The sequence below is a fragment of the Sceloporus occidentalis genome, unplaced genomic scaffold (assembly GCF_023333645.1).
Source record: "Sceloporus occidentalis isolate IW3139 unplaced genomic scaffold, rSceOcc1.0.p SCAF_11, whole genome shotgun sequence".
In the NCBI taxonomy this organism is placed as follows: Eukaryota; Metazoa; Chordata; class Lepidosauria; order Squamata; family Phrynosomatidae; genus Sceloporus; species Sceloporus occidentalis.
Window position 1 is genome coordinate 23,696,403 of NW_028316991.1, and position 59,254 is coordinate 23,755,656.

At 45.9% G+C, this 59,254-nt stretch overlaps 1 protein-coding gene across 1 annotated transcript; it reads left to right on the top strand.

Annotated features, from left to right (window-relative positions):
* Nucleotides 1-5,871: 5,871 nt before the first annotated feature.
* LOC149305711 (DENN domain-containing protein 3-like) lies at nt 5,872-31,055 on the top strand. Its single transcript, XM_089477302.1, has 23 exons — nt 5,872-5,958; nt 11,834-12,113; nt 12,474-12,589; nt 12,972-13,117; nt 13,212-13,323; nt 13,918-14,037; nt 15,491-15,709; nt 16,702-16,820; nt 18,043-18,198; nt 20,604-20,700; nt 20,858-20,961; nt 21,386-21,579; nt 23,676-24,197; nt 24,855-25,114; nt 25,606-25,776; nt 26,173-26,302; nt 27,255-27,362; nt 28,733-28,866; nt 29,189-29,349; nt 29,894-30,027; nt 30,254-30,372; nt 30,455-30,592; nt 30,855-31,055. Exons 1-23 carry the CDS (start codon nt 5,872-5,874, stop codon nt 31,053-31,055), a joined length of 3,828 nt encoding a protein of 1,275 aa, XP_089333428.1.
* The last annotated feature ends 28,199 nt before the right edge of the window (nt 31,056-59,254 follow it).

The window sequence follows — 59,254 nt, forward strand, 5'->3', positions numbered from 1 at the left end:
GTAAAGGCGCTGGTCTTAAAAACTGTGGTTAGACAATGCTGCAAATAATCCAGGATCAGCGGCTAATGAGACACAGGTTATGGCGTGTCCCCTTTCACATGGTCCGACATCCCCCCGGGCCGCTGCTGACCTTCCTCTAAACCTTTTAATAATAAATGACTTAAGCGTATAATATAACGATCTCATTACCTGCCAGAAAACCGCAGAAACACAAAAAGACAACTTGTTCTGAGATGAAAAGCTTTTCTTAACAACAACAGATACTTTAAAAGAATTCTCATCCACATATAACTGGTTTATTGCTGCTGCTGCCTCTCTTCCTTGAGACTGGGTGATGTCATCTCTTTGTCGTGACATCAGAGCAGCTGCTCTTTCATTGGTGTGTTAACCTATGATTACTGGGGTGGAAAAAACAAATGTAGATGTTTATATGTCTCTGAATTGGGTGATTACTTTGTTTAATGTGGGTTTTTGGTGATGATTGAGTGATGATGAGTGAGCTAGAAACCTTTTATTGTGAAGCTGGAGTATTATTTTTGGTGGAGCGGAATCTGCTGTCCATATACTATGGCAACCGAGTCATGGTGAAGAATCATATTGCTGATATATACATTGTCAGCCATTCCTCTTACACTTGGTAGGGATAAAGGGAGCTCCTGTCTATGGCTGAAAATAATATTGGTGAATAAACAAGGTGAACTTGCGCCATCTACTGGACAATCGACAGAATGCACTCAAACATTTTTAATTAATCTGGACTTGTTCCAAAGAGCTTTTAGCATATTTTAATTCATTTATTAACACTTCCTATACCTTGTGTCTTTTTATTTGGAATACCCAGGAACTCTCAGGGTTTTCGCTTTTGTGAAGGGACAAAATCTTAGGCTCACACAATCTAGAGCTGAACGCAGCAAACTCAGGTTTCCCCTGAGAGAAATTTGGGTAAAACAATTGATTTGTTTGTACATGGATTCTGCACTATGGGCTATTTAAAGGGTTAATATTCCAAGCATCTCGGAGCCATCTAAAAGTTTCCCAGGTAAGGCTATCAGTGTAGTTCAAACTTTCATCTCATGGGAGCTGTAATTGGAGGCAGCTTGTGGCAGAGCCTGTATCTAATTAATTCCTTGCCGTGAAGTTCTCCCCCTCTCCTTATATATTAGTATACATAAACCTGCTGTAGGCACCCGTCAAGTTGTGTCACCTTCATATTTTATCCTAGTTTGTTACATTAAACTTAAATATTGAGAACGACCATAGAATAACACCGTGTCTCTAATCTATCCATCAAACTTCTGTTGCATTAAACAATAAGTTCAGTTGTGGTTGCCCCATAACCCTATGGCTTCCAAGTGTGCGCTGCCTTTTAAAAACTCAGGTATTATAGGCATAACTGGAATGTAGGAAAGTATTTATTTACTGTGAGGGTGGTAGATAAGTGGAAGAGCCTCCCAGCAGAAGTGGCAGAGGCTCAATATGGTGAGGGAATTTAAACATGCATGGGATAGGCGTATGGCTCAATGCTCAATACGCTGCTCTTCTTTAAACATTTTGGACTTGTGCTTTTTTTTGTGTTTTACTTGCAATTCCACATGTATTCACCATACATACGGGCCATCCCAGGGAGCTTCTGCTGAATTATGTATTATACAGGGCACGCTCGGCCCTTCGCTCTGGAGGAGCTTGCTGGCGCTGGCCCTTCATAATGAGTTAAAAACTCAATTCTGACAACTTGTGCTCTTCATGGGCCAAGCTACGCCTTACACAATAAACGTTAGACAGGGCTGAGCCTCGGGATACACGGTGAACACGACGACGATTAAAGTACGAGGGAAGTCAACATCTCACCCCTAGAGGGAGCCAAACGGCAATCAATAGCAGTAACGGTGTAATGCAGAGGAATCATACATATTCATTCCGCCGCACAGTCCCAGTATTTGCAGCACAGTCCCTCTCTCCATTTATTGCAAGCAGTGGGGATCATGGGCCCCTCATGCTGTCACTAAGGTATAACGGAGGTCATGTAACGTGCATTATGTGACCCTGGTGTAAAGGAGGACCCCAAGACCTGCTCCGCCATGTTGCAACTCCATGGCACAGAAGTCACGATAATGGAATCTCCACCATTTAATTCTCAGACATTGGACGTGAATCACGGAACCAACACTTAGACTCTCCGGCAGACGGTCTTCATCAGGGCAAAGCTAAGAGGAAGCACTGGGTGAGCCGCCGCGTTATACAATCGAAGGGTATATTTCTATTTCTATTTCACAATAAGCTCGTTACGGAATCACCGCTGGAATGGAAGTCAATCATTTAATATGAACAGTTATTCTTTATTACAGCTAATTAAGGACATGGACTTTCGGCTTCGTGCTTTCAGTTTCAGGAATAATTGAGGACATCTGCACCGGGACAAGAAGAAAACAAACAGAAAATCCCCATTATTCCCCCTTATACCCCAAACCGAAAAGTAACAAAAACCAAATCATTTTCTTATTTTTCTGATCCCCCGGTGTCACCAGGGATGGGTCGTTTTTTCGTACCTGCTGGCAAGCCGGTGTCACAATAATACATATATCAGTATATATGCACCGATCCCTGCCTAAAAAGACCCTTTCACTTATATCTTGGTGGAACTGCCACCTTAATAACTCTTCTCTTAAGAATGGCTTTTGAATACAGACAGGACATATGAATCGTAAAGAACAGTCAGGGCAGGCGGGGCAGATAATTATTGCCCCTGCTCCTCTGGCACGCGGTTTTTCAAACATATGTTTCCCTGGTGAAGGTGTAAACTGTGTATGGGATTGTCACTTGGCGCTCAAAGGGTTAAAAAGAAATCCAGTAAAAGGTGACGCGGATTGCCATCTGTGTGTCCGGCGGGTCGTAAATGACTCATTTTCAACAATTATCACGATATAAAGAGCTTTAAATACCCAAAGCGACTAAGCGGACGGACGACTTGTAATCTCTTTCTGGTTTATTTATTCCAGTAACGTTCACTATCTGGTTCTTTTTTGGTCATTTTACCTGTAAATTAAAGGGACGTCCCAGGACCCCCTGCAGCCTCAGTAATGAAGACTGGGAATTCTTCAACCTGTTACAAAAATTTTAGTAACAAAATTGACAAATTAAAAAAAAAAAACCCTCCCCTCCTTAAGGAGAAGCTGCAGCGCAATGTCCCATCCAGGCTCCAGTTTTCTGCCACCGATTGGCATCATAGAAAGAGAGAAAGTCAATCGTTTATCGGCTGACGTATAATGGATTGCAAGCTTTTGAGAGCAACTGGGTCTCCCCTTTATTATACGTAAAGCAGCCAACTCCCTGGAGCTGGTTGGCGGTGAGTCACATGAGCGGGGGCAAATGGAGAGAGGGGCAGAGGCAAGTGCATGGGGGGGGGGGGTGTTTCTGCAGCCCCCCCCCATGCATTTGCAGGGGGGACCAAAAAAAAGGGGGCTGTTCACCTATCATATGCATTACTGTTCGTACGGGGGCCGGAACGTCCCTTTAATTGCCTGACACGTCCTTACTGGAAACAAACGTCTCGTGACCTCATCTGGTTCGGTTTCACACACATGATTGGAACCTGAAAGACCGGTTCCCAGGGTATGTGTCACGCCGACATGCTCTCCTCTGCCGGTTCCCGGGTTATGTGTCACGCCGACATGCTCTCCCCCGCCGGTTCCCGGGTTATGTGTCACGCCGACATGCTCTCCCCCGCCGGTTCCCGGGTTATGTGTCACGCCGACACGCTCTCCTCTGCCGGTTCCCGGGGTATGTGTCACGCCGACACGCTCTCCTCTGCCGGTTCCCGGGGTATGTGTCACGCCGACATGCTCTCCCCCGCCGGTTCCCGGGTTATGTGTCACGCCGACACGCTCTCCTCTGCCGGTTCCCGGGGTATGTGTCACGCCGACATGCTCTCCTCTGCCGGTTCCCGGGGTATGTGTCACGCCGACATGCTCTCCTCTGCCGGTTCCCGGGGTATGTGTCACGCCGACACGCTCTCCTCTGCCGGTTCCCGGGGGAGTGTATTTGCTCCCAGTATGTTATGGTTGAAATCCCTGCTTGAATGCAGGTGACTCAATTAAGTGTACCTTTAGATAATGACAAGCCAAGGTTTCCATGGAGACCCATATTAAAGCCATTTGTTGAGTTTCTACGTAGAATCTTTACGGGCTATTAAGGGGTTTATATTTCAAGAGTCGCCAGATCAGCCAATTAAGAAAGCTCCCAGGCTGGGTCCTCAACTCGTTGTTATTATTTTATTATTGTTTTACATAGCGCCATCGTATTCCGCTGCGGAATGGCGCCTAATTAATATTAGCAATAAACACATAACAATTTGTGCTCACAGAAACATAAGGCGAGACAGGCTCTGCTCCAAGGAGGATTTTTTGAGCAGGGTTCTAAAAGATGAGCAATTACCATAGCAACTGGGTGCTTTAACACACAGTGGTTGTGCACCTGAGTTGCACTTTATAATTATGGTCCATTTCTTGGGACTGCCTGCACCAGCCATAGCCAATAGGCCCATCTCTGTTATCACCAGGACTCCGCCTCCCAACCAATCACCATAAATGGCCCGCAGGGGAGGTGGCCACGCCCCTTGTAAAATCGCAGAGATAAAAACACTTGAGATGCGAACAACAAATGTCAGCTTGAGAAAATAGACTGAGGGAAGCGCATTGGCGGCCATGTTGGTGGAGACCAAACTACACTGGTGATAAAGTGTAGTTTTAGCGATAATGGTACAGGAGAGGGTTCCCTATATGATGTTGTCGTACAGTGTGAACATATTTTTTCCTCCTTGTTTTACGTCCAAATCATAATCTTCAAACGTGCAGTTGGGCAATTTACTCCCAGCCTCTGACATACAAAGGGTTAAATTGGCGGTTTACGCTAGGTCTCCAGCAAAATGGCCGCCAATCCGCTTCCCTCAGTCTATTTTCTTAGTAGGAGTGGTTACTATTCGCTGATCTGTCATTTGGTTGGCCTGCTGGGGGCGTGGTACCCTCTGCTGTCCTCGCCCCCTGGCAGCGGAGTCTGGTTGCCACGGGTGGATCGGACTCTCCTCTCTCTGGCGAGATATTACGCGTGGATTATCGGAGGGGAGATTCCGGCTTCTGTTTCGGGTACGTGATTTCCTTCTCAGCTTAGAGACCACCCCCCGGATCTCCCTCTGTCTGTGGATATCCGTGCGGACCATCTCCGCCTACCTGTGTGTTACCTTTTGCCCCTGGATATCTACCTGCCCGCCAACTACCTGCCCCCCAACTACCCACCTCTGTGCCTCCTGCCTGTGCTGCACCTGGTCCCATAGCCACCTACCCCCCCCCCCAGCCTATGTACTTACCTGACAATGAAGTGGCAGAGCTGATCCCGACCAAATGCCCCCCGAGGGTAGAATCTCCCCTAGATTTTGTGCCATTTTAGAAATATGCTTTCGTACAATTATTGTGCATTTACCGCAATCAGATTTATACCCCCCGCTTCCTGACGCTTCAATACACATTATCGGGGCTTTTAGGGCAGTAGAACCCTGCGATCCCCTCATACCCAGCAAACATTCCGAGCTCCTAGAAAAGAGGGGCATCAGGGGCATCGGATGAACACGCCTCTCCCGATTCCCCTGATTGAGTCCCTTCACCACCCTCCACGTCTTCTCTCCTCTAACAGGTTCATTTTTTGCCCCCTCTCTATTTTATATACCCTCTCGACTGGCTGTACTGCCCCGACCAACCCTCTTTGCCCACCCTAGTTGCCGCCCGTTTATTTCATCATTCCTTCCCGCGTGCCGTGCCCGTATGTGCCCCGTTCCTGCCCCGCGCCCCTCCTCTCACCCTCTTTTTGTCTCAGATGGTGGTAATGGAAGACTCGGAGCTGCCCTCTGGATTATTGGAGATCTGCGTGGTGGTGGGGGCAAATCCGGAGAAGATCAGAGAAATCGACAAGGTACCCACGGGGCGGGTTATAACCTGTTTACCTGGAATGCTGCGCATGATTCTGCAGCCGTTGTTTGCTGCCCCACCTGGGGCACGTGCTTGTGACTCTGCCACGGTGTGATTTAAAGGGACACTCCGGCCGTCGTATACACTTATATCCCAGCAGAAGTGGTAGAGGGTAATACAGTGAGGGGATTAAACATGCACGGGATAGACATACGGCTCCTGGATCTATGTTTTTGGCCCTTGCCGTTCCTTGTGTTTGGATGGAGCTCTAGTCTTCAGCATCCTCATCCAGTGCTGAAAGGGTTAATGTCCTGCTGGCTGCGTCTGGGGTTAAATTCAGTTTTTTTCCTTTACTCTCTGATTCAGCGTCAGACGTCTGACCGACCCGACAGACGGATTCCTTAAACGTCCCGTCTGGGATGTCGCTGATGTTTTCTGCTAGGCGTAGAAACCTAAACGTGTTTAAATCCCCTCACTGTATCAGCCTCTACCATGTCTGCTGGGAGGCTGTTCCACTTATCTACTACCCTCTCCCTTCCGTCGCAGCCTCTGACCCTCTAGTGTTAGATTAGGGCTGAGTTGGTAAATACAGTATTTTTTTGGTTTTATCGCTGCACGTCAGGGGGTCCGGCGGCAGGGCGTTGGATCGTAAGCACTCTGACCGTTACTCTATTTAGTGTCGGCAGCCTGAAGAGGGATTCACCAATCCCGTCGCTTCTTGTAACTTGGTCTTCGGCGACATCCTGCCGTAAAAGAAATATGTTAATAACCAATAAATTGTGAATAAAAAGGTTTTTTAACCCGAATCTGTCAAGAAAATAACAAAACTTTAATTATGGGAGTTAAGCCGCCGGATAGAGTGTAAGCTCTGAGGATCAGGGATCGCTTCTTCTTCCTTTTTAACGTGTGTTGATGTTATTGTCAACTTTACATTGTCTTTGTTGGATATTTTCACTGCGCCCCCCCCTGTATGTAACAGCGCTACGGATTCTGCAGGCGCTTACACTCACACTCACACTCAGGGGAGGGAATCTGGGAGCGCACTAGGGATCGTCTCCACAGGCCGTCACAGAGGTCTCTCTCTCAGAATCCTCTAACTCCTTGGACCCCCTGCTTCCGTTTACTCATTTAAGCTGGAAAGCGTTCTGCGTTGTAAAGGGACACCCCTGGCTAAGCTGGCCCTGCATGGTGTATAGATCAAACAGTGAGGCGAATCTAACCCATTTAAATATGCATTATCCGGGGCCAGCCAAGCGAGCGTCTATCTCAAGGATCTCTGTTCGCGTGACGTTCTTCACTGTAGATTCCAACTGACAATGGACTCTCTCACACGGCAACAAAGAGTCCGTTCCCTGCTGCCAGGAAGAACTACCGGATCCCAAAGCTTTAAGGGGGAGTGCCTTATACAGTAATACCCCCCCCCGAGCGCTGTATACAGTAATACCCCCCCCGAGCGCTGTATACAGTAATATAACCCCCCAGCGCTGTATACAGTAATATAACCCCCCAGCGCTGTATACAGTAATATAACCCCCAGCGCTGTATACGGTAATATAACCCCCCCAGCGCTGTATACAGTAATATAACCCCCCCAGCACTGTACACAGTAATATAACCCCCCCAGCGCTGTATACAGTAATATAACCCCCCCAGCGCTGTATACAGTAATATAACCCCCCAGCGCTGTATACAGTAATATAACCCCCATCGCTGTATACAGTAATATAACCCCCAGCACTGTATACAGTAATATAACCCCCATCGCTGTATACAGTAATATAACCCCCCAGCGCTGTATACAGTAATATAACCCCCCAGCACTGTATACAGTAATATAACCCCCCAGCACTGTATACAGTAATATAACCCCCAGCGCTGTATACAGTAATATAACCCCCAGCGCTGTATACAGTAATATAACCCCCAGCGCTGTATACAGTAATATAACCCCCCAGCACTGTATACAGTAATATAACCCCCAGCGCTGTATACAGTAATATAACCCCCAGCGCTGTATACAGTAATATAACCCCCATCGCTGTATACAGTAATATAACCCCCAGCGCTGTATACAGTAATATAACCCCCAGCGCTGTATACAGTAATATAACCCCCAGCGGTGAGGAATAAGAGGTGGGGTGTAGTGAAGGATAATGGGAGGGGGGGCAGTTGTGTTCATTTAATGCCCCCCCCCCCCCGCGGCTAAAGCAGAATCTGTGCATGGAGGGTTTTACTGATTGACCTTCACGTTGGGGTTTTGCTGACCTGCCAATCATCGCTGAACAATGCGTGGCCCTCGCTGAGTTCCCGCAGAGTGATTTATGCCGCGGCCAGAGCAGGACATAAATGCCTTTAAAGCTGCCGTTCCACTGACTCTGCTGAATTTAACCCCCTTGGATCTGAATGCGGCGTTCGCACCGTAACCCTTCCCCAAAATAATTCTTTAATCGCGTAACATTTTTCCTCCGTCTTAACTCTTGCTGGGAATTATATAGAAAAGTTACCAGCATTTTTGGTGTTAAAAGCTCTTTTGCCGCTGTCTAAACTTTTTTAATACATCAGCCGATGTCTATACGGAGCATAAGCCCGACTTATTGAACGTATCGAAAGGACTGGTTTGTGGCTGCACTTTAGGAAGAATTCCAGTGCAGAATGCAAACTGTCAATCAACAGGTGTCCATGGTTACTGCCCCAGCTTTAGAATGTTGCCCAGGATGAGACCTATTCGGCCCCCATCTAGTTCCCAGTTTCTCCTGCTGTAAAGTCTCAAACCTTAATCAGTCGTTGGTCTCGTCTTAGATTCAGGAGCCGTATGTCTACCCCATGCATGTTTAATCCCCTCACTGTAATACCCTCTACCACTTCTGCTGGGAGGCTGTTCCACTTATCTACCACCCTCTCGGTAAAGTAAAGCTTATCTTAAATTCCTCCGTTATAGTTGTCGTGTTCCTGTAGACCGCGTGGATTAGTCAGGGAGGTTATGGGGGGGATGGACGCGCGGCGTGAGGGTAATAAACCTGGAGAGACTGCTTCACTCCCAAGCGTTAGTCACTCGCTGACAGGCCGGAACAGAGGGATAGGGACTTCATGCGGTTTACAGGTGTTGTGGTTTGTATTATACTGGTGTGTTTATAATATTATTGTGGCCCCGCATGGCTCAAACAAAGTGGATTCCGGCTCCAGGAGATTCTGGGTGAATTGCGGCTTCTCCGGGTGATGGCGGTAAATCTCCAGGTCGCGGGAGGCCGCTTAAGGACACCCACTCCGTTCCCCTCCCACCCCATTAAGACATGGCTAGCCCCTCCCCATCCCATGAAACCACTCCCCCTCAAAAGGGAGGGCTCTGGGTAGCCTGAGCCTGGAAGTTCCCATAACAACTTATGGAAAAGTCCAATGAGAAGGAACATTCTGTAAGTTTCCATGGCGATAAGAGCGCATATCCTGTACAGCAAATAGGTGGGTTGGAGAAAGGAATTTTGCGTGTTAGAATGAGTGTGTGTGTGTGTGTGTGTTACCTTGCGTGTATACATGGGTGGTGTTTGCGTGTGTGTAAGTATGAGCCATATGTGATTAAAATGATGATTGTGGTGGGGATGGGAATTAATTGGATGATGGTCGGTGTAGCGCTACTTTTACACATTAACATACACACGCTTACACACACATTCATACACACTCGCTCTGAAACCTTTCTCATACATGTATGCAGGCACATACTTACACTGATATAAAAACAGAACAAATTCTGGGGATACAGCTTTAAAAGTACTCTGTAAAAAGAATAAAAACCACAAATGGTGCGATAACGTTGCCCCCACTCAACGTTTGCTGGAAGTTTTAAAAACCGGTCATCTGCTGGATACAAACGAAGGGCAGGCAGGGTATCTCCCAAAAGCTCTTTATTTACAATAGCCCAATAAAAATGCTGAATGCTTTAAGAAAGTAAGCCCAGCGCGTTTCGTCATATGCGGACTTCATCAGGGACTCGTTATAATGCATCGAGAAACAAGCTAACAAAATATAAACTTTGAGGTGGTTTTAAAAGTTCCAGCAAACCCCCAGGATTCCTAAAATCCCGGCTATCTTAAAGGCGCAGTCCCTACTACAATCTTGTGAGTGGGGGCTGTTTTAGACCTTTTAAGCGTTATCGCACCATTTGTGGTTCTTATTCTTTTTACAGAGTACTCTTAAAGCTGTAACCCCAGAATTTGTTCAGTTTTTTCCATATATCTGTTATAAGGGGCTTTTTGGAGGAAGAGTCCTTGGGGAAGCTACCACATGTGTGTTCCGATGAATGAATAGAAGGGTTAAAAAGCTAAGTACCCTGTTTTTATATTATCTTTCATTCTTGTAGAACACAGTTACAACTTTATTACATACTTACACTGTCCTGACGCTTGCAGAGGAAAGGGTTAAAGCGCACTCATTAGATTGTAAAGGTTTCACCTGTCGTGTCCGGCTGTCTGATTACCTCATCGGTGGAGAAATCAACGCGGCTTCCCTTTTTTGATGTATTTTTTAAATTTTTTTTAAATGTTCAAGCATCAGTTCGGACGGACGGCCTTAAAAAATAAATAAATAAATAAAAAAAATTAAAAAAAAAAATTCAAGGGAACGGCTACCTTCCCAGCATGAGGGAGCCGTGAGAGCAGTCCTCTTAATTTGTTTGTAGGATCTGTATGATTTTTCCTCCCCATTGCGTTATCTCTCTCCTGTTTAGAATATTTTTTTTTTCACCCCAGGGTAATTCGGTTCCCCTCCGTAAGAGAAGTTGGGGAAATTTCGATCTTCTTCCAATTAGTGGACCGCGTCCGACGAAAAGGGGAATTCCGCTCTGTAATTGGAACTGTGTATGTTTCTGTGGCTAGTCTCTTATTCCTCCCCTCTTCCTTTTTTTTTTTTCTTCCAAAGAAAATATAAAGAAAATCGATAAAATCGTTTTTATTAAAAAAAAATTCCGTTACATGGAATTACGCCCCGACGCTGAAGTTCCGCTGCTGATCTGTCTGTAACCAATATGTCTTCTGGTTACATTGGCAGAAAGTTTTTTATTTAGTTATTTACTAATAAAGTAAAGGCTGTTGGCTTAATCTATGAGAAGATCAGCATGCGGGGAGAAATAACACGGGGGGGGATCCATGACACGTGATCAAAATCCTCTCCCCTATAACAGCTGGACTAGAACTACCCCCCCAGCCGCAGTCATGGTAGTTGGGTTCAAGCCGAAACGTGCGTTTTCAACTTATTCCTTGTTTCTTAATTATATAATTTGCTCCTTATGTCATTTGCGTTTAGCAAGCACTTCTTTTTTTCTCTCTTCTGTTGCTTTTTTCCCTTCTGTTCTATTCTTTTGTCATTTTTTTGCCCGTATCTCTTTATTTGCACCTCGCTTGCTGACATATTTCCTCTGCTTTTTTTTTTTTGCTTTTTTTTTCTTTTTTTTTTATCCTGCCAGCCTTTTCCATTTATTTTTTTTTTCTCAGGAAAAATATTCTTTTATGTTTTTAGCTAGTTTCCCGTTTTCATTGGTATTATATTATATTATATATCGTAATATATATATTTATTATATTGTGATGATTGTCTTAAAATGAGTATTTACAGGTAGCTGAAATTGGCCTGAAAGATTAAAGCAAAAAAAAAAAAAAAAAAAAGATAAGACAAAAAGTTACAGATCAAAGAGTTAAGTTTGTGGAACTCTGCTGCAACAAAGTGTTTTATTGGCTTCCATCAGGCCCGTTGCAGTAAAGAATTCCCATTACGCCCCAGTATAAACTCGCGTTCTGACCCCCCCCGCGCTGCGAGGAATGATGGCGTTTGAGATTTCTTGCGTATTGTTGAGAAATGATGTCATGTTTTGTATCCCCCCCCCCCCCCAGGTAGCACAAAAAGGAATAAAGAGTTTGCAGTTCTTGGAGCCGGAGATACTCTCTGTTTTTGTTCCTCCGTTTGTATTAAAAGAGGAACCCCAGGTAACCATCACATCCCAGAATAACTTTCAAAGGGTCGCCAAGAGACGCTCCTTCAGAAAGAAGAAAGACAAAAATAAGCCGGAGAACCCGTCCAGCGGGGCCGCCGACCAGAAAGAGACGCCCGTCGAGGACATAAGCGTGCCGAAGGACGTCGATCTCAACGGCTTGCCGGGGCTCTGCTTTCCAGGTAAAGCCCGCCGCCGCTGGACTGCGGCAGTAAGCGTGTACACTGGTATTAAGCGTGGTGTACACTGGCAGTAAGCGTGTACACTGGTATTAAGCGTGGTACACACTGGCAGTAAGCGTGTACACTGGTATTAAGCGTGGTATACACTGGCAGTAAGCGTGTACACTGGCAGTAAGCGTGGTGTACACTGGCAGTAAGCGTGGTATACACTGGCAGTAAGCGTGGTATACACTGGTATTAAGCGTGGTGTACACTGGTATTAAGCGTGGTACACACTGGCAGTAAGCGTGGTACACACTGGCATTAAGCGTGTAGCAAGCGTGTTCTTTCTTATAACGTGTTAATGACTTCATCGTTTAGGAGGCCTCCAAGTGACGTTGGAACCTAAGGAGGACCACTTTCACTTCCTGGTCTTCACTGATGTTTACGGGAACAGAACGTACGGAGTGGTCACTCAGTTCTACAGAACGGTCCAGGTGATTCCTTTACCCTGCAATAACGGCACCCGCTGTGTTCAACCCCGGAGAGGTGCCTTCAAGAACCGGATCTTCTGTAGGGGGCATTGAAGAGGGTATTTTAACATGTAGAGGTTGTGGGAATAACATGTTAGGGCTATGAGGACATCGCCCGTGAAGCGAAAGGAAACCAGAAGAAAGACCCTCAGGTTCATGCAGCGCCCCAAATTCTTTCCTGGTGGGATTCTTGAAGGCTCTGCTCTGTAGAGGGATGGGTAACATAGATGTGGGTCGGGTATAACGAGCCATTCCGATAAAATGTGGGGAAAGAGGCAGCAGAAATATTCCATTTGTAATGGAGAGAGTCATTGTGTCCCTCTGACCCCGTTCTGTTTGTCTGTAGAATGCGTTGGGTTTATGCAATGGCCAGGTGTACTGGGACTCTTCCTCCGGGAATACCCAGAAGTCCGTCGACATCTTCGTACCCTTCGCTGTGTGCGTTATCTCCAGGTACCCGTACTACAACGCACTAAAGGATTGCCTTTCCTGGTAAGATCTGGAGACCTATACTATCTCACTAAATATAAATATGTATCTATATATCTATATATATATAATTGTCTGCCTCAAACCCAAATTTCAGTTTACTGGTCCAACTAAAGTCCTGCCGAGATACCGACGTCGACGGCCGCGTTAAGGAGTTTGCAGCCAAATTAGCTCTGATTCCGAATCCGCCCCCGGGACCCCTGCACCTGGTAAGGGAACGCATGCCCTTCTGCATGTTCCGAAGTATGAACACACTCATGGGATTATGGGGGCTAAGTGCTCATTTCGGATGAAAGCGAGTCTTTGTGCAGTTACTGGATTCTTTACAAACGTAGAAACATAGAATTTGACAGCAGATCAGCCCCGTTCGGCCCGTCTAGACAATTTCCCAAGGTAGAGACTCAAACCTTAATCGGTCGTTGGCCTGGTCTTCAGGAGCCGTATGCCTACCCCATGCATGTTTAATACCCTCACTGTATTACCCGCTACCACCTCTGCTCTGAGGCTGTGCCCCAAATACGCTAGGTGAGGTCTGAGCAGAGATCCTCCGTCTTCTTGCTATTCATGCCGCCAGCCATACACCCCAGCGCCCTGCCTGATCATCTTTACGGAAGTCTACTTTATTAGACCAAGATAAGTTGTGCAAACATGTAACGCGTCTGTGAGAAAGGCGGGTGTCGGGAAACTTGTTTCATGAGAGATGTGAGATGGTGTTTGTGAAGTCCGTGTAATGACATCCTGCACTCGTGGGAATGTTCTGCTGATGCCCGCGATAATATTGTGATGGCTTCCTGTTGTTTCAGGTGTTCAGCATGAAACCCCTCCACGTCGTCTTCCCCTCGCGAGAAGATCCGGGCAGTCCCATCATCGACCTGGATCTCCACCTTCCGTTTTTGTGCTTCACACCCAAAGAAGTGTTACAGGTGACCAGTCCCACCTCGGTGCGTTACGTGATACAGGGTTCAGGGGTGAATGTGACTGCGGCTCGTGGATTAGGAGTTAGGGGTACATTGGCGGCTTTCAGCGCGGGTGGCACGGTGTGCTCAGCCTTAATGTGACATCCGAACATCTTGCTTGGCCTAGAGAACCCTTGAAAGCCTAGAAAATATTCCTAAATCAAAGGAAAAAGTCGCAAACCACCCCTAAAACTATTGTTTTTATTTTTCCCTAAACAGGAAGTGTACTTAAGTATGCTTCCTGCTTTCAGTAGAGGCAGCTAAGGGAGGATTAAATAAAATAAGTCTTATTTTCTAATTATTTTCCTTAGCGTGCGGAAACAATACAAAATATCTCAACACCCGCAAACGGTAAAGTGAGCCGTGTTGTAAAAGTAGCCGCTTGTGACCCGTGTGTCGCGTTTCGGAGGTTCTCACAGAACGCGGCTTCTGTCTGCTAAATTCCAATTTAATCGGAGTGGTTTTTCCGCATACCGGCGGATGACATACTGGTTTTTGCATTTTTTGTTGGTGTTTTTCTTAACATTTCACAATTTCCTTTTATTTTACGAAGAGATGTTCTAAACTTTGCATAAGACCTTGACTGTGATCTCCACATCCTTCTTCCTCATTCTGTTCTGAGACAAAGAGAAACCCAACTTCAATACAACTTAAGCGGGAAATTCCAACTTTTTCGAAGGAATAAAAGTCGCTTTTTTTTTTCTTTTTTTTTATTCCCTTAGTGAATAAATAATAAATATTCACTACAGTTCAAACGTTTGAGGATACAAGGACATTTCTGGCTGTAATAATCGCAAAAAGGTTTTCTAACCATCAATTATCCTTTTAAACTTAAACTTGGATCAGCGAACACAGCGTGCCATTGGAACACAGGAGTGATGGGAGTGATAAAGGGCCATTGGAACACAGGAGTGATGGGAGTGATAAAGGGCCATTGGAACACAGGAGTGATAAAGGGCCATTGGAGCACAGGAGTGATGGGAGTGATAAAGGGCCATTGGAACACAGGAGTGATGGGAGTGATAAAGGGCCGTTGGTGCACTGGAGTGATGGGAGTGATAAAGGGCCATTGGTGCACAGGAGTGATGGGAGTGATAAAGGGCCATTGGTGCACAGGAGTGATGGGAGTGATAAAGGGCCATTGGGACACAGGAGTGATGGGAGTGATAAAGGGCGTCTGTACGCCTATGAAGAGATTCCATTAAAAATCAGCCGTTTCCAGATACAATAGTCATTGATAGCATTAACCCCGTCTGTGCCGGATTTCTGATCCGGTTCATGTTATTTTAATGTAGTAACTTGTTAGTGACCCCGCTCCGTGGCGCTGTGTAGATGTATGTTGTATGTTTTTAGAGAGGCCCCCGTATCCGCATTAGGTGGGCTCCGTTAAATGTTTTTCCGTTGCCGTGTTCTCGTTTAGATCATGTCCTGCATCCTCACCGAGCAGAGGATCGTGTTCTTCTCGTCGGACTGGGCGCTGCTGACGCTGGTCGCCGAGTGCTTTATGATTTACTTGCACCCCATGCAGTGGCAGCACACGTTCGTCCCGATCTTATCACGGCAGATGCTGGATTTCATCATGGCGCCCACGTCCTTTCTGATGGGCTGCCATCTGGATCACTACGAGGAAGTTAAGAAGGTCAGTAAGTCGTCCTGCTGGCCCCCCAAGAACCCTGTTAAGGAAAGAGATTTAAAAAAACATACTGTTCTTAATTAAAATAAGGCTATTCCATGTATCTACTACCTTTTTTGTAAAGTAGTCATTTCCTTGCTTTACCGCTCTTCACACTTTTGTGCTTCCGCGTGTCTGTGGCTCGTCCTATTGGGGGTTAATCACTTTTGCGTGTCGCCTGTCATGCTTTATTGCGCCCCCAGTGTCGGTTGCCGCTGTTACTTTTATACCGGTTTCGTATTCTGTTTCTGGTTTCCGTGTAGTGGTTGTATTCCTGGAATTTACCTCTCCCCGGTTACCCAAACCACCACGAAGCCACTTTCACCAGCCTTACCGGAGGTCATGAGACGCCCTCTTCCGATTTAATAACCTCGCATGAGTAAATGCGGGACAGATGGGTGATATGCTGGGCGATCTGTGGGTACAGGACAAAACAGGGGGGGGTTTCTGCTCTTTGCCCCCGGGGTATAACCTCCACGTTCACACAGAAAGCTCGCCTCGTCTCGCCGGGAGGCAGGTAGTGTTTAACTCTTTAGTTGTGTTATTCACTAATCATTCACAATAACGTTTCATCCGTGTGTCAGACTCACCGGTCTGTAGTCTCCAGTCATGTGGTTTTTTTTGTTGTTAAATGTGAATGTTGCAGTTAATATATATATGTGTGTATAATATATATATATATATATAATTATTTTTTTTTAAGCAGACATTAGAAGCAGGGTTTTAATTTACCGCGTACTATGGCACCAAATACCCCTGGAAGAGCGTCCGAGGGACACTGGGCTCCGATACCCGGCACGTGGGTGATTGGGGGTCCGTCTCGGTTTCACTGACACCAGCTTGGAGGGGACGTTGTCTGCGAGCGTCTGAACGCGGGTTTTTTTCTGTTCTTCTTGTTCTTTTGACGAGTTTTGGTTGTACTGCGACGCTCACGCGGCACTTTTTTTTTTCTTTTTAAGGAGGCAGAAGATTTAGTGTTAATTAACATCGATAACGGGAGCACCGCCTACCTGAACGGTGAAGAAGAGACCGATGTTCCAGATATCCCTGTCAACGCTGCAGAGAGTTTTATATCCAGGTAATATGATATTATGGACGGGTCTGGCATGGCGTCATCCTGTATTATACGTTTTATTATATTATAGATTATATATGTTCTCAATTCAGAACCAAAAAGACAGATATGGGAGCAAACAGCGCATTATGTATCAGCCGCACGATCCAAATACACAGAAAGCAGCCAGGTTTAAATATCCAGGAGCCGGGGCTGCCTTATTCCTGGGATTTGTCAAGCCCTGGCCTAAGTGCTGTGTAACTGTGTTTGCTTGGTGACGCCTGGCAGAAAAGGTTTTTATATTCCTAGAAACCTGTCAATTTCTTATGATCCTCCTGTTATTATGTGTAACTCATACCCCCCCCAGCGCTGTATACAGTAATAACCCCCCCCAGCGCTGTATACAGTAATATAACCCCCCAGCGCTGTATACAGTAATATAACCCCCCAGCGCTGTATACAGTAATATAACCCCCCAGCACTGTATACAGTAATATAACCCCCCCAGCGCTGTATACAGTAATATAACCCCCAGCGCTGTATACAGTAATATAACCCACCAGCGCTGTATACAGTAATAACCCCCCCAGCGCTGTATACAGTAATAACCCCCAGCACTGTATACAGTAATATAACCCCCCAGCGCTGTATACAGTAATATAACCCCCCAGCACTGTATACAGTAATATAACCCCCAGCGCTGTATACAGTAATATAACCCCCAGCGCTGTATATAGTAATATAACCCCCAGAGCTGTATACAGTAATATAACCCCCCAGCACTGTATACAGTAATATAACCCCCAGCGCTGTATACAGTAATATAACCCCCCCAGCACTGTATACAGTAATATAACCCCCAGCGCTGTATACAGTAATATAACCCCCAGCACTGTATACAGTAATATAACCCCCCAGCGCTGTATACAGTAATATAACCCCCAGCGCTGTATATAGTAATATAACCCCCAGAGCTGTATACAGTAATATAACCCCCAGGTGTAAGATATGTGTGGGGTATTTCAGGGGTGAGATAGATTTGTATCTGAAGCATTTTCATTATAAAACTTCATGACTGATTATTGGGAATCCTCTGATTATACGATGTATTTATGATTATATGATATTTGTGATTATACGATGTATTTATGATTATATGATATTTGTGATTATACGATGGCATTTATGATTTTTATAAGGCTTTATACAGAACTTTACTGTTAGTTATTTTTTTCTCTTGTCACAGGGTTGAGGGTCTGCGGTTCCACTACGACCTCGAGTTAAGTCACCTCGGCTCCCCCGTGGATCTCGTTGAGCTGAGGATGCGCAGGAAGCTCTGGCAGCAGAACCTGAACTCCGAGGTGCAGGAGGCGGCGCTGCAGCTTCTCGTTGACATCTTCAGGTAAGAAGCGACGCAGCGAGACCCCCAAAACCTGTCGGAGCAAGACTGATGGCTGATGCTTAAACCCCCCCCCCCAAAAAAAAATGGTGCAGGCGGGGCATAGGCTTTAATTGGGTGGGGTATAATAAGCATTGGTGTGTTCTGCTTATAAGGGGTGTGGCATAAAAGAAATAGTGGATGGGGCATGCAGCAACAGGAAGAGCAGCTGTGAAGCCCCTTCCCCTTACTTCCTGCCGAACCCGCCAAAAAAGGAAGAATTCCCGTCAGCACCTTTCATTAAAGGTGACACTCGGCTATCGTATACATTAAAGGGCGTATGACGGCCGGAGTGAATTTTAACTTCACGGTATTCTTTTTCTGCCCCGATACTTGCCTTCTTATAACCCGTTTCCAGCTTCTGTCCGGAACCCTCGCTCCCTTCCTGATGTTTTCCGCTAGGAGTTCGTTACTTTCCATAGATTTACATTCACAACTTCCACGGAAAATATAAAGAGGAATCCGAGCTATCTTTACCAAGTGATTCACAAGCAACAGATGATTTAGTCACAGAACAACCCCCCATCGCTATATACAGTAATATAACCCCCCCAGCGCTGTATACAGTAATATAACCCCCCCCAGCGCTGTATACAGTAATATAACCCCCCCCAGCGCTGTATACAGTAATATAACACCCTCCAGCGCTGTTTACAGTAATATAACCCCCCCTAGCGCTGTATACAGTAATATAACACCCTCCAGCGCTGTATACAGTAATATAACCCCCCCAGCGCTGTATACAGTAATATAACACCCTCTAGCGCTGTATACAGTAATATAACCCCCCCAGCGCTGTATACAGTAATATCACCCCCAGCGCTGTATACAGTAATATAACCCTCCAGCGCTGTATACAGTAATATAACCCCCCAGCGCTGTATACAGTAATATAACCCCCCCTAGCGCTGTATACAGTAATATAACCCCCCCAGCGCTGTAAACAGTAATATAACCCCCCACCGCTTTATACAGTAATATAACCCCCCAGTGCTGTATACAGTAATATAACCCCCCCCTAGCGCTGTATACAGTAATATAACCCCCCAGGGCTGTATACAGTAATATAACCCCCAGCGCTGTATACAGTAATATAACCCCCAGCGCTGTATACAGCAATATTGTTACAGGGTCACCGTACCCAAGGCTGGGTCCCCCTGTTTGAGGGCTGAGGAATCACCAGTCAGTCCCTCATACGGATAGCACTCAGCTATCCACGGATCATCCAGACCACCATCCGTAGTAAACCAAGAAGAACTCTCTTTATTACAAACACACAGAACTTATATACAATCTCAATGCAATGTGTACCGAACCCAACCCCCAATCCCATCAGCCACATCCCATCACAAATCCCATCAGTATACAGGGGATGTATCATGTGAGGGGATTACAGAATACAATGGGTTCCCCCACCTGTGTTATCCCCCCTGTAGTGCGGGTGCCGGCTGGGCAGACAGGGCTGTGTTGGCTGATTAAGAGCCCCAGCCAGATTATAGGATCGTCTCTTTGAAGGCTGGGGCTGAATCCACATCAGTCTCTGGGCCGGTTACACAATAATACACAATATAATATATTACCGGGTCACAGTATACAGAACCGGACACAAAAGTGCTCCGTGACCCGGCTAAACTTCATATGACACATGAGCCAGCTAGCCTGGCCCTGTCACAAATATAACCCCCCAGCGCTGTATACGGTAATATAAGCCCCAGCGCTGTATACAGTAATATAACCCCCCCAGCGCTGTATACAGTAATATAACCCCTCCAGCCCTGTATACAGTTATGTTGGTCATTGTTGATAAAAACCTGATTTTATCTCATTTTGCCCCAATAAAGTCCCTTTATCTGCAGTCCTGGAGCCGCCGTCGCTGTCAGTCATGTGATATTTTGGGTGACTTTCCCGGCTCAAACACCGCACTGAGCTGATGCTTTATGGCGATGCTAATGAAGTCCGTTCCTCCATAGACTTTCATTAGTCAGAGTGTCCGACTGGGTGATTAAGACGGAGCCATTCTATTGTTCCCCACAGGCAGTATGATAAGGAGTCGGGGTGTTTAGTAGATTGGGGGTCAGATAACAGAGCGAGAATCATACAAACGGCGGATATGCAGCTGCCTGAAAACATCATATTATGGAAACTGGGTTTTTTTCTGATAGTAATAAAAAGTGTTGGGATGAGTTTAATAAAACCGCTGCTTCCGTTCCGTCCGTCTGGATGTGAATTCCGTAGGACGTGTCTGCACTGCATGTGATCGGGTCTCCTCCACGGAACGTTTTTATTTCTTCACTTGTTATCAAAGTACCCGGGACAGAGACGTGTTCGCTCCGCGCCTGAAGCCTAACCGTTTACTCCCCGTCCCGCAGAGATGTTAAAGGCCACCTGAACTACGAGCACCGAGTATTCAACAGCGAAGAGTTCCTGAAGACGAGGGCGCGGGGCGACTATCCCTTCTATAAGAAGGTACGTCTGGACCAAGGTAGATCTGTGATTATCTCCATGCGCCTGAATATTTACCACCAATTTCTCTGGAAAAGGCAAAGAATCGGTTCCGGAATTCGTTTTATTCTGCGGTAATGATTGCCATGGTAACTGGAACAAAAACCCTTCTTTGCCGTAGGTTTTGGACACCTATACATTCCACTCGTTTCTAAAGGCTCGGCTCAACAAAAGGATGGACGCCTTCACGCACGTGGAGCTCAGGACCTCTTCCGAAGTCAACGGGTAATCATTTTAAAGACATACATTGCACGGGGCCGGTTGGGGGCCGCCCTTCATAGTGCCGGTCAGGGAGATGTCTTAGAAACATAGATTTTTGACCGTTTGTCCCGTCTAGTCTCCAGTCGTTGGTCTCGTCTTAGATTCAGGAGCCGCATGTCTATCCCATACATGTTTAATCCCCTCACTGTATTACACTCTACCACTTCTGATGAGAGGCTGTTCCACTTATCTACCACCCTCTCAGTAAAGTAACACTTTCTTACGTTACATCAAACACCTGGGTTAGTGCAGACCCCATACAGTGGTTGATGGCCATATACTGACAGTTAGTAAGTTTTGTATATAAGGTATTTTGTCTCCGTGGCCAATCAGTGATGAGATATCCCTGCGCGCTCCTTTCCTTCTTTTGATATCGTGTCCCCCCCAGGTGCTCTAACGTAAGGGGGATGACGCTGTGTCCTGATAACCCAAGGAGTCGCGCCCCGGAGAAGGTGAAGCGCTTCCGCCCCGAGCACATGTTCAGTAAGAAGCTGGTGATCAGTATGCCGAATCTGCTGGAGACCGCCGAGGACAGCCTGCCCACGCGCCACTTCTCCCTCCGAAAACCCAGCGTCGACCACGGTGAGGACGGCGTCCAAACACCAAATACTCCCCTTTTCATGACCTTTCACCTCCTGATGCGTAAAATTAAACACCCGCCTTTCAATCGTCCCCGTTCCTTTCGGTGACCCGAGGATCCCCATTATTAGTTCTTAGTTCTAACCCTGGTTACGGTTTGTCCCCCGAATCGAGTCCTGAAACCACCTTAAGGCTAAATGGTTAATTATGTTTAATCAAAACATCTTTTTTTTTCGTTTTAATTAATTTCATTTTTATTCACAGTATTTTATTGAAAATTGGTCATATAGAATGTAATTTTAAGTTCTGTTTATATCTTGGATAAAGAGTTTAGTTTTGATGTTTCCTTCTGTTTTCCATTCATAGGATGTAATGTAAGAAAGTTTTACTTTACTGAAAGGGTGGTCTATAAGTGGACAGCCTCCCAGCAGAGGTGGTAGAGGGTAATACAGCGAGGGTATTAAACATGCATGGGATAGACATACGGCTCCTGAATCTAAGACGAGACCAACGACTGTTAAAAGTTTGAGTCTTTAAAGCAGGAGAAACGGGGGCCGGATGGGGCCGATCTGGCGGCAAATTGTAGGTTTCTATGTTTGCTTTTCATTTCACTAAGTATAGTGTATCCTGTAGCTTCCTGTCTGTAATCATATAAAATTAACATTTAAAGCATTAAAATATCTTTTTTATACCTCTTTTTAATCATCCGACTTTTAAACAAATAATCAAATGCTTAGTCTTATGTGATTTTGCTCATTACGTATTTTTATGGATTTTATATAATTTTTTTTTTTAAACAGCCAGATTTTTGCATTACTAGAAAAAAGGTTTTGATCAAACATTTGATGTTTAGAGATTTGTTTATTCAACAATAGAATTTGTCTCCATCTCACACACATTACAGTTCAAAACGTTGGGGTCGCTTAGATGTTTTTTTGTTTTTGTCCATTAAAGTAACATGAAATGGATGAGAAATCCAGCGCAGACGGGGTTAATGTTCTAAATGACTATTGCAGATTTTTAATGGAATCTCTTCATAGGCGTACAGAGGCCCTTTATCACTCCCATCACTCCTGTGTTCCAGTGGCCCTTTATCACTCCCATCACTCCTGTGTTCCAGTGGCCCTTTATCACTCCCATCACTCCTGTGTTCCAATGGCCCTACAAAATGACGAAATGCCGCCCACCCCATTATCTACCCTTCCTCTCCCTCCCTCCCTCCCTATTATCTACCCTTACTCCCCCCCCCCCCCCCCGTACTTACCTTTCGGCAGTCTTCCGGCACTTAGCATTACAAGCCAGCACCGAGACCGAACAGGGAGACTCGCCGACAAGGAGAGAGAGAGAGGGGCGCCGAGCGGGTACTGACAGCTTGACCACTCGGCGCCCCTCTCTATTCCGCTTTAAAAATAAAAGCGCAAAAGTGCCGCCTGGAGCAGTTGCCCCACTCAGCTCCATTGTCGGGTCGGCCCTGGCCCTATATCACTCCCATCACTCCTGTGTTCCAATGGACCTTTATCACTCCCATCACTCCTCTGTTCCAATGTCCCTTTATCACTCCCATCACTCCTGTGTTCCAACGGTCCTTTATCACTCCCATCACTCCTGTGTTCCAGCGGCCCTTTATCACTCCCATCACTCCTGTGTTCCAATGGCCATTTATCACTCCCATCACTCCTGTGTTCCAATGGCCCTATATCACTCCCATCACTCCTGTGTTCCAATGGCCCGTTGTGTTCGCTGATCCAAGTTTAAGTTTAAAAGGATAATTGATGGTTAGAAAACCCTTTTGTAATTATGTTTCACCCACAAATGTTGTTTTCCATGAAAGCAGCTTGGTGATCCCAAACTTTTGAAGGGTGCTTTAAATACTAAAATACTTAGAATTATTTAAATGTGCGTATGCATTATTTTATGTATGTGTGTATATAATCTACATGCATGGGGTAGACATACGGCTCCTGAATCTAAGACGGGACCAACGACTGATTAAGGTCTGAGTCTTTACAGCAGGAGAAACGGGGCCGATCTATGTTTCTATATTTTTAGAATCGCGGTTAATAACGGTCCGATAACTGAGGGTCCGTTTTCTGTTTCAGGAATAAAAGCCCCGGAGAAAACTGTTTACACTTTCAAGCTTCCGGAAATTAGCTTTCCTCTCGTGAGCCGAAGTGTCCAGGCCTACTACTCCGACTTCAACAACTATCTCAGCAAAGAGATCAACTGTCTGCCTCCCCAAAACTCTGCCCTCCTCGCCCGCTATCACTACCTCCGAGGCCTCATCAACCTGACGCAAAGCAGGCTCCTCAACGCGCTTTCGGACTTCCAGAACTTGTACAAAACCGACATACGCATTTTTCCCGCCGATCTGGTCAGGAAGGTCGTCCTGTCTCTGCCGCCATCGGAACGGCAGCAGGCGGAACGTAAGCCGGAGCTCAAGAGGTTGATAAGCCAGGTCTTGGAGAAGGAGAGGGAGGCGATCAGAGCCGACGACCGCGTGAAGAAGTTTGAGTTGCCGAAGACTCACATGCAGATGAACGACTTCATCCGGCGGGTCCAGGAATCTGGCATCGTGAAGGATACAGATACGATACGGCGGCTGTTCGAGGCGCTGACAGTGGGTACGTTTTAGCCAACGGAGTTCCGATATCTTCACGTTCCGCACCTTGTTTCCGTGATGGCTACGTTCTTGTTCTGTCGCCTCTTCCTGTTCTGTCGCCTCTTCCTGTTCTGTCGCCTCTTCCTGTTCTGTCGCCTCTTCCTGTTCTTCTTTCCTTGCCCGCTTCTCGCCGCTATCCTCTCCGTTATCCAGGTTCTTCCGCTAAAAGGTGCGTAGCCTCTCCGCTCACCTCTCCCCTGATTGGAGGAACGGGGGTGAGGCTGTGCCCCTTGGGTCTGCCCCTTTTGCAGAAATACTCCAAGAGGCCAGAATATTGCAGACAGATTCGCGGATAAAGAGAAGCGTTTCTCAGACGTCCTTAAATGTTCCTTGCGGGAATTCCCAATTTACCTGCCTTTATGAAGTTTTTCTGAAACCGTTATAAATGACAGCTTGGAGCCCACCTTGACTGGTACGAGGGTCATGGAGGCCACGGTCAGGCTCTTCCCTGGCCCGGCTTGTACTGCAGTAGAACCGGTTCTTCCGCCTCCATCATTGATAAAAAAACGTCCAGAGGTCTTCTACAAGTTCCGCGTGTTCTTGTGTAGGAGACCATGTATCCGCTCTCGATAATTCAGCGTTCTAACCATCGCTCGCTTACTGTGTTTCCTCCCTCAAGGTCACCAGAAGCAAGTGGACCCCGATATCTTCAAGCATTTCTACACCTACTGGAAAGAAACGGAGGCCGAAGCCGAAGCAGTCGACCTTCCTTCTGTCATCACTGAATGTTTGGATAAGAACGAGTTCGTCTACAAGCTGTCAAACTCCGTCAAGACGACTTACGGCGTAGGAAAGATAGCGATGACTCAGAAACGCCTGTTCCTCTTGTCTGAGGGCAGACCCGGCTTCACCGAGATAGCCACGTTCAGGAATATAGAGGTAGATGGCGCTTAAAGGGGCAGTCCCACTCATTACATTAAAATATTCTACTAGTTTCTCGCTCTATTATCTGACCCCCCCCCCATCTACTAAACACCCCGACTCCTTATCATACTGCCTGTGGGGAACAATAGAATGGCTCAGTCAGACACTCCAACTAACGAAAGTCTATGGAGGAACGGACTTCATTAGCATCGCCGTAAAGCATCAGCTCAGTGTGGTGATTGAGCCGGGAAAGTCACCAAAATATCACATGACTGACAGCAACGGCGGCTCCAGGTCTGCAGATAAAGTTAAAAGGAGAGAGACGGAGAACAGGGACAAAGCCTTTGCCATTTAACTGTATCAGGGCATTTGATTGGCTGTCATTCATCCTCTAGGGAGATCTTTTCATGACATAAGGTGTTGTTTCCAAGGTTTGGGATTTGGGCTGCACTTGTTAATTATTTATTATTATTATTAGTATTGGTAATATAGATTATTTTTCTTAGGAGGTTAAAAGCACCACCGTAACTTTCCTTGTGTTAAGGATTCCAACCCTTCGGATAAAAGACTCCTCAAAAAAGGAGCTCTTCGAGGCTAACCTGAAGTCCGAGTGCGATCTGTGGAATTTGATGATCAAGGAGATGTGGGCTGGAAGGAAGATGGCCGACGATCACAAGGTCGGTTATCAAAATAAAAAAACGTAACAAAAAACCCCCCCACAATGCCGGTGGGGTAATATATTACTGAACAAGGGCATAATCTGCCATCAAAAAAATGTAATGTAAAGACAAGACAAACTGTACGTTTTTAGACAATATTTCATGCTTATAGATTTGGTGAAGTTGTGTTTTGTGTTTGTGGGTTTTTTTTAACATGAATTTGGGATCATTTTAAAGTAATGGCAGTTTGATTCCATAAAACATTAAAATGTCCATTTTTACAAATGTTCTTTTTAAATATATATATATATATACATTTTCTTTAATATAAATCACATAACATAGACAAACATCACAATAATGACTCGTGTACAAAAATAATAATAAAACAACAACTTTGCGGCTCTTGTGCAGGATCCTCAGTACATCCAAGAAGCTCTGACGAACGTCCTTCTGATGGACGCTGTCGTTGCCTCTCTGCAAACGTCCAAAGCGATTTACGCCGCTTCCAAACTTTCCCACTTTGACAGGATGAGGAATGAAGGTATTTCATGTTATTATTATTATTCATTGTTTTATATAGCGCCATCATATTCCACAGCGCTGTACAGCGTGAAAACTCCCTATGGCCAACTTTTTTTTAACCCTTTGGATGTAGTGGTACACGTAGGGGCATGTTACTGGTATACCCAGCTTGTTTTGCTGGGACATCTCCATGCTGCTCCATGTAAAATCAGGCTGTCTAATGACGGCCCAGACTTCCCGCTGTTGGCAGAAGCCAGCCAGCTTGCTTCCTCCCGACAGATTGTGTGTAATGCAGCTTGGGTGTGAGCGCCTGTACACCGTTATAACACGAATGTCTGATCACCTGATCCGGCTTTCCCTTCCACCAGAAGGTCTTTGGAGGAGAGGAGAAACTCGGCAGGGGGAAGAAGCCGTGTTTGCTCATCACAGTGTGATCAGCGCAGGGGAAATTGTTTAACCCATTTGCTACCCTACGGACATACTGGCACATCCATAACATGAGGCAAGCTGTCCCTTAAGAAGTGCCGGTACTCCCAGAGACTGCTCCACGGGTGATCAGGCACCCATGAGATGTATCATTTTTATTTTTTTATTTTTTTTATAATTTAGTATATCGTTTTTTTATATTATCGCGAATAAATTTTAATACTAACAAATTTTTTTTTAATGTTTCTATGGCTTCGAAAGAAGGCCATATATGTCCTGAAGATAAAGGGTGTCTAATTTGCGTGGGTAAATCTTAACACAGAAACGGGGAGTCCAACATATGGTGAAAATGGCTATAAAACCGGTATTTAGGATACTAAAAACCCTTAGTACTGAAGGGATTACGTTTCCTTCCTCACTGTTTTAGCCTGTACCACCTCTGCTGGGAGGCAGTTTCACTTACCCCCTTCCCCATAAAGTAAGAAAAAAAAAAAAACCCTGATCTGATTAAATTAAAAATATATCATCTGTGTTTTTCTCGGCAGTGCCCATGATGGTTCCAAAAACAACTGCAGAAACCTTGAAGCACCGAATCAACCCGTCGTCGGGGGAAACGGTGGCTCAGTCCGTGGATGTGCTTTTGTACACGCCAGGTAATGAATGGGTCAATTAACCTGATCAGTGCCGAATGTTTCAGGCAAGCGTTCAATAAACAGCGGTCTGTATGGGCAGCTCCGTCCTTCCTGTGATTGGTACTTTAATTTGCATAATTAAAGGGACAGTACGGCACAGAAATGATTTATTTTGGCATTATAATGTTCAGTTTATTTAAATGTATTTTTTTATATATTTGTTTGTATGCGGCCATGTTGGGATATTTAGAGGCAGGAACTGCCCCCCCCCCAGCATGACCGCACAGCACCTCCACCTCACTTTGTGTCTCCGGGCGGCCGAGGCTGGGTAATGGAGCTCTGGAGGTCATTTTATTAGACCTGTGGGGCTCACTGTGTGAGTTGGGGAACTGTTACCAGGGGCAGATGTTGCTAGGGGCAGAAAAAAATGAATAACAGTTTTAAAAGGTAATTAAAAGGAGGGAGACCCCCAGAGAGGTCTTGGAGAGAGAGAGAGAGACAGGCGCTGGAGAAGAGACAGCCTCCCCCGTCCATAGTGAGAATCAGGAGATAACAGGCATAGGCTGTGGGCGTGGGTCATCACATCATGCTGTCACTCAGCACTTAGGCTCCGCCCAGTGAACAGCAGGCTGTAAAGCGAGACCTGCTATTAGAGATGTGTAAATACAGCATTGTGGGTAAAACAAGGAAAAAACTAAACCGTGAAATAGATGTAGGGAATAAACACCCAACTTTTCACAGTTTGGGGGGAAAAAAATAAAAATTCACATTAAATGAAATCGGATTCGGTGTAAAGTATCCCCATATCCCTATAGCAACCGACAAATTGTTCCAATCACTGGGCTCGGTGACCCGGGCCCAATCACAAGCCTTCCGGCCGGGGAGTGCAGCCACCGAATAAAAGAAAATAGAGATGTGGTTTTACGTGGCCCTTAAAGGACACGATTGACACTTTTTTTCCCATTTTTCTCTTTTTTTTTTTCATCAAAGCACTGACCTCGGGCTCCAATTAGAACATTTTTATTATTCTGTATATTATTCGTTCTATGATATGGAAAGAGAACAGCATAAAGTGTAGCGATTGGGACTAGACCGGTGCATTGTGGGAGATTGCCGTACCGTCGTACCAAATATTTTTATTCATTTAATAAGTTAAATGTTTATGGATGAGCGCAGAATATTCTATACAATTTAAAATTATCTCAATTATTTTTATTTTTTCACGGAGAAAAAACGAATTTCTGAATTTCTTGTGTTTCCATTTATATATATTTTTAATAATTCGTGAATATAAAAAATATGTTTTGGTTTTTTTTTCCCCTGGAAACTTTTAGAAAACTGTGCGCTTTTTTACTGTGTTAAAGGGGGAAATCTCCGCTTGTATCTTTCAGGGCAGCTGGATTCGGCGGAAGGCGATGACTCCCCCAAACTGTGGTGCGGCCTGCGCGAGGGGAAGGTGGTCGTGTTTAACGCCTCCACCTGGTCCATTCTGCATCACTGCTTTAAAGTGGGGAGCGCCAAACTGGTGAGCGGCGCGGAGAAACGTTTCAGCACTTTTTTGGGTGGATTTTCTTACACTTACCTTCTTAGCTTTTTTTATTTTTTGTTTAATGTTCTATTTTTAAGTTTCGGGGGTATTTATTTTCTGATAACGCCACATCCGGATGCGGCAGCCACAGCTGTGTTTAGCGTGTTACATGATAGCGAAATATTTTAAACCCGGGGCCACCAGGCGGGCTTAGTTGGGGGCTGAAGCTCTTGGAGGGTGTCCTGGCAGAAAGGGTTAAAAGCAGCGCTCCGGTTGATTGAGGGTCATTGTGTAAAGCTCCCGCTTCTCTCTCTTGAAGAGGTGCATGGTGGGAGTGGAGCAAAACCAGGTGTGGATTGGATCCAGCAACTCTACCATCTACATCATAAACACGCACAGCATGTCCTGCAACAAGCAGCTGACTGACCATCGCACCGAAGTCGTGGACATCGTGGTGGACGCTGCCGCCGGTCCGAGGAGGTACCAGGGGCTGGGTGTATATGACAAACATAACCGAGGCATCCGACGTTATCCATATCTAATGTAGAATTCCCTTGGAACATATAATGTCGGCCAGCAGTGACAAAATCTGGTTTTATCTCCTTTTTTTTGTTTCAATAAACTCCCTTTATCTGCAGACCTGGAGCCGCCGTTGCTGTCAGTCATGTGATATTTTGGGGGACTTTCCCGGCTCAAACACCGCACTGAGCTGACGCTTTATGGCGATGCTAATGAAGTCCGTTCATCCATAGACTTTCATTAGACAGAGTCCAACTGGGTGACTAAGACTGAGCCATTTTATTGTTCCCCACAGGCAGTATGATAAGGAATCGGGGTGTTTAGTAGATCGGGGATCAGATAATAGAGCAAGAACAAACGGTTAATATGCAGCTGCCTGAAAACATTATATTATGGGGCAAAAACTACAAAAAGTGCAGTTTTCTTGAAAACCTATTTTAATCTGATACCAGTAATACAAACATGTTTTGTTTGTGCTGATCCTGAGCGTTGCTTTGTTTTTAAGGATCTCCTACTCCTGCAGTGCGGACGGCTGCGTCCTTGCCTGGGATATAAACACCCTTAAGATTCACCATCGCTTCCAGCTGCCGTGTCAAACTGCCACGTCCATGAAAGCCTACGACGACTGCCTCGTGTACTGTGAGTGTCTCTGAATGACCCCCGCGTGGGCCGGTTACCCACTACTGGTTAAGCATCGGTTAAGATAAGACGAGTTGGGAGTAGCTACGTAGTAATATCTTTTACACATAAAAAAAAAAAAAAAAAAAAAAGTTCAGTTTGTTTTTGTATTTTTTTTATTTATATATATATATTTTGGTAAATGAAGCGTCCTTCCGCTAGTATTAATAATTATTGCTTTCTCCAGGTGCCAGAGACTGTGTTCTTTTGACCAACAAGTCCGGCCACCCGTTACAGAAGTTAGAAATCACAGAAAGCCTGCAAAAGATCGGCTCCGCTTTCCACTGCATCCAGTTACTCTCCGAGGTATGAAAGCGGATGGCGGGCAGCGGATGGCGCGCCGTTTACACGACATGCGACTAATTACCTTCTCTCCGGTCTTCTTTAGAGGCAGCAGCTCTGGGCGTCGTGTAAGGGGAACAACGAAGTCTTTGTTTTCGACATGGTCGATTTGTCCAGAGCCCCGGTCAAGATCCTTCTTCAAGACTGTACGGAGATCACCTGTATGCTGAAGGTCAAACAGCAGGTAAGAGAGCCGCCGTGTCCCTCTCGGTCAGTTTAACCCTTTAATAACTCATTCCAGCACTAGTACAAACTTCATTTTAAATAACACAGAATGCCCCCCCAAAAATATTAAGCTAAGCATAGTCTGATTTCATTTAATGCGTTTAAAATAAAGTATATTGATTACGCTTTATTATAATATTATAATATATATTGAGTTCACCAAATCTTTGAATCATTTTATTGTTTAAATAAAATCTCTCTCCCTCTCTCTCTCGTTATAGATGTGGGTCGGCAGTAAAGGGATATCACAGGGTAAATCCAAAGGGAAGATCTACATCATTGATGCTGAAAGGAAGATCGTAGAGAAGGAACTGGTCGCGCATGCAGACGTGGTGAAATCCTTATGTTCGGCGGAAGACCGATATGTTCTAAGTGGATCTGGAAAAGAAGATGGAAAAGTGGCAATCTGGAAAGTGGAATAATCCCTCTTCTGGAAAATGCCAAAAGGTGCCTTTAAGTACCCCATGACCCAAAATGTGATGTGTGGCGAGAAATGTACCTGGACAATTTCAAGAAAAGAGGGTTTTTCCCCCAAATACAGGTTTTTGTCAGATTAACTGAACTGATATCCAGATTCCTTGGGAGTTCCTGATGAGGATTTCAGTGCCGCGACCTTGCAGCGGAAGATTAATTTTGGCTTTTTATTTCTCCGTAAAACGCTATTTTTTTAAGGTTATGTTTTTGGAAAATCACAGACATTGACTCCAAATCACCCGCAGCCTTTTCTACCCCCATAAAACCGCGTCATTTACCCTCTTTAATATTCAGGACGTACCTGGAGAATATTTGTGTTCTAATTTACTGTAAAGTCTTTCAGAAGAAGAGATCTATTTTCAGGACTTTCCTTTTGCGTGCGCTTCATTCCATGGGGTCATTGAGAAATCGGTAAAAGAGGAGTAATCGGCATGGCAACCCGGGGATTATTCCTGCCGTTTTTTCCTCCATATGTTTACTTATATGCTTTCATCTCCGGGTGAGTGGCATAGAATACCCTGGTGCTTAGGTCCCTGAGGCACTCCTGGTGTGTGCGTAATATATATGTATATAATATATATAAAAACTTTCCTATAAAAAATCAAGAAAGAGCTGATTTAATTCTCCCTAAATTATTCCGACTTCCTAATGTCCGTAATACAAAATATGAAAAACTGCCTGTAACCTTCCCTTCCTCGTATAGCAGGGCCCCTGGGTCGCGTCCAAAATTATTACGTCTGAACGCGTTTTTATTTCATACAACATAAAGTTCCTCTAAAGTAAGTACTGTGAATATGAGACTGTCTGGGGTAAGGATGGGTGATGGTTTTTTTTCTTTCATTCATATTTATTATACGTTTCCGTTGAATTTTACACTCTTTTTGTTTTTAAATTCTATAACTGGTCCTGGACTCGTAATCGATAATCTATGTATTGCGTCTCATAGCGAATATTGTGGACTAAATTATTGAAGAACATTAATTATTCATGAATTATCTCAATCGTGATGGAGAGTCTATGCAGTTTTTTTTTTTATATATATATATATATTTTTATTTTAGACAAAACTTTTAAAACTTCTGAATCCAAAGTGCGTGACATCATAATTATTATATAATCCAAGCGGCTACCATAAGTAGTAAAGGACTGCATCACCTTGAGAGCATATGATGTTAAACCAATCAGCTTGCACCAAAGGGGTGGGGTTAGATAAATGTTAAGGCTAATGTAAATTAGCCTGTAGTTGTGGGAGGGGCTATGGTTATTTAACCATCGCCTCTCCTGCCCACTGCTACGTTTCAGCGTCTGACGTTGCCCGCCCTTGCCCCCCCCTCGCTATGCATTTCCTTCCTTTTATTTCCTCTTTTTCTCCTCTATCCTTTCTTTCATTTCTTTTACGGGGTGGCCCTCTATAGGCCTACCTGGTACGTCGGTCATGGCACACCTCAGACCGAATAGACCCTCTCTTGGTCTTTGCGTCTCCGTTCCACTAATCCTATGCGGTTGCCCCTAACACAATTGGGAGGAGTTATCAGAGCAAAGTTTTAGGACAGCAGTCCCCGCTTAAGTATAAAAAATATAGGTTTTTATTAAATTTGAGTTACATAACATGTAAATATACAAAACTGAAAAAAATTTAGGATTTATCAAATACAATTAATTTTTTTTAAACTGCTGAACCAAAAAGTGTCCATAAAACGTGTTGATGTATATTTTTATGACGGATCCAATTTAAAGTACAATCAGATGTTCTAGGAGATTATTTTGTGATATCTGTAATTATTACATGAGCATTTCTGTACATTTACCAATCGCAGCATATTTTATATATATATAAATTTATAAGAAAATGCTAGACGTTCTGTACTTTAAATGTATATTTGCATAAAGAGACTGGGATAAGATGATTATCCTGCTCTGGAAATTAATCCTGAAGTGGCAGACGGCTGCTTTTAGGAAATATTAAATGCTGCTATATTTTTTATCCATAAAAATGTTTTTGTTTTGAAAATTAAAAATATTATATTTGTAAACAATACAATATTTTTATAAATATTTGTCTTGTATAAGGGACTTGTAAAGAATTTAAAGCTGCTGTTCCACCTACTCTGCTTTTGTAACTAAGCATTAGAAACATCAGCCCTACTCCTGTTTGATGCCAACCCTTTGCCAGAAGTAAAAATGTCACCCTTTTTATTTATTTTTGAATTTTTTTAATAATTGGCATGTGACACAAAAGCAGGCACTGTTGGATTGTCGCCATAGAAAGTGGAAAATCTTATTTTTTTTTAATGCAATTCACATATTTAGTGGAAAGAATAAAATAAGTTTGCTTAGCATCCTAGAGAGAGAAATACATGTTTAAGTGGAACAGCACCTTTAATACTAAATTCTAATTTTGCACATGTGTCAAATATAAACACTGCATACAAATTATGTATAATGCCTTGTTTTTTGCACAGAATTTAGTCCAAATATTTTTACAGGCAAATAAATATTTCTCTACTGTGTCCAATTTTGTGTTTTTTATTCAATTTTGTATAAATATATTTTTTCTTCCTTTTTCCTAAACTTGGCAGTTTAGGACAGGCATATAAATAAAATGTACATACCAGATTTAAAGTGATCTTTACCTAGTATTTGGTATTTAAAGGGACTCTAAATTATTTTTTCTTGTTTTTAGGATTATAAGAATTTGGCTGCTCCCAAAATTCTGATCAATTTAAGTATTATTGATATGATATCGCTGCCTGTATGAATAATAATTAACGTGTCTTGAGTCAGGCTACTTCTTAAATTAGCCTAAAATACAATTTTTATTCTTTTATTCCTAAAACACCAAAAATATCCACAGCGCTTCTTGGAGTCCCTGAATTCAAAGGATCTGAAAACACCGATATGGGGCCTGGCGCAGAAGCTTACAATCTAGACGCTCATTGTTCACTGTGTTCCACTCCTCGTAGTAACATGGCCTTCTTGAGATTTATCAAGATTGTTTTAATTGCATGCTTTCATAAAATTGCACTTGTAAACATGGACACTAGATGGCGCCGGTTGCGCAGGTAGACGAAGCGTTCCAAAAATGGTCTTTAAACTACTTGTAAAAATAACCTTTCTGGCATTATCAGCCCCCAAATTATCGTTTTTCCCAAGGAGAGGCCAAATATTTCCAGAGAGCGGAGGTTCAAGCTGAGAACTATTCCCATAAATAATATAACAGAGCAGGTATGCGATAGAAGTCATTATTTCGTAACTTTCTCAAGTAAAAAATAAGAGTTGTGCAAATTGTAAACAATTGTCAAATTACAGAAATTGGAGTCATAAAGAGGGAGAAAAATAGTTTCTGCTCCAACATAAGGCTAGTTAAAATTTTTTAGCTGGGTGGGGGGTATGGAAAGGGGCAAATGCTGAATGTGGGGGGCTTCTGCAGAATCCCTCCATGCGGGACGCCGTTAACATGGGAAGGATCCACGCAGCTCTCCTGCTCATTAACTGCATGTGATGGCTGGAGTGTCCCTTTAAACATTTAAAGGGCAGCACCTTCAGCTGATTACAGATACTCACTACTCGTGTAGATGTTGCTTACAGCTCATCAGAATTAACAGGACGGCACCAGCCGGCATGGATGCCCCATATGTGAAGCCCACCTAGTGTGGCGAGACGTCGCATTTTGTGGCTTCCCTGAGGGCCGGTATTAGGGCCATTTGAGAGTCGCTACGTAGAAAGTGTGGTATATGACGGCACTATAAAAAATCCATTAATAAATGAATCCCCCGACTCCGTGTCCCCCGTCCGCCGCTCGGTTATTTTAACGTTGGGACTGACTGCAAGTTTAGATGCAAATTCGTGTTTTGCGTAATCCTGTAATATTTCGATGGCGTTATTTGCATGATTGTCGGAGCGGCTGTTCTGGAGTAAACGCCGTAATCTGAGGATCGGAGAAACGATTTGCATCGTAACAAAAAATAAAAAGAATTTTCAAACAACATCTCACCGAGAAGCAGTGACTATAAAAGTTATCGCTGGCTCAGTACTCTATTATCTGCCTGCGAATGCGCGATAGCCAATGGCTTGTTGCCCCTGGCCTACCTGATCTGTCATGGGCACCTTACTGTACTTTGGGGTCTGGTGAGAAGGGTATGGGGCGGCGGAGGGTTGTTTTTTTTTTATGGTGGCCCTGTTGGTACGCATACCTCCCAACTGTCTCATTCTGCATGGGACAGTCCCAATTTTTGCCACTCTGCCCCACGTTTCGAGGGGCTTGGCGGTCAGTTTTTCCTTTACGTGAACCTTTCTATCTCCCGTGGTTGTTCCTGAGGTTTGCGTGCGCAGAAACCGGTCCCTTTAACACGCTGCATGACATCGAATCGTCTCCGTCGCAGACCCCGTGTAGCCCGAGGCACAGAACACGCTTTTCTCTCCCCGATTTAGAACGCACTAAAAGAGAAAATGGCCGTGGCTCATTGAATGCAGGTGCACGGGGCCGGTGAGCGTGAGCTCTTTATAGCCCGAGGATACAAGGACCTTAGATTTGGGTGCGTTTGATGCTGCGTTACAAGGAATTCTATACATCGTGTCTGACATCAACACGAAGCTCATGGTAAAAAATACAATATAATAAAGAAAACGTAAAAAATCCCCTTAAAAAGGTAGGCGTCCGCATCCTTACGATGTACAGGGGTATTTCTTACGTCTCTCCTATCGAGGGGTCTGATCCCAATGGGAAAGAGACTTAAAAGCGTGACTGTCAAACATGAAACAGGACAGTTGTGACGTAGCCTATTCCACAACTTTATTTGGTCTTGTGGGGATTCAACTCCCAAGGTCTCCTGCATGCTGGCACCAACAGCACTTACCCCCCCTGCACGCTGCCACCGACAGGACTTACCCCCCTGCATGCTGCCACCGACAGCACTTACCCCCTGCACGCTGCCACCGACAGCACTTACCCCCTGCACGCTGCCACCGACAGCACTTACCCCCTGCACGCTGCCACCGACAGCACTTACCCCCTGCACGCTGCCACCGACAGCACTTACCCCCCTGCACGCTGCCACCGACAGCACTTACCCCCCTGCACGCTGCCACCGACAGAACTTACCCCCTGCACGCTGCCACCGACAGGACTTACCCCCCTGCACGCTGCCACCGACAGCACTTACCCCCTGCACGCTGCCACCGACAGGACTTACCCCCCTGCACGCTGCCACCGACAGCACTTACCCCCTGCACGCTGCCCCCAACAACACTTACCCCCCCTGCATGCTGACACCGACAGTGTTGCCCCCTACAGTATTCAGGATGCATAGATTCATATTTTGAGAAATATCGCTCTGTTTCCTTTTTTACCCCGTTGTAGTTTTTCAGGCAGCTGCATATCCGCCGTTTGTATGATTCTCGCTCTGTTATCTGATCCCCGATCTACTAAACACCCCGACTCCTTATCATACTGCCTGTGGGAAACAATAGAATGGCTCAGTCTTAATCACCCAGTCGGACTCTCTGACTGATGAAAGTCTATGGAGGAAAGGACTTCATTAGCATCGCCATAAAGCATCAGCTCAGTGTGGAGTTTGAGCCGGGAAAGTCACCCAAAATATCACATGACTGACAGCGACGGCGGCTCCAGGTCTGCAGATAAAGGGAGTTTATCGCTCCCCAATAACACCACTACCATCATGCGCTGATTCAGAACCCAATCTCAGGAGGGGCACTGCCAGAATTGGGGTCACATGACACTATGTGACCATGTCCACTGGGGCAGTTCTGATTCTGCTAATGGCAGATTGTTGGACTGTCAATGGTGTAAAAGTGGTGATCACTTTGATGGCAGCCAATTCCTCATCCCAGGATCTGCCCCAAAACTCTCTTCGTTTAATTAGTTTGGGGTCCATGCTGAACATGGATATAAAAATATTACAAGGTGTGAATTAACCACAGAGTGCAATATGATTATTATAATTAAAGGTATTCACAACTTATGTTTATGCACAGAGAAATTACTTAACTGAGAGGGCGGTGGATAAGTGGATCAGCCTCCCAGCAGAGGTGGTAGAGGGTATTAAACATGCATGGGATAGACAAATTGGTCCATGTGGCTCATCGTATAGCCAGCATTTAGCTGACATTGTTTTACTTTACTAAGAAGGTAGTGGATGATTAGTGGATCATCCTCCCAGCAGAAGTGGTAGAGGGTAATACAGTGAGGGTATTAAACATGCATGGGATAGACATACGGCTCCTGAATCTAAGACGAGACCAACGACTGATTAAGGTTTGAGTCGTTACAGCAGGAGAAACCCGGCCCAAATCCAGCTCCCTCCTACAGCGCTGCCAAGCATGAAAATGGTGCTAAATGGGGAATAAACGCTACCTGGATTCCCAAACATTTATTAAATGTAAAGAACGTCGGCCATATTGAAAAAAGAAATATGGGGCATAAAGGCCGTGCTCCGCTGCATCATTAGTTCTTGATGAGGATTAAAGCGGGCGAGTACATTGGTCGGAGCAGTCGAAACCTTGCATTTATCAACGTTAAACCCAATCTGCTAAACCCCGAGCCCCTCTTTGCTGTTGCCCTCTTGTTGTGAGCATGCGCGGGGCAGTTTGTTATCACAGCAGGGGATGTGTTTGTCGGCACACAGCGTCTCCTTCCTGTCTCGGTGCCGCGATCTCCATCCTGATTAGGTATCCGTCATCCTGCGATAAGAAAATAACAAGGAAAAAAAATAACGTTACGAAATAAAAGGATGGAAAAACGGCACAGCCTGTATTGGGAGCTGGCTGAGAGTGATGGGAATTGGAGTTTGTCGTTATAATTTCAGAATTTTGCCATTAGGGCTAAAAACAAGTATTGATTGCAAGCTCAAACGGCCACCTCCTGCGCCACACGGCAGGACAACACGCAGCGGGGAACATGTATCCCGTGTGAGCCCCGAGAATCATCAGACATACGGACCCGGAGACGGGGGGAAAAAAGGCTATTTGGAGAATGAGGACCGGTCTGTGGGGCAAATAAAATTCTGCCCCTGGGCCAAACCCTAAGAGCTCCAGGTGCGGACATCATCCTCCAACCAGACGTTTGATTATTGCTTTCTCTTCTCCCTCATTAAATGCCCCCCCCATGAATTTACTTACTTTTGCGCCGGTTTCTACATAAAACGGCCTGCTTGACCCCCCTGATGAAGGTTGTCTAGTTTTGGGGTTCTTCCTCCCCAAAACCTACCTGGTAGGAGAGATCATAGGACCCCTTATACATCTAACGGTGGTCCTACCCCCTCCAATCCGAAGCCGGGGGCTGCAAGCGCCTTTTTATTTTTGCAGAAAACGCGTCGAGTGAACAAACTCTGAGGGGCCGCCGAGCAGACGACTTGTTTTTGAAAGAGTGAAGAAAATGAATAGCTGAAATTTCCGTTTTTCTGTTGCCAAGAGGATGAAATTGTCCATTGTTAATGTAATTAGGGCCCCCGACCGGCCCCTTAATGTAAACCTATGCAGGAAATCAGGACTTTGTATGAGAAACCCATAGGCAGTGAAGGGCCAGCCGTGCCGAGAACGCCATCTTTGTCTACAATCCACAGGAGTGATTATTCATATAAACAGATCAAGCCACTGCTTAGGGGCCCGATTGGGCTAAGAGCCCCCTTAGAGGACGTAGAATGGGGAGGTCAGGCGTAGATTCCTTTTAAATTTGTATCACTATAATGTAGTATAAAATTCTAATAAGAAGTAACATGTTCCTTTGTTAATATCTAATTATCCATTTTATCATTAATTCTCCTTAAAATAGGGCCCCTAAACCTGTGAACTCGGTGGGTTTGACCCGGAGTCTGCCGGTGAAGTCCTGCTTCCCTGGGTCTCCGAGTCACTTTTTTTTCTTTCTAGAGACAGAAAGGTCCGTAGAAGAATGGTGTTTGGTCACACCCAGTCTCCACCCACTTCTAATGTATTAAAGGCTAACTCCATGGGGTTAGCCCCACCCCTTCACAAAACCACTCCCCTAAAAGAGAGGGAGCTCCAGGTCGCCTACCTTCCCAGGCATGGGGCCCCCTCAAAATAATTGAGGGCCACTCCTGGTCCCTTCTGGAGGCCAAAAACGTCACTTAGAAGGATTCCAACTTGAACGTCCGGCCTACGGGAAAGTAGCGCTGATCTAGGCCTGACCTAAAGTAAGACTCTCTAAGCCTAGGATATAAATCCAGAGACACTAACGGTCCCATCATCCCCTCAGCTCCAGAGCCAATTCTAGAACAAACGTGATTGTAGAGCGGATACAGCGCAGGCAGGCACTCGAGCCTCGCTGGATAAACATGATGGGAATCGTAGTCCGGCCGGCCTTCATTCCGCTCCTTGCCCTGTTTGCTTTCTCAGCTGCCGGATCCCGAGATTTCTTGTAGAATGCATTTCATTCATCGCCGGCACCTTTGTGACCCTCTGGTTACACCGTACTCAGCGTATTCCCAGGGACGTATTGTAGTCCCGCTTCCCCTCTTTTTAACATTCGGTGCAGAATTTTCTTCCTTTGCGGGTTCTGCGGCAGAATCTCCTCGTTGCGATAAACCAAACACAAGACTAAGCACTTCCCTACCTGCCTTCCTGCGCTCCCGGAGACAATGAGAACGGCCGGCGGGCCGCTGCCGGCCCATGTTTTTGTTGGCAAGCCGAGCACGTTGAAATAGAGAGAAAAAAACAAACCATTAAATGTATCTTGAACTTTATAAACATATTAGCGGGATCAGTCAGAGGCCGGTCAGTCGTCTGTCAGAGCAGCCGAGCGCTGGCCAAAACCCTACGTTCCCACCGAACCGGTCTAGAGCTACGTTGGCTACAAGCTTCCGATACATTGTTACAAGAGATTGTTGTTACTTTGTTATAACGCTTTAATGAAATGTATCATTGAGACACGTGTGTGGCCCACTGGCACGGCATAGCGCAAAGATAGAGCCCCCACATGAACAGGGTCCACTTTCGGTGGGACCTGAGTCTACTCAAGCTCAAAGGGTTCCAGATTTCCGGTGGCTGTCCTACACCTAGAACTTATGGCTAAACCTGGCAATCTGTGGCCCCTCGTGGCTCGATTGAGTTTAACATTGGCCCCTGTGGCGTAGGACATCTGCTAATATCTGTTATAACTCTTTTGAGGCCCGGAGGCTCCCAATGACTTGGATATAAGTCCTACAGCACACGTGTGGGAAGATTACTTAGGTATGCTCACTGCGTTCAGTGGAGAGCCAGGGGGAGGAGTCAAACATAAATCCATAATTAACACAGTCCATGGAGCGACACCTGGACTGTGTTAATTATTGATTTATGTTTGACTCCTCCCCCTGGCTCTCCACTGAAAGCGGTGAGCATACCTAAGTATGCTTCCCACACGTGTGCTGTAGGACTTATATCCAAGTCATTGGGAGCCTCCGGGCCTCAAAAGAGTTATTACAAATATTAGCAGAAGATGTCCTACGCCACAGGGGCCAATGTTAAACTCAATCGAGCCACGAGGGGCCACAGATTGCCAGGTTACTTTGCCAATCTTTCTTTTTATTGGTTGGCTTAAAGTTTTTTCACCCCAGATCTTTATACAGTATGTATGGAGCTGGATATTGTCATCTGTCTCGAGGCGAGACGGCCGGGTGTTTGGTTTAAACGGACGGGCAGGTTTTCTTTCTTGTGAGACACATAACAGGAAGCCATTAAGTCAGGTGCGGGCAGAGTTCCACGCGGAGAACACTCCGGAGCACGCAGGAAGCATGGCCGCCGTTTACTTTGTATCTCGAGCGAAGTGAAAGGAAATTTCTGGAGTGTTTCCTTCTGGGGGATCTTGGATACAAGAAAAAAAAAAAATAAGCGAGACGAGCCAAGTTAGGAAGGAAAGAAAGCTGTGAACAAGCAAACATCTTCACAGCCGAGAGATAAGTCTGTTATTATATGACAGGGGATATCAACCTCTGTCTGCAAGGACACGGAGAACGGGGCCGCGTCACCTAAACGGTGCAAAGGCGTACGAGCAGACAGAGGGCGAATGGACAGGGCTGCGTCTGAGCTGCTTACTGAAACCGCCTCTGAAGCTCCATTCCCAAAACCCTTGGTTTTAGTTTTTAACCCTTTATAGCTGCTTTCCGGGCTTGGATTTGAAGAAGACGAGAGGCAGAATTTACAGAAGATCCACAAACGGCCAACAAATATAAAATGGTGAAAACTGCTAAATAAAGGAAAAAAGTATTAAAACAGAAATGTTTAACAACAGAGCGTCCGTGAGATCCTGCAGAGGGAAAGGAGTCTGGAGCGTAACTAACAGGTTGCCGGGTCAGCCACCAACATTGCTCACGCTGGACATTTACCGGGGGTCCGCGGTGGGCAATTTAACGATGTTCTGTGGACCTTCACGGACCCCGGCATCCTTGCCACGGGCACTTTCCCTGTCCCTGTGCCGGGTTCCAGAACGGAATCTAGAATAATAATACCCCCCCCAAAATAAGCGTAATGTTGGCCGGTGTCTGAACTTGTGACTGAAATCTGTTTACAAACTCGGCGGTCTCCGGCGGCGTCTCATCGCGCCTCTTGTGATGAATGCGGCCTCTTTGTTCCGGAGGCGTTCCGGCGCTGGGCCTCCGATCGGTCGCGGTAATCACGCCGCATCATCCACTTTGGGGATTTCGAGGAATAAAAAGAGAGAGAGAGGCCGCCGTAAAAGTAAACAAATACAGGAGACGGCGCAGGAGCCGGGAGCGCTGATCGGACGGCCACGACAAGCGGGGGCACCTGGGAACTCTCAGGGGCCACACAGTCTGGGGGTGACTTCTTCCTATTTTCCCCTTGCTGTGATCATATATAAGACCCCCAGTTGGTGCTTTTGCTCCCAGTAGGTTACGGTTGATATCCCTGCTTGAATGCAGGTGACTCCATTAAGTGTCTCTTTAAATAATGACAAGTCAAGGTTTCCATGACAATCAGTAACGGGCTACCTGTCACCCGGGCTTATCGATACTCATCGTGGATCCTTGTTTTTGGTTGACCGGCGCTGGTTTGGGTTATGTCGCCAGCGTTTGGGTCCGGCGGGGTCCCACCCGTTGGCAGCGTAGGGCATATTGGGGGGGGGGGGACATAATTAGTGATTTATTAATTGGAGGCGGTGGAGTGATTTGTAGTAAAATATGTTTATTTTGATATGGAGACGGTTCCATTAGAGCGCAGGTCATCTTTGGTCTGTCTAAAGCAGGGCTCCGGTCCCTTTCTTCATCAGCAATCAGCACTTGGTATGGCCCAATGTGTTTCAGCGGCATTTTGCGTCTGACACTATGACATCACACTATGACATCACCGCGGTCTACGATGACAGATTATGAATAACGGTACAGCTGAGAGCTGAAGCAGGATAACCGTGTCCCTTAAAACCCCCCCCCCGGATAATCCTCACGACCTTCATCGTAACATTTTCTCCCCTCGCTAGGTCGGTCTCCCATTTCTCCTGCTGTAAAGACTCAAACCTTAATCAGTCGTTGGTTTCGTCTTAGATTCAGGAGCCGTATGTCTGTCCCATGCATGTTTAATACCCTCGCTGTATTACCCTCTACCACCTCTGCTGGGAGGCTGTTCCACGTACCTACCACCCTCTCAGTATACTAAAACCTCCTTCTATTCCATCCAAATCTCCGAGGAACCCCAAACGTGTACCTGTCCGGGCCATTCAGGGGGAAGTTAAAACCATTACCCTAAAGCCTAGTTGTCCTGAGGCATTAAACACTTAACAGCAGTCTGCACCCCGGGGCCTTCACATTATACAGAACGGGCAGCACAGCTCACAGCAATAGGAGCTCATGGGAAATGCATTCACCGGTGCAAGGGCCAGCGAGGGGCCACACTGCGCACCCGGGGCCAGCTGGAGGCGCTCTCCTGGGTCCCTCGGGAATTCCGCCCTCGCCTCGGCCACCTTCTTGCACGAAGCTCACCTCCGACCCCGCCCTCTCCAGTCAGCTGCTGCATATTAATTAACTGCGTCAGCGGAAGCGGCTCGGGGAGTATGGGGGCGGAGCGATCCACGAGGCTCCTCCTCCTTCCCCGAGCTCCACAGAAGACACTTGTCACAGGGGAGGGGGCAGAGCGCACAGCGCCGAGCACCGGCCGGACACCCGCTATATAACGAGCTGCCAGGACACCCCGAGTCACAGCAACAGCACCAGGGCTGGGACCATCCGCCTCCCCAGCCCAGCAGCACCCACTGAGACCACCATTCCCAGGCAGGAGACCCCCCAGGTAGGAGGCTGGGGCAGGGGGGGTAGGTGTATCGGCAGAAGGGTGCGAACTGCCCCTCTTCACTCTCTGATCCGGCCCTGATACCCCAGGCCGTGCCCACTGCCCCATATACCGGGCTCCCTTATTTCTAAGGCACCTGCGCCTCCTCGGGATGTTGGGCAACAAGGGCATTAATAATGGGGAGAGCGGGCATTTCATTAACCCCTTGGGGTATTTACACCATTGCAATAAGAGTGTCCCATCATTGCAGAGCAGTCTGACCCACAGGGCTTGCACTCTAATGTCCCCGGTATAAAATTCTGCCCCTTGGAGGACTGAAAGCATCAGGATTCTAGAATTTATCATAAAATGTATTAAAACTTGCTTTTGTTTTATTTTTTGGGGGGTCAGATGTTATACGGGGTCTCGTGACCTCCCTGCGGGGTCCGTCCTGCAAATAGCATCTCAGCATCTGCGCTGATCAGGTGCTGGACCCTTACTGCAAAGCATTGTGGGAATATCCCTATACATCAGGGACTTGAGTGATGCTGTTAACCCCTTCTCTCCCTTTTAGAGAGTCAAAAAGAACCTGCGTGTGTATGTGAGTGCTAGTGTGTGTGCGAGTGTGAGTGCGAGTGTATGTGTGTGTGTTCCATATGCTGGTTTTCACATACAAATTCTTTGTTTTCTATAGCGAAAACAATTCCCGCAGCGCTTCTTACAGTCCCTACATTTAATGGGTCTGACAGATCTAGATCTGACAGAGTGAGACCCCCCGGTACGTTGGGTAAAGGGGTCCCCGCTTACAATCTATGACGACCTTTTTGGGCCCTCAGAGGACGGCACCTTGTTTTGGAAAGATTGGGGCACGAGCGCTCTCTTAGGATACTCGACGTCTCGGGGAATCTCATTTCTGTTGATGTCTGTCATGGAATTAACCCTTTCAAGGATGGGGATCTGTGCCGTGTATACCAGTACACCTCCTCGGCGCTGTGGTATAGTAAGGGTTAAACATGCGCTAATGTATAGTGTTATTTCCTTAATAATATATTCTGATTGATTATGTTAATGAATGATGGGAGTTGGAGAATTTTGAGAAAGTATGGCCTGGAGTTTGACCGTGATAGGAGTGATAGGAGTCTCCCTTTTTTATTTATTATTAACGGCTTTAAGAAATGTTAAAATATTATAATGTAAGTTTTACTTTTACTAAGAGGGTGGTAGATAAGTGGAAAGGCCTCCCAGCAGAAGCGGTAGAGGGTAATACAGTGAGGGTATTAAACATGCATGGGATAGACATACGGCTCCTGAATCTACGACGAGACCAACGACTGATTAAGGTTTGAGTCTTTTTAAGTGGGTGACTGGAGGGGCCGAATGGGGCCGATCTGCCGGCAGGTTGTTGGTTCTGTTGGCAGATGTGTGCAGCTGTACCCTCCCCCTAGCTATGTTATGGTAGTGTATCCTTTGGCAAACAGGGTGTTAAGCTGGCCCCGTGCAATGCATAGTAAAATCGGAGAGAATGGTTTTTCCCCGGCACACTGTTTAGTAAATAATCCCCTTAGCCTTGGACAGGAGCCGTCTGTGGATACATAGAATACTTTATAGAATTTTCATCGAGTCCCCAGACCCGGAGGTTGAGCGTTAATATGCTGGAAGCGGGGGGTCCCGGGGTATGAAGCGGGGGGACCCAGGGTGTGATGGTTGATCGTGTACGATGTCTCGGACGTGGCGGGGTTACCTCTCGCTCCCCTCCCTGCTCTCTTGCACTTTACCCTCCCGTTCTTGCTGTCTCTTTTTCTAATTTCTCTTCTGGGGATGTCTCTCCTGATCCTGCCCCCCCCCCCCGGTATTTTTATCTGCCCCTAATACACTTCCGCAGGCCTCTGTGGCACTATCTGTCCCTCTTTCTGGATACCTTGTGTATTTCTACACCCCATCCTCTCTAGATTGTAAGCTCACGAGGCGAGCCCTAGCCTAATGTATCGGGAGGTCGTAGTCGGCCAGTTCTATTTCTGTCAGAGCCTTTGAATGTAGGGACTGTGAGAAGCGCTGCGGGAGTTGCTGGCGCTATAGAAATAACAGCGAATAGTGCTTAATAATGCTGTATCCGGGGCTCGCTTTATGTTATATAAGGAGCCGTCGGGGACGCACAGACCGCCGGCTCCAGACCCTCCCCTTTACCGGCTTGGACTCGGGCCTAGAAAGGCTTTAACCCCTTGAACACCGGGCGCTGCTCTCCTTTTGGGTTCACCTGTTGCTCAGCGGGGTCTGAATAATAAAAATAATAGTAAAAAGATTAAAAAATGAAATGAGTATTTTTCCCGTGTTTTTGCCCCGTTGCCCCGGCCGGGGGTATTTATGGAGCCGTTGTGATGTAAGAGGTTTAGAGGTTAGTGAAAAGCCACCAAAGCTAGATTAGCGGATGATTTCGGAGATCATGTCAGCTAACACGTGTGCGCGTGCGTGGTGTTACCGTGTGTCGGTGCGTGCTGTTAGCGCGCGTCAGTGTATGCTGTTAGCATGTGTGTGTGTGTGCGTGCTGTTAGCGTGTGCGTGCCATTGAGGGTTAAGGCCTCCTGCCTGTAGAAATAATATATGTTGTCACTGGAGACCTTGAGCTTTGACATCATATCCCCCCCCCCAATAATATATAGTGTTGTTTGGTATTCCGTGTTCTAGGTCACGCATGTCACATGTGATTCCTTTCCTGCTGCGGTGTGCGAGTGTCCGCGTGTCTTTTGCCCAGATGAGCGATGATGTCACAGCATGTTATCGTAACACCGCAACTCTCAGTACGCTTGGCCGGCTGAGCTTAGTGGGAGCTGCAGTCCAGATAGAGGGTAGATTTCCTTATTGCCCCTCCCCCACCATGCGTATCAAGAACAACAATAACTTAGAATAACATGAAGCGGCCGCTGTTTGGCTTCTTATTCCTCCCCGTAGACCAGCGCTGCGGTGTTTTTGTTTTTCCAGCTCATAGCCGCGCACGTTCGCGCTTCGGATGTTTTCTCTCCTGTCTCGCTTTTTTTTTTTTTCTCCCTGTGTTTTTAATTAAAATGCTGACATTTTGATAAATGATTAGTGTTCATTTTAACCCTTTAATGCCCTCTTTCTCTGCGAATGCATACCTCAAATGGTTAAACGGTAACTTGGTGTATCTTTTTTATAATGCAGGGAATCTTAACACCCCCCCCCCCACTCACCTCTCTTCCCCTTTAAACGGTGGATGCTGGGTGTCCGCACCGCGCATGCCTCCGAACACACGTATGATATTTACAAGTTCTGCGTGACCTTGGAGCGTGTTCCGTGGCAGGAGGATCCGCTCGTCTTACGTCTGCTCTTCTCATTTAAAATAGATGCGGCCCTAAAAGATCGCGGCTGCTTTAGTGTGATGGGGGTCTGCGGATTAACGGCACGCAGGGCTTTCATGAACGCCGGGGGGGGGGGCGAGGAGAACACATTAGAGAGAGGAGTGGTACGCCTGAGACACTCTAAAGAGTGGGGATTAACCCCGCGGGGCAAAAGAGACATCCTACACACATGATAGTCTCGTCTTAGATTCAGGAGCCGTGTGCCTGTGCCATGCATGTTTAATTCCCCTCACTGTATTACCCTCTACCACTTCTGCTGGGAGGCTGTTCCACTTATCTACCACCCCCTCAGTAAAGTAAAACTTTCTTCCATTCCATCGAAGCGTCTAGTTGTAGACGACCGCCTCGTGTTCTGACGTTTCTCCTCCCGCTTGGCCATTAAACGTGGAGTAGATGGGGAATGGTGGCTTCTCGGGATGAGCCGGTGACATGGAAATGGCGCGAGGGGCAGGTTCTACCACCAACCTCGTGCTGTAGACCTGCAGCTACTACCCTCTTCAGCCTGTTGGGTAGTAAATGCCATCAGCGGGTATATGATGCTTGTTGTGCATAGAGTGCAGCTGAGCGGATCGAGCCCCATGCTGCAGCAGTGTGATATAACATTTGCCCGCTGTGCCAGATGGCCAGTCCCGGCCCCGCACTACCGCCCTAGGAGCCCCGCACTACCGCCCTAGGAGCCCCGCACTACCGCCCTAGGAGCCCTGCGCTTTCGTCCTAGGCCCCTGCATGTCGCCCGCTCTGTCTCTGTGCCATCATATCCCGCAGCGCTGTGCCAGTGGGACTGCAGCCTTAAACCTTCAGTGTTATGAGGCGTCTGCGCATTGCTGGCCGCTGAGGGCACCTCGTGTGCCAAGGGGAGGAAATCCCGTGCCGTCTGGAGCTTGGCTTCCAGCACGCTGCAAAGTTTAGTTTTTTTTTTTATATATCGCTTTACCGCAGACGTCTTTCGCAAGCAGTCATGTGACTTCCGAGGGCATTTTTCTTCTACGAGCTGCTAGATGCGATGTGCTTGGCAGGCGCGTTGGGCAATGGAGCGGGCATCGGATTGGTGGAAGTTTTAGAAGCCCTGGTACTGATACACAGTGTGTGTTTGACATATATTCACGCTCGCACACTCACACTCACACTCACAAAACATGCGCCTTGTGATACTTTGTATTTAATCTCTTGATCACATTTATAAACAGAAACATTTTTTTGGCTATTTTTTCCTTAAAATTTGTGTTTGTTTCAGACATAGCTTGGTAGCCCCGGCCGCGTGGCGCGAGGGTAGGCTGCGGGTAGCCGGGGGCCCAGCAGCGCCTGCTTTTTGTCGCATGTCCGTTAAGCGTTCCCAGCATAAATGATGACTGCGCTAGCCCACATTTTGAAATTTGGAATAGAATTTGAATAATAATTTCTTGTTGTTGAGCAGACGTTATGGAAACGATCCCTAATATAACATTTTCAGCAGGAAAAAATATTGCCCATACGATTGCCCCCGCCGGCTGATATCCTCCTGGGGTTTATTTTGTATTTTTTTTAATTTTATTTTTATTTTTTTTGTGTGTTTTTTTTTTTTTTTTTTTTTTTTTACGCTTATTTTTTTTATTATATATATATATATATATATATATATATATATATATATATATATTTAACTCCTTAAAGCCTAACTTTAATTTAGTTTCCCCGGCGCTTGGCACGCACAGTCCTGAGCTTTTGTTTACTAACAGCTGGCGATCTATACGGGACTCCCCGAATCCAACATTCATCGACGGCGCGCGACCCGTTCTCCCGGTTCACCCGCTTTGTCGTTTTTCACAATCCTCTCTTTTCGCAGAATAATAAACAAATATTCCTGATAAAGTCACGGAAGCTTTCGGGGCCTCGGAGGGTAACAAAAGTAACAAATACTAAACTGATATTTTTTATTTTAATAATTATAATAAAATAATGAATTTGGTTAAAACCTGCGTTGTGAAGACGCATAGAGAGGGCTGTTCAGTTTCTTACAAAACTAAAGAGTCGACGGCTTCCTAGCGTGACTGTCCGGCATGCGATTTGATAGATGGCAGGAGGGGAGAGCGTCCGCGGTGCGATGCGAATAACTGCTGGATGTCTCGCGAATTGCTGAGAGCGCAGTCTTGGTGCTGCGCTAAGAGAAAGGAACCGACGCGCTAAGCGGGATTTTTATAACCGGCGGTCATCGCCGGCTCAGAAAACGGGAACCAGGATTGAGTCAGAAGTCAGCAGAACGCAGCGTTTCTACCGTCTTCACTTATTTTATTATTTGTCTATTTTTCTGGTGGCTGTAACGGGTTACATACTTCATAGATGTTACAAAAAAAAATAGTAATTTTAGCTGATTTAAAAAAAAATAAATTAAAGACACAGGTCCTTCAAGCAAATACCCCCCCCCCCGCCCCCCCCCCATCTATAACTTGCCCTCTAGTTTCTCACTCGATCAGCCGCTATAGCTGATCCTGTCCTCATAACCCGTTACGTGCCTGTGTCCGGAAGGTATCTGTTCTCAATGCAGGGCCGGCCCCCGGGGCTTCCTATGCCTAACGTGAACTGCCCCTGGGCACCCTGCTCCATCTGCCGAATATAGAGGGGAGGGGGCAAATCCGGCAGAGGTGCCGCTTCATGCTAAATGATTAGGATGCTTCTATAGCGGGAGACAAACTGCCGCTGATCGACCCCCCCCCCCCCCGCGCCGCTGATCCCCCCCCCCCCCCCGCGCCGCTGATCCATGAAACAGTCTGTTTGCCCTTCATCTAGAACATTTTTTGTATTTATCTAATCATTAATTTTATACGCCGGTGGTGGGAGGTGGGAGGTCAGTTTGCGTCGGCGTTGGGGAGGTAGATGACATCACCTCGAGAAATCACTGCGAGCGCCGATATTGAAAAGCAATTCTATTATTCGGCTTTACCGAGTCTTCAGGACTCAAACGCAATTAAGAGGCTTTTCCGTTTCGTTCCGCGGACGGAGTGATCCAGCCGATGGTCACGGACTCAATCAACTCGCTACTTTGTGGCTTAAACAAAATTATTATTTTATATATATCAAGCGCTAAATGTTTAGGGTTCAGCGTCCTTAATTATCTTTTAATGAAAGAAGTTTATTTTAATGATATTTAATAAAATATTAAATAAAATAGATACTATTGAACGGATATTATAGGATCGTGCTGTCGAATGTTCTATTAATTAGCGGCCAGGACCCCCACCATGGGCGACCCCCCCCCCCCATCAGGGTCAGGCATACAACATCCTCCGAGGCTCTAATGTTGTTTGGCAAAGGCCAGGACTGAGAGTGACAGGAGTTGATGCAGAAGATACCCAGCAGTTAAAACCTGTTTTTATTAGTTGACGCGTCGGCCGACAGGTGATATTTAAGGTGTTTTTGTTTTTTTTCGTACTTCTCCCTTTTGTCTTCCCTTGTGCCGGGGCTCGTTAAGCGCTGCGTCAGCAAATTCCTCTTTCTGCTGATACATTTGTCTTGTGTTGTTGTAATTCTAGAGAATTTTTAGCGATCTTCCTCTTACTGGTCACGCGTGTATTTTTTCTGCCCCTCCAGTTCTTTTCAGGTTAGAGCGGCATTATTTATCTATGTATTTTTTTTCCATTATTTATCTATGTATTTTTTTTCCATTATTTATCTATGTATTTTTTTTCCGTGCCGATTGTCAGGAAGGTGATTTCGCGAGTCTTCTGCAGTGTGGATTTTTTTTAATAATCTGCGTCACGGTAGTCTCTCCCATCCCCCATCACTGCAGAAGATACAGCCTCAGCTCATAGCTGTAAAAGAAAACTCTGATGCGTCCATCTGATGGGGATATTTAGTATTTTTTTTTTATATATATATTATTATTATTATTATTATTATTTTATTTTTTTTAATTTTTATCTTTTTTTATTTTTTTAATGACCTTGGCGAATTTTTTTTTTTTTTTTTTTTTTTTTCCGCTTGATGATGCGCACGTTCTCTCTAATGGAAATGACATCATTGTAGAAAATGTTTAGTGTGAATAATTCATACAGCGAAGCATACGTATCCTTTTACCTTCTGTTCCTTCTTCCTGGAGATCCTCTGACCGAAGCACTTGATTTTTAACTCCTTCAGAGCCACAAAGTCAGAGCCAAGCGCGGTCCGGCCCACTTTTTATTTTAGTTTTTATTTATTCGCTGGGGGGCAGGTGAATTAATGAAACGTTTCTAGTTGCCTTTACGCTGGATACGTCGGGATTGCCCAACATTCTATCGTCATTAATCTGGACGGCGTGGCTTGGGGGGGGGGGATTCTCCACGCTGGGGGTTTGCTAGCCTTTCGTCGGGATGCCGTTTAGTGAATACGTCCTTTGGTGCTGACTGCATTGACTATCTACCTGAATTTTAAACGTCGTGGATACTTGGAACGGCCTTCAAGAGCTGGAGGTTTCAGGCCATACTTATAATGCCCTATTTTTATTTTTTTTATTCTCATAAGGGATATAGTACAAAGTGTCAAAAGTGGTTTTATTGCCATAGCAACCAGTGGGATGTTACGTATTGGATGGTTCCATTGTCTGCTATGGTGATAAGACCACTGAATACATGCACTCAATGTTGCCCAATCAGCCGTGGGTTAGTAAGAGTTAAAAATATTTGGGTCTTTAAGCGTCGGGTAACTGAACAGAACACAAGCAGAGGAGACATCGGGGGGATTCCGAGGCACGGTTTGGTGGTCCTCTCACCAGCGCGGCCATTGGAGATGCTGCCGCCGCTCGACCACTGTGTTTTTAAAACTTTTTTTATTAATTTTTATTTATTTTGGAGCGGCGGCGGCTCCTTTGGGGATTATCCGTAGTTTAAAAGCAGTCTCCTGCCGGGCTGCGCTTCCATGTTTAATGCCTCGTGGAATGTTATGCTAGAATGCGTCGGGGCGTGCAGGTTTTAATCCCCTCTTACCCCTTCCAGTACCAGCTTGGGTGCGGCAGATGAGTACCAGGGGGGAGGGGGGGTTCCATGGAACTCCCTGACCGGCCCCGGGAGCTGCGCATGCACCAGGACTCCCGGACAGCTTTCTTATCGTCAAGAAGCAAGATGATATTTTTGCGAAACCCCCCCCCCCCTGCTCTCTAACCGGTCCTGCCCTCTTATAGTCTGTTTTGCCCCCCCTGCTGGGGTAAGACCTGGCACCCATGATGTTGGGAAAAATCTGAAACTGATCCTACGGAGTTCCAAATGTCCGAGGAAGACGGACCGCTTTGACATCATAAAACTGCACCATTATACCCCCTTTACCTGGAGCCGCCGTTGCTGTCAGTCATGTGATATTTTGGGTGACTGAGCTGATGCTTTATGGCAGAGCTGAGGGAGTCCTGGTCTTCTATTGATGTAATGAAGGCCTTTCATGATACCATCTGACTTACAAGGCAGTAAAATAAGGACTTAAAACCCAAAACATGAATACAGCCAACAGGCAGCCGCCAAAAAACATAGTATTATACTTTTATTTATAGATATATAAAAGAATTTTGTATATGGTGCAGATTTAATTTAAGGAATGTTTTACTTTACCGAGTAGGTGGATAAGTGGAACAAGCCTCCCAGCAGATGTGGTAGAGGGTAATACAGTGAGGGTATTAAACATGCATGGGATAGACAATACGGCTCCTGAATCTAAGATGAGACCAACGACTGATGAGGCCGACCTGCCGGCTTCCTTTTTTTTTTTCTTTATTTGGTAAAATTCTCAAATATATTTGATGTGTTAAGCATCGGGGGGGGGGCAGCTTTGGAGCTTTTGCTTCCCTACGAGGCCGGCTCTAAACCAATATTTATCCGGAGAAACATCTCAAAAATGCCCCCGCGTGGATTTTACCGCCGCGCACTTTATTAATCTTTTGAAAGCCGTCCATTGTTGGCCGCTAAGCGGAGGCATTACTGCCGGTAAAGGCTCCATTGTGTGCCGGACTCCACCAGAGCCGGGTTTTGTCAACAGATTAATCCAAAACAATTATTCTCGCAAAAGACTCCTTCTATGCGAGTTGGTTTTGGAGCCCCGGTGTGGTTTTTGGCCGCAGATGGGGGTGATGGGGAGGAATTAGCCGGGTTAGCAGCCACTGCTGCCCACTAAAGTCTTGATTGGGGCTTCTTAATCTTAATGCTATTTTGGGGCATTTATAATTTTTTTATGTTTTTTTTTAAAAGATGTTATGCGAAGCCCTGTTTAATTCTATTTATTGTACATCGCTGCAGAGTATGGCGGCGCTATAGAAATCCATTATTAACAATAATAGTTTTGGCCTAATTACCCGTGGATTTTAGGGATTTGTTCACCTTTTAAAACTCTGCCGCTGGAGCTGTCCATGTAGCGGTGCTGAAGGGGGGGGGCATTGTGATGTCAAGTATACAGTGGGTCATCCCCTGACATGTGATGACCTCACATGAACGCCCAGAGGTCCTTTGTAGATGTAAAGATTTACTTTACTGAGTGGGTGGTGGGTAGGTGGAACAGCCTCCCAGCAGAAGTGGTAGAGGGTAATACAGTGAGGGGATTAAACATGCATGGGATAGACATACGGCTCCTGAATCTAAGACGAGACCAACGACTGATTAAGGTTTGAGACTTTACAGCGGGCTGCACGTAACACAAAAGCAGATTCTGATAGGTAGTTGCCATAGCAACCGAAAAAAGCTTCTTAAGTTTGTGGTACTGTTTACATTACAACCCGCCGGCGGCAACCAGAACACAAACAAGAAGTGCCCGGGGGGTTGTGGCGCAGGAAGGGTTAATGCTCAAAGACCCATGACTGTGACATTGTGTAGGCCAGCAGCATTGCCTGTCGGCTCGAGGTGGTGGGAGTTGTAGCCGCAGGTGTAGCATGTATTTTATATTATTACTACAAGACAAAGGAAGCTTTAAAAAAAAACCAAACGATTAACCCTTTAAAGGCCATAGAATGAGCAAGAATAGCTGCTGCCTTGCTGCGGGAATTGGGGTGGGCGTGGGGGCTTATCTCAGCCAATCGGCATTGAGCTTTCAGGGGGAGCGTCTGCGTATTAAATGACTTGGTGCCAACGTATGGAGAGAACTTTACGTTGTTTGAATAAGGAAGGGGAGGAAAAGCAGCCCGGGGCGCGAGCGTTTCGCCGTGCTGGGGGTCACATGAGCCGCTGCCGGAGACAGACGGCTTTATTTCGCTCGTGTCGCTTCACTGTATCGTTTGTGATCCGTCCTCCGAGGCAAAAGGCTTGTGAAATATTATTAATATATAAAATGTTTATTTTTTCCCGCGGCCCCTGGAAGTTTCTGTGACGCGCCGGGAGTTTAAATTAATGCAGGAAATGTAATTGGAAAAATCTTTTACTTTTTTTTTTAATTTTAATTTTTTGAGATTTTTTTTATTATTATTATAACTGTTCTACATAGAGGTTGTCCTGAGCTTAGAGGCAATGCCCCGGAGAGATGTGAGCGATATATGGAATCTAGCAGGTCCCCTATAGCAGCTTCTGCCATCTTATGGTTGATCTGCAATTCCCATGATCCTCAGCCAGCGCAGAAGGATAGATTAGACTTTCTGTTTGTTTCCCCCGCGTGCCGGATCCGGCGTAAGAAACGAAAGGTAGATCCCACTTTCAGAGGTTTACGGGACAGACTGAATTATGTGGTCCCTAGTTAATGTGGCTGGCCGAGGATCCTGGGAGTTGTAGCTGACAAGCAGCTGGCGAGGCTGTGAAAGCCTGGTGCATGGGGCGGTTGCCTGTGATGCTATATCAGAGCATTTGCAGGGAGATCGGCCCCATTCGGCCCCTGTAGTCTGCCCTTTTCTTCCTGCTGTAAAGACTCAAACCTTAATTCCTATCCTACATGTATTGTTAAATTCCCTCACTGTATTACCCTCTACTGTTTCTGCTGGGAGGCTTTTCCACTTATCTACTACCCTTTCAGTAAATAAATATTCCCTTCCATCCCATCTAGTGTTAGATTCCAGCCTCCTGTTCTAGCGTTTCTCCTCCTTTTGAAAGTCTTCGGGGTTCACTATATAGGCTTTTTACTGAGATTATAAGAACCGGCGTGACTTTGCGACTAGTCGTGTTGTTGTGGTTGGACAGGCATTCATTATGTTTACAGCACCTGACTTCTCCCCATACAATCAAAACAGCCGAGTAAGAAAAAGACTCAGGAGGTTTCATTATGAACAATCGCAGGCGGTATTTACCTGCCCTGCTGAATATGCTTTAAAGGTATTTAGCGTAGCCTATGTATAGATCAAACAGTATTTGAGTTGGGGAAAAGGGTTAATGCTCGTTTCTTACTACTTTTTATTTTTGTTACTTAAAAAGATTTATTAATATTCACTTCAAATTTTATATTTTCATTTTTTTGTTTTTTTTTTACCCTGAATATAATTTAATTTTTAATAGAACTTTAAGAAAGCGGAATCTTGGCGTCTTCTATTGATGGCCTGATTTATACCAAATATGGGCATGTTGACAATTTTTTTTTATCTGAATTCTATGAATTCTTTGTTTCAGTTGAATATTTTTTTTGTGTCTATCCCGTTATCTGTATCTGGTATACGGGGTGTAGCGGTTTGCCCGTTGCCTTAGGACGCCGATGACTCCTTGACCCTAGGAGCGGAATTGGTTCTTAATTCCCATGCGCCTCCTTAAGATGTTCTCCTTCCAGTACTGAACTGGGAGTTTATTGGAGTGTAAAGGGTTAACTCGCATTTACTTTAGGGAGAAGCTGCAGCTCCGTGCCTCGTCCGTGGGCAGCAGCCAGTGATTGGCAGGAAAGGGCTCCCATTCGGATGACTAGGAGCACTTTGGGTGCGCTGGCGCTTGCTCACTGCCGGTAAGCAAACCGCATGCGCGGGATATAGCCGGGGTGGGGAAAGGGGCAAATGCATACGGACGGGATTCTGCCGATAGCCCCCCATCCGCCTGTAAGGGGGACACCACAAAACTTAAAGGGACCACTCGGCTATCAGATATATGATGATGGCAGGAGTGTCCCTTTAAATGTACCTTCAGTGTCTTACATGTTGTGCATGTACCCTGACCCTGCATAATGTATAGTTCAACTGACCCTGCATAATGTATAGTTCACCTGCACACGACCTCTAATTTAGTTTGCTGTACATTATACGGGGCGAGCTCCGGAATGAATCCCCCCCCCCCGTATGTTTGGTACGATGGTACTCTGCGTTTCAGACGTTCTGGGATTGGCCCCAGGGTTGCGGCTCGGCGTTGGCGCACAGGTGGCCGCCGCCCCCCCAAACTCTTCATCTGTGAAAAGGGAATTTTAATGACCTCGTTTCGTAATCGTTGCTCATTAAGGGCCGTAAAATCATAAACCTTTATGACTCGCTGGTTCCTGGTAGAGGAATGTGGAGTTCATTTAAGGCCAAGGCTACATTGTGTGTAATATTTCAATAACCAGATATATATATCTTTCATTTTTCCCCTTTGTCAGACGATTTTAGTTACTCTTCTAAGAAGTAGCGCTGCTCCTGCGCTGGTGGCGCTGCTCCTGCACTGCTCCTGCGCTGGTGGCGCTGCTCCTGCGCTGGTGGCGCTGCTCCTGCGCCCGGCGCTGCTCCTGTGTGTTGTTGCTGTTAATGACTCAGTAAAACACGTTATTTAAGTTCCGCTCTTTTCTTGCCGTAAGGGGTTTTTGGGGTTTTTTCGGGGGTTTTAAGAATGACTTCTCTGCGCTCCTGAAAACGAGAACTTTTTTAAATAGCGTTTTTCTTGCTCTAATTGTGAAGTTTTTTACGAACGGCCAGCTCCAGCCCGCTTTGCCCGTCTTCCCGTCGGTCCCATTTAACTCGGGTAACCTGAACCAGCCTTATCTGAATAAAGGTCCCCATTATAAAAGATTGATAGGCTGGTTCAAGGTTATTCAAGGACAAGGAGGATAACCTTTTATTTCCCTGCATCTACAGTCCATAGAAACATGGAATCTGCTTGTAGATCGGCCCCATCCGGCCCCCGTCTAGTTGCCCGTTTCTCCTGCTGTAGGGACTCAAACCTTAATCAGTCGTTGGTCTCGTCTTAGATTCAGGAGCCGTATGTCTGTCCCATGCATGTTTAATACCCTCACTGTATTACCCTCTACCACTTCTGCTGGGAGGGTGTTCCATTTATCTACCACTCTCAGTAAAGTAAACTACCTTCCTTTCTTTTTAAGTGCTGGGTATTGTCTTTATTTACTCATCTCATGGACAGTTTGCTGTTTAAATCCAGGCGGACTAAACAACCTGCCAAATCATTGAGTAATCAATGACTGAGTGCTGAGTGCTCGACGATGCGACCTGATGGCATGCAGATATGCATGACATCATATATAAGCTGGATGTTTGCGGACTGTTATATGTGATGTCATGCAGAGTTTCCTGTTCGTATTTTTCGCTCTTCAAATTCCACAATGACATTTTGTTCTTGATGCGATGCTCTGCATAACTCTGCACGGGGTGCCGGTATATTAAGATGATTAGATTTAATCCTCGGGAAGCGAGTCATTCTCTGTAACGAAGACTGGAAACTGACCAATGGTATTTAAGTTCTTAGTCTATCTGTCATTTCCTGTTTATTAATACAAACAATGAAACCCCCAGAAAACTCTCTCCTTTCTATGGGGTTAGGGATTAATTAGGGGGGCCGCATTGGCCTGATGAAGGATGGTGCCTCCCTGGCTAACCCCACGTGTTGTGGTCCACACTTGAGTGGGCATCCCTTCTGTTGCGGTCACCGCGTCCAGCAGATATCTCTTTCTCACAGCTGGAGTGTTCCAGGGTGTGATGTTTCCAGGCACCATGTGGCGGCGCTAGAGAACAACCATAGAATTTTGTGCCAAAAGCTGCCACCACCCCTTTGCATGCGCCAGTCCTGGCCTATATGCACAGTAGGGTATAAACCGTGCATTAAGTATCTCAGAAGCTGCTATTTTGCCCTAATTTAATTGTTACATTTTTCTGGCCCCATTAAATGGAAGGCTCGCTCGCTCGCCCGCCCATGTCGCAGGAAAAGGGTTAAATATTCATCAGATAGAAAATGGTTACACGCTTTGGCCGCAGCTGCCTCTGTGTAGTAATTGAACCCCTGTCCATGCGCGGGATCTAACGGCAATGAATGGGAAATAGCAGTGGGATTTATCTCTATGAAGGAAGTCAAGATAACAAAGCGCTGTAATGAAGAAGGTCAGATTCATTCCCGCCAGGAAAGCCAACAGCGGGGCCCTTGTTCCTGAGAGCCAATATGAGTTACAACTTTATTCTTTTAACTCCTTCCTCACTTTAATGGGATCTGTTTCAAAATCCGTGGACGTTTTCTCGATTTGGGACAACGGTTATTATACGGTTATTATATCTTTGACTATCTATACTATATCTACTTTTATTAAATAAAGCAACTTAAATAGTCATTTTTGATTCATCAACAAGTTTTAACCAAATGCAACATTTTTTTATCATGTATTGGTTTTTTAATACGTGTTCTGGTTCTGTTAAGCCAAGAACCCTAAATTGTGAGAAACAATAGAATGGCTCTGTGTTATTCACCCACTCTGGACCCTTTGACTAATGAAAGTCTATGGAGGAACGGACTTCATTATCATCGCCATAAAGCATCAGCTCGGTGTGGTGTTTGAGCCCGGAAAGTCACCCAAAATATCACATGACTGACAGCGATAGTGACCTCCTGTCTGCAGATAAAGGGAGATTATCGGAACAAAATGGGATAAAAACCTGTGTACAGAAGTGGCAGATAAGTGGAACAGCCTCCCAACAGAAGTGGTAGAGGGTAATACAGTGAGGGTATTAAACATGCGTGGGGTAGGCATACGGCTCCTGAATCTAAGACGAGACCAACGACTGATTAAGGTTTGAGTCTTTACAGCAGGAGAAACGGGCGACTAGACGGGGGAGGGGAAAGGGTCTCAGTATCATACAAAACATGACGTAGGAGGATTTTGGGTCCAAACGCTGTATATTTGGGAGGGGTTCAGCCATGTTATTTTTGGACAGCAACACTTTAGCAGAAAGTACCAAAGAATGAGTGTTTATAAGGAGACGCAGGAAAGCCGTGGAATATCTAATCTCGGGAACTTTTTATATCCAGGGATGGGCCGACGCTTATCTTTATTTTTTATTTGATAACTATGTTCCCCCCCGCCCCATGTACATGCGCTATACCCACCTCCAGCCAGCTTCAGTGCTGGCTCATATGAGAGTTCCAGGGGTCCTAATGAGACCCCCTGCACACACATGGGGTGGGGGGTCCACTGACTGATATTCCTCTATCAGTATATTTTACTATAAGTAAAAATTGGATAGTTTTCCCAGGTTTGACCCCCCCCTTCACTTTAATGCGTAAGATAAATGCGTGGGCCCTTTAAATTCCCCACCTCCCTGCTAAATACCCTGCAGTAGGTACGTTGGGCTGAGCGTACCCCCCCCCCCCGCGTGCGATAAACTCCCCTCCGCTCGGCTCCAGCACCGGCTCACTGGGAGGTCTAACGAGATCCGCACCGGGCAGGAAAACGCTCCCGTGGGTGTCGATGGCATCGCT

What these genes read in the sequence shown, in the direction of transcription:
- LOC149305711 (XM_089477302.1), top strand. Translation starts at nt 5,872, where the DNA reads ATGGAAGACTCGGAGCTGCCCTCTGGATTATTGGAGATCTGCGTGGTG. An exon ending in AGTTCTACAGAACGGTCCAG is followed by an intron (nt 12,590 to 12,971) that starts GTGATTCCTTTA and finishes GTTTGTCTGTAG; the next exon opens with AATGCGTTGGGTTTATGCAA. An exon ending in TGTGCTTTTGTACACGCCAG is followed by an intron (nt 27,363 to 28,732) that starts GTAATGAATGGG and finishes TGTATCTTTCAG; the next exon opens with GGCAGCTGGATTCGGCGGAA.